Source organism: Lissotriton helveticus, chromosome 8 (genome assembly GCF_964261635.1).
Source record: "Lissotriton helveticus chromosome 8, aLisHel1.1, whole genome shotgun sequence".
NCBI classification, from domain to species: Eukaryota; Metazoa; Chordata; class Amphibia; order Caudata; family Salamandridae; genus Lissotriton; species Lissotriton helveticus.
Window position 1 is genome coordinate 651,265,153 of NC_136069.1, and position 72,089 is coordinate 651,337,241.

A 72,089-nucleotide genomic window follows, 5' to 3' on the forward strand; every position below is an offset into this window, starting at 1 on the left:
ATGGGTAGTATTTTTAGTGCACTGATACCTGGAGTGGGAGTGGTTCTGAACACACACAGAATTTGCAAATTGTCTACAATAGTGGATGTATTGTCTACTGACACAGCTCATGGATTTCTGTTGGTCAATACCGAAATGGTTGCGATCAGATCAATGGTTTTACAGAACAGACTTGCTCTTGACACCTTATTAGCAAAAGAGGCCGGAGTCTGCCGGATGTTGAAAGCACAGCATTGTTGCACTTACATACCGGACAAAAGTGTACAAATAAAAAAATATGTGAAGAACATTACCAATTTGGAAAAAGAACTCAAACCACTGGAGGTTGATAGTGCTTGGAAGAAACTTACTGATGGTCTCTCCGCTGTAGGTCATTGGTTTTCTAATTTAGGTAAAGGTTCATTGTTCAAGGTACTGATGCCAATTGGAGTGATAGGTTTCGTCATATTCCTCATATTTGTCTGTTGCAAATGTCGCAAGCACACAAAGAAGTACACTGTAAATAAGAGAGGTGTGAAACGGAGTGTGGATGAACTTGAATTGGAATACTTAAATAATCAGATTTACAAAAAGATGAAAAATTCTCACCCTAATAAAGATGTGAAAGAGAAATTGAATCAAATGTTGGAAGAAATGGAAATGCACAAAGTTTGAAAAGTTGGCATCTGATTCCAATAATTTGTGATGATAGTAAATATCATCAAAGAGGGGATTGATGGAGCAAGATTTCGCATATTACGCGACTTGCTTGAAATCAAGAACCTCGAATAACTTATAACCCTGTAACTCAACCTGTACGTCTTACTAAATTTCCCTTATTCTGAATATTTGGGTGTCCTAGTGACGCTTGCCTATGTGTTTACTAACTCAATAACTCTTGTTCCTAAAAATGGCCGCTGCTTGGCGGGTTTCTTCTGTGCATGCGTTAGTCACACTCACGTGACGTGACGTATTTGCAGTTTTGGTGGGAATCCTTGCGCCTGCGCACTTGCTTCTAAAATGGCTGTCTGTGTCCTAACATGGTGAAGCTTGCACAGATGTTTTCGTGTTATTGTCTGTTGCACTAACTTTAATGCCATAGTATATATTTTTTTAAGTAAGGGGTATAGAGTAGTTATTCATGGTATACAGTGAATTCATCTATTTCTATGTTTTAATTTGTTCTCGCTTACTTTTCATGTACCGCGGTATTGAGGGTCTGATGTGATGCTCAAGAATCCATATTGAGATGATGTTCTGCGCATGACAGTCTTCTGCCGGTGGCATTGACAGAGTGCCAACTGAAGGTCCCTGTCAAGACGTGCCTGGGAAGATGCACCTTCACCCAGCCGGAGAAGCTGAAATGTACTACATTAGCAACAAATGTATTTCTTTCTATTGTATTCTGTAGAATAGGTCATGGGAACCCCAAAATCAATAGGCGGTCCCAGAATATGTAAAACGAGGCTTGTAGAATTCGAATATGATTGGTGTGTTGACCTATCCTACTTGGGGACCAATCGAAATTGGGGATTCTCACTTGCAACATTTGGGGGGTGGTACACTGACCCGAAAACAGTATAACTAGCCTAGGTTTAGCTAGAGAAATTGTCCGACTTGTCTGAATAGCTGACCTGTCACTGACCCAACGCACTCAATAGGTGACTGAATACAGAGCGCTGCGGAGCACTCTGTCCGAAATATACCATAGACTCGAAAGGTTTTACTAAACCTTAAGTGCTGGCGGAGCACTTTGCTGGGGAGTTCGCTAACCCAATCGGGGTTCTGTCCGATAGCTGCAGAGAGGGTGGAGCGCAGGCGTTGCTTCCAAACTGCGGGTGCTGGTCGTTCCTTGGTGGTCCTGTCCTGATCCTAATCTGGTTTTCCTGTCCTGTCCTGGGGTGTCCATTCTGCACCTGCTGTCCCATTGATGACTGTCCTTCATTGGGGTATTTCCTGTCCTTGACTGATCCGTGGCCAGGGTTGGTCTTCACACCATTCTAGGTAAATATATAGTGCTGAAACTCTATACTGCACCTTCTATTTTCTGTCTTTGCTTCAATAAAGACATACCTTTGCATACGTTAAATTTCCATGCTTTTCGCAATCTACTATATGAAAAGTCATTACGTTTATTTCCTTAGCATGTTCCTATGTTACCCTACCTTTTAGAGCACATTTTCTCCATACTGTTTATGAATTATAGATGTGGTTTATAATTTTTCTCTTACAAAACTGATTGAAGTAACGTTGTTAGAACTCTAGCGTGTTCCATTTCTTCACCCTTCCTATAGATGTATAGGATTTTCTAATTCCTCACTCATCCTTTTTTGAAGTATTCCCTAGTAGTGAAATTCTAGTATTTTGCCCAAGAATTTACCCAGCTAATATCATTTCATTCTGAGATTTCATTCCTGATCTTATTGCTTAGCATGTTCCTTGTTCTTATCTTTCTTTAGACTCATAAATGGTTGCCTTAATTTTCTTTCTTTATGGTTATGTGTTGTTCGTTATCTTGATAATTGACTGCCTTACCATGGTGGTAAATTGTATGCTTTCCGAATCTGAATTCTAGATAAACCTTTAAAACTTCCCAGTCGTCTGTGGTCATTTAATGAATCTTAAGACATATAAAGTTGGTATTTTTGTTTTGCCTGCCTTTCTTTTACAGCTAGCTCTCTGATCCATTGTGGTCATAGGTACCCGTAACGGTGGATTGGTAAGTCGGGTACACGAGAATTAAATAGGAAGGAACCAGGGTTACTGGTAGTAGAGTGTAAGGTCACCCGATTAATGTATATGATAAATTGGAAAAAGTATATGGGCCTGGTATGTGTATGGTGAAATTATTGGCCGGGTGACCTGCATGCTCTATCACTTCCACTCCTTCAGCAGGACATCAGACACGAAAGGATGCACCGGCAGAGAAGAGGCAGCAGGCTTCCTAAATTGCGGCAAGAGAGCATCCTGAGAGGAGCTGGGCGTAGAATCATCAGGAAACCCCATGTTAACCCGCACATGGGAAAGGACGTCAGGCAAGAGGTCCCTGGAAATGTCATTGCCCTGAAGCTCAACAGCAGCAAGAGAAGACCCATCAGACTCATCAGAGGAGGAAATATCCGAGTAAAAGGTAGCAGCACCAGAAAGACCAACAGCAGCCTTCTTGTTTGCCTTAAGATCAGAAAGAGTCCCTATAATAAGGCGCTTAATCCTATCATCATCCTTCCTGCCATGCTTCACAGGAGGAGCGGAGTCCCCATTGGACTCAGAGGTAGAGGAAGGCACAGGAGAGGAATGCTTCCTCTTACGATGGTGCTTGCCCATTATTAACTCAAACTGGTTCAAAGCAGCAGCAACAAAGAAGCAGGAACACTACAACAGGACACCCCCCCAGAGGACATTTAAATAGGGCACACCCAACCAATTAGCCCCCCAGGGAGAAAGAATTGAAGAGGCCGACAAGAGTACAAAAAACGATCAATCCCCCACACGTAAAACATCCTAAGAGGCAAGTCCCGGCCTCGGCCAATCACCAACGAGGCCGAAAACGAAACTGCAACGAGGAGGGGCGAGACCAAAGCAAAACCGTGGCCAAACAGCCAGCGCGGGTCACAAACACATCTCACCGCCGGAAATCACCTTCAAAGACTGGCGCGGCCGGGATCCCACCCGGGCGCCCGTCTAATGACATGCAGCTCTCGCCGTGAAGCTGCACCGCGGAAGCGGCGAGCAAGCCCAAGATGCCAGCAATCACTGATGTGCTGACACCCAGGCCCCACACCTCAGCAAGGCATGGCTGCGAGTGACACACTCTCAGAAGAGGGGGAGAATCGGGAAGAAGCGCGCCCAAGAGATGGCCAAGCGCTACCGCTTCACACTCCTACCTGTACTCCGCCGCGCAGCAGGACCGGAATCAGGACACCGCCTCCAATCTGCCCAGCATGATCAAAAACCGGACAGGAAGAAAACAGGAAGAACCACGAAGCCAAGCAGCACTGGTCTCCTGAGCCCAGGAGGAGACATTAAAGCCCAGCAGCCCCACTCCAAGGAATCCCACGACGGTCCATGGGAGCCTCCCAGAGCCCAGCAGAGGAGGATCCACAGGACAAATGAAGCAGGTAAGTGCCCGGCACTCACCCCAGCGTCTCCCATCAAGTAAACCACCGACAGGAAACCAAACAGGATGTGCTTCTGGTGGTTAGGTATGATATAGCACCTGGCAGGAGGGGGGGTGGAGCCTAAAAGTCTTTCCTGTTTTGTTTCCTGTCTGTGGAATACCTCATGAGTGATGACTGGGTCGAGGACGAGGGACGTAAAGGTAATACTGGGTGTGTGAGAACCAAACAGGATTTTTACCAGCTTTAACCTGTTAGAAAAAGAGCTCCCTTCCTCATCCAAAACACCGGGTCCGTATAATTTTACCATCTGATCAGGTGGTACATGTATTGGGAAACACACCATCAATATGTTTGTATGGCCGTAAAAATCGTCTCGACACATTAATTCCTTACTCCATGAGGTTTTACTCATAACTACACCGTAATGGTGCAATCTTAAATCATGGTAACAGTGCTTTTGCTTTCAAATTTACAGTGTAAAAATTCGCCACAGTTCGGTCCAAATCTTAATTAGGGCCTGAAAGAGTTTTATAAATCCACTCATTCTGACAGACTTTAATGCACCATTTCAATCTATTGCTAATTGCCTAATATGAGAGGTGGTATAAAGGGTTACTATTTTAAATAGTTTTCAAACATTTTCTATGGTCAATTTGGAAAAAACCGTTCTCTACTGTAGGGAAATGAAATAAGAGGCACACATGCCCTTATCTGTCAAATAATTTTTATTAAATACAATAGGGAAAATATAGTTAATTCATAATTTAGCTTCACCTTTTCAGGCTTTCTCGTCAAACATATTTCAGAAGTATTTTCTGTACTTTGTCAAGAAGATTTTCCTATTAATTTCAACAAATGTCAAATTGCAAATCAAGGCAACAGGGTTGCTAAAGTCAGTTACCTGGGGATTTAGTCCTAATGAGGTGATTTGCATAACAGTTTTATTTAAGAACGAACATGCTATTTCCCCCAAGGGCAAAGCTCTTTCTTCTGCCATCAGGACCTGGGACCTGACCATTTTTTCTTTGCTATCTTTTTTTTACAGCGAGGTTACTAACAGACTGCTTCAGTCAGAGTTAAGATTGAGAATTAAGAAGATGAAAAAGACCATGATTTTCGTTCAATTTTATTAACTGTAGTGCTCAAATATGTACAGCTTAATTATCTGCCAATAAGAAAATGGAAACTTTTGATGTGGCAATAGCATTGCAATGATGACTATTAAAATCTCACTGATGAGTGGCTCAAAGGAAGCTGAGATATTTAGTTCACTTGAAAAAAATCCAGGCAGGGCTCAGAATTTATGAGGTGCAGTAAATAGCACTTATTACACGATAATTATGAATATTATTTGGAATTTGGTGCTTGCCACTTCGAAATCCACATGTTGTGGTAATTAGCAAGGTTTTTACCTCCGCTGAATTTTTGCATGATTGCTGTGCTGAAATTTAACAAGGTATGTGAACTTTATCCCATCCAGTAACTGACAGGGTGCGAAAACATAGCAAAACCTATAACACTAACAGAGGTTTCCACAGGTGTCAGAAAACATTGGGGTCACGCAATGAAGGTGCTACCTAGGTACACTGATATCACACATATAATACAAGATTCAGATAAGTGTCTATAAAATCCTACACTTGGGTTGAAAAAAAGACTTCAAGAACCATCCATTTTGATCGCCTCTTGATGCACAGACATTGTACAGTATTCTTCAAACATTGCCTAGCCACAGTGTAATCACTTTGGGCCAGATGTAGGTGGCCAAATAGTGAGCTCTAACGCTGAAATTTCAGCGTTTGCAATCGCTTTTGGCTGCAAGCAATGTAGGTGAGTTTAAACTTACTAGCAAAATAAGGAATCGCAAAATTACGATTCCTTATTTTGCTCTTGCATTTAAGGAATCACAAATTGTGATTCCTTAAATGCAATGTAAGTAGCACAAAAGAAAGTGCACTTCAGCCTTAAGGAATCGCTAATTACCACCAACTTCAAGTTGGTGGTAATTAGCGATTTCCTTTAAAAAAACACTTTTTTGCTTTTTTTAAAGTCGCATGTGGCACACATTCATGCCCTTAGGGCATGTATGTGCGCCACATGTGCACACATGCAGATTTCAGGAGTGCAACAGGGTGTCCTTTTGACACCCTGGTACCCTTGAAATAGCCCCCGCTATTTGTGATTCTTTAATAGCGAAGCACAAATAGTAAAATATATTCCGATTCATTCCTATGGGCCTCCTAGCCCATAGGAATGAATGGGTAGGTATTGATTATTAGCGAATCTCAATTTGAGATTCGTTATTAAGGAATATTAAGGAATCGCTAATATTTTAGCGATTCCTACCTACATTCAATTTTGTGAATCCTTAATAGTGAATCAGTAAAATTCGCTATTAAGGATTCGCAAATTTGATTTTACCTATATCTGGCCCTTTGTTTCCCCGCCACTTATGAAGAACTTCTACTTCAATTCTTGCCTATAAATTCTCGTCTTCTCAGTTCTATTTCTCTCAAATCTGCCTCAACGCCTCAATTCTGTCTATTAGCCTCCACCTAGAAGGCCTTTCTTCCTAATGTTTCCCACCCCGTTCTACTCTGTTGTCCCTCAATTCACTCAAGTGTCACACTTTCTTTGCAGTATCGATTGTAATCCCTGAACACCAGATTCAGAGAGAGGTGGCAGCAGACGCTGCAGCAGTTTACCCTTTACTTTCCCGCTTTCCCGTTTTCTTGATGAAATTATCTTGCCAAGCCCCTCTAGGCCCCTAAGCTTTAAAACCGAGTCCCTCTGAGGCTCCCCACAGCTCCTCGCAGCCCCCCGAGGTTGTGAGCCGTGCACTGAAAAATGAAAAAACCAGCAGCGAGAAAGAGCCACCAGCGAGCCCCAAGCCGGAAGCCGGCAGCGAGAAGAGTTGTTTCCACCTCCGTATTGCCGACAGTTGTACAGTAGGTTACGTGAGCAAGGGGGACCGCAGCTCTGGGGTTCCTTGGAGGAACTGTCAGCAGAGGACTGCATATGAGTAGCAAGTGGAGCAAGAGGAGCTGAAAGCCCGCAACAGCTGTGCCACTTGTGTTAGTTGTGTTAGTTGCAATACGCAGTTGCGGTAAATGCGGCAGTTGTGGCCAGAGCAGCTAGAATAGATGCCACTCTGGAATACTGGAAACTGGAGTTGTAAAGAGCTGTAAGGAGAGTCGGAGACCCGACGCCGAGTCGAACTGTTGTGCTACCAGTTGTGGTGAAGTGGGGACGTGGAAACAGCAGCAGAAGTAAAGGTGAGCCACAGCTGCTGTTTGTAGTCTTTCCTATTATCATTTCCTCCACTGCAAAGGATTTTTCCAGACAATTTCCAGACAAGCCCCTGTCTCATCATCGGTAGTCACTCACTTCCATATGAATAAAGTTGTTTAAGGGAACTGGATGCTGTGTTTTATGCACTTTTTATGTTGTGCGTTTGTCACTAGCGGATGTTTTCTGCTTCCCACTGTTTGTCACACAATTTTTGTTGTTTGTTTTGGACACTCTTTTTCTTCTTTCTTTGAGAAGCAAGTGACTACCGATGATGAGACAGGGGCTTGTCTGGAAATTACATACCAGTTACCCCGTTGGTGGTGTTTCCGTGAGGTGTCACTTTTTTTCGCACATTTTTTCTAGGTAGAAGTTGGTCCAACACTGTGGGTGTGGATCCCTGTTATTGACCTAGATGGGTCAGACGTCTTGTACCCATTGTTCTGTGTATCTGTCAATCAGGATGGGCCTTTTTTAACGTGAACTTGGGCGCAGTGCAGTGAAGTGTCCCCTCAGAAACTGTAGGGTACCATAATAGATATCAGTACACATAGACTGTGCTATTCTTGTACAACCAAGATGGATCGCACACCACTAGCCTCTCCTCCGGGTCGCCCCTTAGCACTCTGGTACATGTAGTGCATGTAGATGGACGAGTAAAAAGTAGTTCACCACAGTTGGTGCGAGTAGTTACTCATTATACCCAAGTTCTCTGGACCCGAGACATGGCCCGGGTTTCGGGACAGTTTCCTTCGTCAGCAGAGCAGTGTTTGGGGTGGATGAGAAGGCCGCCAAGTAACCGTCACAGGCCCTGATGCCTCTCCGGCACGCAGGTGCGTCTCCATGAGCTCGTCAGCTCAGGGCTCACGGGAGCCGTTTAAGTACAACCAAGATGGATCGCACACCACTAGCCTCTCCTCCGGGTCGCCCCTTAGCACTCTGGTACATGTAGTGCATGTAGATGGACGAGTAAAAAGTAGTTCACCACAGTTGGTGCGAGTAGTTACTCATTATCCCCAAGTTCTCTGGACCCGAGACATGGCCCGGGTTTCGGGACAGTTTCCCTCGTCAGCAGAGCAGTGTTTGGGGTGGATGAGAAGGCCGCCAAGTAACCGTCACAGGCCCTGATGCCTCTCCGGCATGCAGGTGCGTCTCCATGAGCTCGTCAGCTCAGGGCTCACGGGAGCCGTTTAAGTACAACCAAGATGGATCGCACACCACTAGCCTCTCCTCCGGGTCGCCCCTTAGCACTCTGGTACATGTAGTGCATGTAGATGGACGAGTAAAAAGTAGTTCACCACAGTTGGTGCGAGTAGTTACTCATTATCCCCAAGTTCTCTGGACCCGAGACATGGCCCGGGTTTCGGGACAGTTTCCCTCGTCAGCAGAGCAGTGTTTGGGGTGGATGAGAAGGCCGCCAAGTAACCGTCACAGGCCCTGATGCCTCTCCGGCACGCAGGTGCGTCTCCATGAGCTCGTCAGCTCAGGGCTCACGGGAGCCGTTTAAGTACAACCAAGATGGATCGCACACCACTAGCCTCTCCTCCGGGTCGCCCCTTAGCACTCTGGTACATGTAGTGCATGTAGATGGACGAGTAAAAAGTAGTTCACCACAGTTGGTGCGAGTAGTTACTCATTACTCGCTATTCTTGTAGTAACTGACACATTTTGTCGTCCGTTGGACAGGGTCTTTTGTTGAATGATCTTTCCTACAGCTGCCAGTGTGGCCTCCTCATCAGCAAAACCACAAACAAATGGCCCGCTTTTGGTAAAAGCTCAGGTTCACGCTTCCATGTCAAAACTAAGAGAATTACATCAAGTCAGTTCATCCAGTGGGTATGAAGGCGCAGCAAACTTTGACCTTTTAGCATCTCCTATTGTGGAGTTAAAAATAACGATAGCTCCTAACGATGGTACAACTACACAAACACCACAGGGTTTTAGTCAAAATGTGAACAATTCCGTGATCAATATATTGTCTGGCCTGGACCAAATTTCAAGTGACGAGGTGTTGATGCCCCCATTCATTCGGATACCCTCCCTTACTCTGCCGAATTCAGACATTGTCAAGGGTTGTCAAACTATGAGTCCAGAGGCCTCCTCCAGCCCAAATGGCTGTAAGAATGTAATTAAAATGGATCCATCCAGCCAAATTCTGGAAACCAGCATCATTAATAGTGACCACAAGTCGACCGTGGTCCCAGGTAAACTTTCCGCAGAAAATGTGCCTTCTTTAAATGGCCAAAGTAAGTTTGGGCAAGTTGATTCTCTGAACAATCCTCTCAGCTCAGCAGACTTATCATTGCAGGCCAAATATGATGAACATTTTTCGGATGGAACCTGGGCTTCTAATGATAAATTAAAAGATCCAGAAAACGGAATATGGGGTACTCTGCTTAATACAATGGACTATATCACCAATGCCCTCAATTTCCACTCAGTCAAACTGAACATTCAAGTAGACTTACTAAATACATTGGCTCTTTACGTAGCCGGGATAGACACTAAATTACCCCGCATATCAAACTTGGTACCCAAAGCTTAATCAGACAGAGATAATCTACTGTTAACATGCACTGGTGTCAATATGATTGATAAAATCTCAGAGCTACAGATAATAGTAAGATCCATGGTGAAGAGGTTAAGGCAATGTCGGACAGAATTGTAGGCTTAACGTAATAAAAACCATGGCCTTCACCTATATAATAAAGCTTTAATTGTGGGATTACTAGACGAAACTGGGAGCGCTCAGGTAAAAACCGGGATTAGAATAAAATCAACAAAAAATACAAAATGCTTTAATACTATCAATCAATCAATCAATTAACTTTATTTCGGTCTTTTTAGACCATAAAAGTACATAAAAATAATATACCATATTTCCATTCCAGCTTTAACCACTACAGTGCTACCGCGTTTTCCCGCTGTGCGCTGAAAGCACATAAATCCCACTTTACATGACAAAGCCAGCTCATCATGAGCGCAGCGCAGGTAACGCCCATGACGAGCTGGCTTTGTCATTAGCGTGGAAGTGGTTAATACTAGTAAAGCTCAGCAACAAAATATAGTCTCATCTATATGGAAGGAGATAGTAAGTGAAAAGCAATCCCCAAAGGGAGAGACCTTACAAATCATGCCTGAGAAACCCCAGGACTTGATGGAAGGAAACAAATCTATGGACCTATCATCAGTATCTGATGTTAATGCTCCCCAAATTACTCCAAATCTGGCACCAACCACTAATACAATACTAGATGGACTAACTAAAAGAGCGAGAAAAAGATAAAGGAAAACTCACAACAAAATAAAGAAATTAAAGAAATCCACAAACGCTGGCTCGCCTACAGATCAAATCCACAAAAGAAATCTATCCAATCTTTAGATCCTTGGAAACGCGTCGGTGCGAAACTATGGCTGGTCCAATTGGTTCGGCCAAAACACGCCTTCCCGCCGAAGTGGCCTGTGATTCTACAAGGTTACAACTTACTGTAACATCCAATTCTCAAGTGAGTGGACAAGATCAGGTTCAAAGAGGAATTGATCTGGAGTGTGAAGTGCAAAATGTGGTCAGAGGGAAACGTGTTAACAATGTTGTCTTTTTTGAAAATATTTCAAGTGACGTCAAGCCCACAAAACCTACTGAACAACTGGATGTGGATGATACCATGCCAGGTGATGGGGTCATTCAAGGCATGCAGCTGTCACCTGAGATCGCTGGTAACATAACTCACTCACAAAAGGTAGAGCTGAAACACATGAATGATGCTTAAAGGGTTCAAATAAGGACACAAATACTTTTAATATTTGCTCGTGGAACACCAACTGTCTGAAAACACTTATAGAGGACCAAGATACAGTAACCTTTTTTAGGGACTTTGATGTTTTAATGTTCCAAGACAGATGGAATAAGGAAAAGGAACCCCTAATTGTTTTTTATGAGTATTTGAACTTTGCATCCCGTAAGTCAGGCTTCGGTCACGCAAGTGGCAGCTTATCTATCTACGTATCTTTGAGCTTGGATGTCAAAAATTATGAAATTGTCTTCTAATTGGCATGGCTTCTTTGCCTCAAATTAGTCCTTAAACAACTTATATTATTTATTAACGTCTATCTAAGTCCAAAAAACTCTGTCAAGACATCTCAATTTACTGCACTATGGGAAGTAGTCAAAGTGCTGTACCAAGACCACCAAGACACTATGCTAATTACCCCAGGAGATTTTAATATGCACCTCCTCACTAAAAACTGGGCTAACAAGCCAAGCAGAGCGCTGATACAGATGTGCTGTTCCCAGCTCAATAAATATAACCTTGTGTTACTACAGGAAGACGTCCAAATTCACATAAGAGTATACCCACATTAAAAAAATCAGGTAAATTTTCCATCATCGATTATTCCATCATCTCAATGGAGCTGACATCCTCACTCCACGACTATTAAGTTATCCCTAGGATAGAAAGCGATCACAATCCACAAACAATCTGCCTGGCATTATCAGTTGCCTACCTGCCTGAAGCAATATCCATGATAATCATGCCAACAGCCTTTAGTCTTAAAAGGCTATTTTGAAATTCGAGAAATCAAAAGGAAATATGGGAATTCCTAGAACTGCAATTGTTAAAGCATTGACAGGGAAAAAAAGAGGGGAATTCTATGGTTGATATTTGACCTTGTTTGTGTGATTCACTTTTGGATCGTTTTCCTCTTTCTACCACATTAAAAGGGTCCATTATGAGGCCTAAAAAATCAGGATGGTATACAAATTTGCTACTCCGCCAAAAAAGAGAACTTATTAGAGCTATAAGGGCAACTCTTAGAAAACCGAATGGAGTACAAACAACTTTGGAGCATCATAAATTAAAAAGGCTCAGAAGACAATATAAACATGAAATATGGAAAGCCAAACAAACATACTATGAAGGAATATGGACCAAGCTACATTTCTCATGCAAAACCTAAAATCCAAAATTATTCTGGGGCATAATAAACAATTTCAAAAATGGTAGTAAAAGATGGAATAGCACTAATATTCCTGAATCCTTTTGGGCGTACTTCATTTCTAATCTTTACGGTTCATCCCCTGACATACTGCTTAATAATAATGCTGTTTGTCAAAAGTCAAGAGCGTCAAATAGAGAAGATGGTGAAACATCTAGGAATATCCAGCATTATATCCAAGCTAAGCCACAAGTTAAAGAAATATGGCCTACAGAACAAGTACAAATGGCAATAAGCAGGATTAGATCGAATGGTGCGCCTGGCCCTAACGGAATTCCAAATTTAATTTTTAAAGCAAATCTTGATCCTTGGTCAGAACTTTTAACTAATTGCTCAACATGATTAAATTATTATAAACTAACACATGGGTCCAAAGTTGGAGACGGCAGAAGTACAACCTGCCTTTTTAATCTTTGTATGGCCGACCTACAGTTGTATTTTAAAGAAGCTAACACCCACTCACCTACCTTCTTAGGCCAAGATCTTAAATACTTACAATACGCTGATGATACCATTTTGTTATGCCATACTGCCATAGGCCTAAGAAGATTAGTTGATTCATTTACTCCACTATATCTCCTTTAAACAGTTTACAAATAAATATCAAAAGACAAAAATATTGACTATAGGTGGTACAAACACAGACAGGAAAGAATGGAAGATTAATGGGTTACATATTGAAACTATGAAATATTATAAGTATCTAGGAATAACATTCGACGAAAATCTGTCTTTTAAACAACACTTTACTAACCTCAAAGCAAAAGCGACAGCCTTGTTCTTTTTCTTGGCCAAACCATGGACATCTACTTAAGGTTATGAAAGCAAAGCTGATCCTTTTTTTGGCTTACGGTTCGATGATTTTTCGTGGGAAAGACGTGAAAATTCTTGATGATCTACAAATAAAAGTTTTTAAATCTGTCTTTCGGGTTCTCAGGTACATGGGGCATGCCAATGTCAGATTGGAATTTGGTCTGAAAAGGCAATCTCTGGTAAGACAATCTGCCTTTTTAAAATCATTATATTATTTTTTTCGTTCAGACCAGGGCACCCTTGCAAATCAATGTTGGCAGGAGATATTGAGGTATGAGCACGTTAGGAGTGGAGACCTTATCGAATAGAGAGTTTAAACAACTTTAAGTTTCCGTCTTTTGAAGAAGCCAGGAGTAAAGTAGTGTACAAACAGACAATAAATCGGTCAACCACTCTTGATAAGAATGAGCTTGCAAAAAAGAAGCACTCTTGGTCACTTATTAACTCATTTATCAAATTAGAATCTCAATTATATCTCACGGACCATTTAAAACCATTTCTAAGGAACAAATTTATGTTGTTACGGTTTGGGAGATTTCCCTCAAAGGACGGAATCCTACATGGGAAAAAACTGGTCCTCAAAAAGCTGTAGGTTATGTGGTTTCTATAAAGAATCTTTAATGCATATTGTAACTATGAGCCCTCAGCTGTTAGAAGAGAGAAAGATTCTGTTGAAACCCATCTTTAACGAATAAGGGGTGAGAACATGTTGACAAGCCATTATAACCTGTCTCACTGGGCATAAGCCCCGCCTGACCTCACAATTTGTAAAATGTGTTTTTATTGCAGAAATGAAGTTACTCTCCAAGTGCGACTCCCAACATTGATTGTTTGCCTAGACTGATAATGATTCTTTATGCAGGATAATGTCGCAAATCCCATTAATGTTAAAACAAAAATTGTTCCTGAAGTTTTGAGTATGACCCTGAATCTGAAGATCTCAAAGGTTTTAAATTGTTTATAGTAACTGGAAAAACACCTTCGAGAAAGTATATATTTTTTTCAAATAAAAGATTTTTTTTTACTGTAACATGGTTAAAACGTAATACATGATTAATTATCTGTGGGTATCTATTGTGTGAGTCCGTTCTGACGATGAAAAATTATTTATTGTAATTAACAGTTCGAAAATGTTTTCCAGCTAGCTGTTATATTATGCACAATTGCACTTTCATTATCGCAGCTAAATACAAGACTCTGTAATGTTGCACTTTAATTATTGTTACTAAAAGATTTGGCAGAGGCACTTTTATATATAGGTAAAAGGAGTAAAATAGCAAACCAATAATTATGAAGCCCTTATGACATCAAGCGACCATCAATGAGTATTCCATAAGACTTGATGATGTATCAAAATCTTATGATCATTTTATTTTCTTTTTTTTTTTATTTCTTTTTTTGAACATGGACTAGAAATGTATTTTTTACATAAAATTACATACAATTATATACATTACATATATTCACATAACAAAAGAGTAGGAAATAAACAGTGGTATGCGGTATATTCGGTCGATGGACATGTAAAGGAAGGCAATGCGGTAGAATAGAACACAACGCGCGTTTCGGCCAGTGGCCTTCGTCAGGTGACCGTCAATCGCATATTAGAGACACGACAATGTGTAGAATTAAAGAAAACGGATATAATATTTAGTGATACCTGGTTCTTCTATATTCATATATGTGTGACTTCTTTTATACTTGTGAGGATATATGTCCTGGATCACGATGTTTGGTATCCACGTTTTGGAGGCGATACTTAATAGGTTATTTCTATGGAGAACTGGGAATATATTCTAATTTCACTGCTGTATGTCAGCCTGATATTATGGTTTTTATCGCTAATTACTTTGTTTAAATAGGTATTCCCGCTATTTAACGTCTGTCGGTAAGCTTTATCTCTAGTTTAATTGCACTGTACGGGACTTCGGGGTTCTCTGCTGGCATCCCTACATGTTCGCCTCCATCAGTATGGTGAGAAAACAAAAAAAAAAAAAATAAGCCCCGCCTGACCTCACAATTTGTAAAATTTGTTTTTATTGCAGAAATGAAGTTACTCTCCAAGTGCGACTCCCAACATTGATCGTTTGCCTAGACTGATAATGATTCTTTATGCAGGATAATGTCGCAAATCCCATTAATGTTAAAACAAAAATTGTTCCTGAAGTTTTGAGTATGACCCTGAATCTGAAGATCTCAAAGGTTTTAAATTGTTTATAGTAACTGGAAAAACACCTTCGAGAAAGTATATATTTTTTTTCAAATAAAAGATTTTTTTTTTACTGTAACATGGTTAAAACGTAATACATGATTAATTATCTGTGGGTATCTATTGTGTGAGTCCGTTCTGACGATGAAAAATTATTTATTGTAATTAACAGTTCGAAAATGTTTTCCAGCTGTTAGATTATGCACAATTGCACTTTCATTATCGCAGCTAAATACAAGACTCTGTAATGTTGCACTTTAATTATTGTTACTAAAAGATTTGGCAGAGGCACTTTTAACGATTGCTGCTAATTTTCAGTACAAAGTAGTATATGTGTTCTATCGCGAAAAATAATGCTCTTAACCGATTGTGTTTTATTCTTGATTGTAAGGATTTTTATTAATCAACAAATAAAGTATTACTTACTTACTTAAAAATAAAAATAAAATAAAAAAAGAATCCCCTTCTTGTACAGCACTACATTGTTTTATTAGGGGATCTGGACTATACAAATAATAAAGGAACACGCACATTCCAAGGAGCACAACTAATGTCAGACCACCCGAAGAATTCCCCTAAGGGGCAATCCTGTGCTCAACACATATGTCTCAAAACAGGGGAGGGAGCATGGCCACTGACAAAGATTACTGATTTGCACTGAAGCTCCCATCAGCTGCAGAACACTGGAGAGTTTGTGGCGTCCTCACCCTACAGTGCTCCAACCCTCCTCCTTCCGGCCACCTGCCGTCCATCCCTAGCAGCCTCCTGTTCATTTCTGGCAAGGTTGGTGGGCCTGGATGGTCACATCGCTACCACAAGGGGAGCCAGCAGGGTTGAGGCCTTCTCTACATTGAAGATCTGACTGGCCCCATCTCCTACCTGGATCTTTCTGCTGCCCGAGAAAGTGTATAGCATCCTCGAAGAGTTGTCTGCCCCTGCCCTACAGTTTCATAGCCCTCCACCCTTCCGGATGCCTGTCCACACCTCCGCAGCCTCCCCTTAGTGCCCGAAGGGGTTGACAGTCCTGGATGTTTGTGTCGCTTCTTCGTGGGGAGACAGCATCGGTGGGCTTCACCTGCACTGAGGATCCAGCCAGCCAGCCTTTTCCTTTGCAGTGCTTATACCCCTTAGGGCTCTGTTTTTGGTGCTCCTTCTTTAGCCCTGCCCTGCCCTGCCCTGTCTGCGCTCAACATGCTGCTGCCACCCTAGATTGTGGGGGCTTATATAATCCCAGCAGGTACTTCCTGCTCTGCAACTCGGCCCCCGTTGTCCCCTCTGTGGATTGGAGAAGCTCAACAATTGTGCCTGTAGCTCCGTGGGCTTTGGGGGTGAAACCTGCTTAATGGGGCCCGGAGCTCACTGAGCTCTGACTGCCACCCCTCACCTCTCCAAGGCCATACCTCCTGGCATGCAGAATGGGGGCCTAAAAGCAAATTTGGGGGCAGCCCATGCTGCAGACGCAGCAGCAGGCTCTGGATGTTAAGCTCCTACCTCTGAAGGGAATCCTTTCTCCCTCATTACTATCCACTGGGGCTCAGAGGGAGGGGCTGCATCGGACTATCTACTTGCTCTGAGCTCTAAACTGTGGGAACCCTGAATGGCTTGCTTGGGCTGGCTGCCTCCGCTCCTGCAAGAACTATCCTCTGCAATTCCACCATGGTCCTCTTGTCATGCTGGGAAGGTGTCTCGTCCTGACTGGCCCAACATCACTTACCTGTTGCCATCGCCTTTGGCCTGGTCTGTTCTAGTCCACTATCATCTACTGCCAGGTGGCCTTTCCAATCATGGCCGGAGCCAAACTCTTGCCACAGCAGCCCTACATGCCCTCATCACCTCACAAGACCTGCAGTTGCAGCATACACTGGGCAAGACCCACCCCCTCTTTTAGAATCTGCAGCCTCTCCACGCTTTGCCACTTCGCTGGCAATTGCACCGTGTCCAGCTGACCTGGCGGTGTTACTGCTCCATCTTTGCAATCTTGCACTTGGCGCACTGTGGGGACCCTGATGGAGCCTCTTCTCCCTCCCCCACATGTTTCCTGCTGCTCATGACCTCGGGGAAAGCATCCCACCAACAGCTCTTTAATGAGGCTGTGGCCCAACAAAAGCCCTACTTGTCGGCTCCGCCGACATGCCAGACACCCCCATGGACGCATAATTTGCAGGAAACCACGACTGTATGCCAGAAACTTCCACTCAAGGATGCCAAGATCACTGATCTCACTACAGCCTTGAAATCCATCAGGAAAGAAATGGGGGTGTTCCAAAACCGACTAGAAGGAGTGAAGACCTGTCTCACTGCGCTGGAGTCACGAGTGGTGACTGTTGAGGACTGGGAGTCTGGACACTGGCACCTTCGCCATAATGCCACCAACCTGAGTGCAGGGTCCAGACAGAAAATATCTGTTTTTTCAACTTCCCAGAGAAGGTGGAGCAGGTCCACATGGGGCACTTCCTCTGTGAGCTCCTTCTGCGTTTCATGGGGTTGTTTTCCACCCTCTTGAGATCGAATGGGCCCACCACATTCAACCCGCCGACCACTTGAGCCTGCCAAGCCTCCCTCACTCATATCATGAATCTTACGAAGCTTCCAGACCAGGCAAATTCATACAGAGGCAGGGGATTTTTTCAGGGCTATCAACCACAAGTGAAGTGACTTCCCTTGCCCAGCACCTGGCCTTGTGCAAATGGGACATCAAATATGGCCTGCTTGCACTTCCTCACATGTAGGTCACCATGGATGGAAAATCCAGAAACGTCCTTGATCCAGAGGACCTCAAAACTTTCCTTGACTCCTTGCAGGATTCTATCTTTGACACAGATCCCCTACCCGGGTATAGGTGGGGATGCCCCCGTTCCCAAGACCTCTTGGAAGTCTCTGCAGCTGTGTAGGCCTGAGGAGAGAAGCCTATAATTCCATTCCTACAGCTGGAAAGACAGAGCCATCAGGGCAATGCTGGAACTCATGCCGAGACAAATCCGACTACCAACTGAGGCCACCTTGTAGTGTAGTTCCTATATTCCCAAAAGGCTCTGCACATTTGAATCATATATCCTATAGATTAGACGTAGGACTGAGGTCAACTAGGTCTCTATCGAATATATTAAACTTAATTGTGTGTGTGCCAGCTAACTCAGAGGTCACTAGAAACTTTCTCGAATACACAAGAAGGGATTAGTTTCTCACAACCGCATAAACATGACAACTTTGTTTCCCAAGAATAAGAATATATCACTCAGAGTCGCAGAAACAATAGATAAGTATTTCACTCAGTCAATTGTGCATGCTTCGTTTCTACAGAGTTGCAGAGAAATAGTGAGATGGGCGTTTTCAATAAAAAGGGTTTATTGAACAGTCTTCTTTCTCATGCAAGAGAAGTGAACTGCTACAATCGTTATGCAAACTGCAAAGTATAATGCGTACAGCATACACAGTAATATGAAATAATACTATAAGAGCAGTGTATGGTTTCTAAGCCTTACAAAAATACATACATGAATAACATTGACTAAAATACTCAACTGGTGCTTCTGAAATACGCCTACCCCAATGTACCTAACCTAAGTCTAGTACGCTGGAAGAAGTAAGAATTGTGTAGGCATAGGTTTAGTTTTTTCCAATAATCTACCAAAGGTTTCTCTAGGTTCGAATCAGCTCCATACCTTGGTTAGAATGAAGGAGGTCTGGCATCTCTGTCTCTGGACTAGATGTCGCAACACCCCGCAAGGGGAGCCGGAAACACTGGAGCTGGATTCTCAACAGGAGAAAGGCAGCTTCTTGATCAGTGTGTCAACTGGAGAGTCAGCTTCCTTCTGCACTTGCTGTAGTGAGCTGCGTTGGGGAAGTAGGTCGTCGAAATGCTCCGAACCACCGTATCTTGCTAGAGCAAGTGAAAGTATATTTATACCTTGAAGGTGTTTAAGAATGCCGTAGTGTGACGTAAAGTCAGTCATATGAACGTCAGGAAAGAACCCCTAGGGAATAGTTGTTCTTTGTAAAGGAACTGATTTCTTGGACAAATCAATATTCAAGCAAGGGAAGTTCCCTAAATGCTTAAGCTGGTTTTTAAAGAAATCGTTGTGACGTTTGGTACGGGTGGAAGTAGCCATGCCTGTATTTGGGTAGCATGGGCTATGCCTAAATAAGGGCTTGATTTCTATCCCTATATAAGGGCAATGTGAAGTGTACCTATATAAGGGCATGAATTGTGAAAAATCACCTGGAGCTTAAAACGCCACACAACACCCACTCCACTTTCTTATGAACGACATTACTAAGTTCTAAACACATAAAAATATATATAAACATGGTGTTAAAAACCCACCCAAATTACAAAAAAAAAGCATTTGTGCTGTACGCATGTAAAGCAATGTTTCATTCAAAGCATATAGATGACATTTGAAAATGCCATCTGAATGAATCACGAAAAATACATTTATGAAATGGCTCTTAATTACAGAAGAAAAATTCGAGACCATTTCATGGCAGATTATATAAACTGGTTGATTGTGGACAAGGTCAAATATTGTCTCCTGGAAGTTTTCAAAGAATTCTAGTTCTCTATGAATAGTTCCAGGATGCATGACTTTACAACGCAGGCTATTACAACGCCTGCCTTTACAACGCGATTTTTACATCGCAATCCATTACAACGCATAGCGCTTTGGGGTGCTGGATAGTGAATAGTTTAATTTACTATTCCAACTCCAGTCCCCGTGGACACTAGGGAAGGTGTTGGATAGTAAATTAAACGTATTCCCTATCCTAGAGCGCCCCCCAGCGCAATGCGTTGTAATGGTTTGCGTTGTAATGACCGCGTTGTAATGGTAGTGCGTTGTAAAAGTTTTGTTGTAAAGGTTGTTCACCATAGTTCCACCTTAAGCAGATTACATTGTGCAAAAAATGACAAAAATAAAAATTTTGAAAAACAAAAGTTTGATCATAGAAAAAATAGAGTTCCAAAGTTAGAAACTTTGTTTTGAAAAAATGAAGATCGAATTCAGAGTCTCTCAGAACACTGTGAGCTAAAACAAAAGTCGGTGTTATTGTGTGGAGAAAACATCAAATCTTCTAAGTGTGTAAATAATTTGTCTATCATTGTAGGTGAGAGTTGGATTACCTCGTGAAGAAGATTAATCGCACATAGATGCGGTCCATGGGGGTGTCTGGCATCAGCGTGGTTCGCATTAGCAATGTTCGGATTGGAAGCTATCTGTGTGCCGCTTTTCTCTTGTACCTCACCGTCAGCACTTTGTGTCTGTGAGATCTCAATGAACGCTGTCATCAGAATTTGTAGCCGCTGAGGACAACACAGTGCAGGAGCCGTCACTGGTCCATGCAAAGTATCAACATCCTTTGGCATGACTGATGGCAGTGTCAGACAGATGTCTAGCACACATTCTTCTCCACATAGCAGGCATCGTAGAACAGGTAAGATGCAGTATTGCCAGATTGGTCTGAATGACATAAACAATATGGTATTTAATTCTCTTAAACGAGTTAATCCCAAAATTTGGACTATACCCTCACAACACTTCATCGCCAGTAGAGGATTCTCCATGGTGAACTGGGTATTGATGGTGACTTGGCTTGCCATATCAAAGCAGTAGGAGCAAAAATAGTATCCCTGCAGCGAGTCCCAAAATTAGAGGCAGTCCGCCAAACACAGAGTGAACGAAATTTGGAAATATGCCTAGGACAGCTTCAAAAGGTGCTAACAGTCCCGAAAAAACTGTCTTAAATACATGTACAATACTACTCGTATCACACATGTTTAAGATACGACTTAATAATTCTAAGAAATGTACAGGGAAATTTGTAGTTAATAGGGTGTGTATCTCTGCAGAAGTCCTTGCGACTTGCAGATCATAGGTCTCTTTGGCCAAGGTCAATGGCACAGTTTTCTGTAAAAGAATGGCTTTCATTCTGCTTAAAGTATCAATTCGTATAGAAGAGATGTTCAGTGAAGGCCATAAAGGGGACTCCCAGTCTGTCCTGGGTTTTGGAAACAATACTTGCATACAGCAAGTTATCCTGGCTGACACAGTTACAAGATAGGGTAAACCTGGCAACATGCCAAAGCATCTGTGATCTTTCAACATAATGTAACTTCCATTAGAAAGTTGCCTAAAAACTGGATCAATGACTGCAGCTGGTGAACCTTGCAGGTGGCAGGATAAATTGTTATAGGAACCATCGCAGGCCCCGTGTATATTAATACCCTGACAAAGGAGAGAACCGCTTAGTGCGTTTTCAAAATTTTTACCACTAAGAAACACTTCTTTCCCCCACTTCAGCATTTGTGTGTGTATGGTAATTCCCAGGATATCTTGATGTATTCTTTAACCAACCTTTCATATATGCCTGCTGGTATATGTTGTAAGCAATACTGAAAATGGAAAATTGTAACAGGCAGAGTGATTGTTGTGTGTATTATCCATTCAATTGCTGGCTTTTCAGTGACTGTAAATGGCAATCTTTCCAGTTTTTCAATGCTAGGCACCGTATAGTCTACTCCCCTCTGTGCCAGTTTGATCTGTTTATCAGTGAGATTGAATTCTGAAAACAGTGATGTAGTGTTGATTAAACGCCAAGGCACATAGCCTGAATGAAGGTTTTGTAACGTCCAGCCTAATAGCATTATAGAACGTAATTGTGACTAACCATGTTGCAACATGACCAAGTCCTGTTCCATTATGTCTATGGCAGAGGATACTATGCTGTCCAAAGACTAACAGCCTGATTCATGTAGCCATTAGCGCTCGCAAAAGGGCCAGATTCTGAGAATCTGGCCCTTTGCGAGTGCGATTTTTGCATTTGGTATTCATGATACCAAATGCAAAAATCGCTATGTAAGAATTCGCATATTTGCGTGGAATGGCATTTAAGGAATCTCTAATAGAGATTCCTCAAATGCTATTCATGACACAAAACAAAATAGCGATTTTGGACTTTTGGGGCCGCTATTTACCGAGAGGTCAGACCTGTCGGTAAATAGCAAAAACTCAGAAAAATGCTTTTTAAAGCATTTTTCTAAGTTGCATGTTGCACACACACATGTCCTTTGGACATGTGTGTGCGCAACACCTGTTCAAATGTGCATTTTAGGGGTGCTACAGGGTGTCCTTTGGACACCCCTGGCACCCTTAAAATCGCTATCTTATTTGCGAGTATCAAATTGCTACTCGCAAATAAGGGATACTCCCCATTCATTCCTATGGGCCTCTTGGCCCATAGGAATGAATGGGGAGTATTTGCGAGTAGCAAATTGCTACTCGCAAATAAAGAACATGTAGGAATCGCTATTTCATTAGCAATTCCTACATGAATGCCGTTTTGCGTGTCCTCAATAGCGAGTCGCTATGATTCGCTATTAGGGACCCGCAAAACGGCCCGTACATGAATCAGGCTGTATATCCTGGACTACAGAGTCGTTAATTCATTGTCAACTACAGAGAAAGATTTCTCTAAATTAATACGATCAATTTCTCGTATTCGTTCTGCAGTCTCTGCTTGCTTAATCTTCCATGCTTCATTATATGCAGCATAGATACCGTCGTATATAAAACGTTTATGTCACGGCTAAGTAGATCCTTGTAGGAAGTCCCTCAGATCAGTGGCATCTTTAAGTAAAGATAAGTGCTGTTTTACTTCCTTTAGTGTACACTTGTGTAGCCATTCAAGGCACAGTTTCCCTACATGTTGTTACTATTCCTGGATGCTGTCTCTGAACATGTCTTGGATCTGGCCTAGTGAATGTGAACCCTTGTATTTTATTCAGGAAACTATCTTGACAGTTGTTTGTGTCTGTGGGCCAGATTAACAATTTTTTCCAATCTGGATCTGTTCTGTTGTGATGCAAAACAGTATGCACGTCGACCTCCCCCTCTGAAGTGTTATTGATATCAGGTGTAGGTGTAGGTATGGGCAGTTCATTTAACTCCTTGATCTTGGCTAACCCAAGAAAAAATGTCTGTTGGATAGTGTCATTCAAAAACATGATTTGCTCTGGGATGATGCAGGCTCAAAATAAGGCTTCCAATCCCTGCACCTGCCAGTCTTTTGTGCCCCAGGCAGTTTTTGTCTCAATGTTGTCTTTCCAAAAGTCGAAACCTAACGAAGACAGCTGAGCATAAAGGCCGCAGAATTAATTTGCTTGGTATTTGTCAACATACTTTTCATTCCTGTCCTATTAATATTTTTAAAGTAACATGATTCTGGATTTGAAACATTAAAACCTGAAAAGTTTGGAAATTTGCCATAAAATGTTTTTGAGCTACCCTTTGCTGGTGTAGGACAACGTTCCCATTGGTTATATTTAAGTACATTTCTAGTATTTGCAGATCTGTGCAGGAAATGACGACCATAGTGATTATAACAATACATCTGCTCATAATCTGATGAACCTTCTAAGTATCCATGATTTGTAAATACAGCAGACATGTCTGACTTCATATTATTAACAGACTTGAAGTCCCAATCATCAGAAAAGGTACTAGATGAAACAAAGTCATTCAAGGAAATCTTGAACTGGTGAGGAATCTTCAACAGCTCTGCCGGACCAAAAATGTCATAATCAGTCCTGGTCCAAGCTATACCACCAGGTATTGGAATGGCTGTGATGTTCACTGATGACAAGCCTGTTTGTTCACAATGAGATGATTTGTGTGGCTTGAGGAGTAAATTGATGTTCTTACTTGCTGTAACATATCTTCCATATCTCAGCATTCCCAAAGTTATTACAAGAGTCAACCAAAGATGAAGACAAAGTACACACAAAACATAATCCAAAGTTCAATTCCATGGTGAAGCTAGATAAGTTGTTCCCAGGTGATGAAAAAGTTCTGTTGCTTGTTCCTTCAAAGTTCTTTTTACTGGCGCCATTCCAGGTTCACTTGGATCCTCAGATAATGTATCAAAGTTAATGAAAAAGCCAGAGGCAGTTCTGTCAATTGTAGGGATTGCCCCAGGATTTGTTGAAATCGGTGGTAGCACTTTATCACTTGTTACATTTGTATAGTCAGATGCTATTTCATTGTAGACAGGCGATTCTTGACAAACTGTTATTTGGGTCTCAAGAGGTACAAGTTCCATGGCTTTGTTGCATAGTCCTTCTTTTCGCACTGCAGATTCTTCAAAGGTGATGAGTCTCTCAGTTTGAACCTTTTGGATAGTAGCAAGATTATGGTGTCTGCTACATCTTTGGAGTCCACTTGGCCTACTGCTTATGATCGGCCACATGATGTGGTTTTAGCAGGTCGATGGACACAATCCTGTTCTCCTTTTTCCTAGCAAGGGCAGCAGTAATACTGTTCATGATCCGTGGATTGCTAGGACAGGTACTGGTTGTCTATAAGAAGGCCCAAATTCCTTCTTGTCTGCGATCTTTTCTCTGACTAGATCCCCAATCTTTGGAATCCAGACAGGTCTTGCTGGGATGGTCGGTTTCTCTTCAGTGGTTGTTGGCTTCAGGAACATGTTACTTTGGCTTGTCCTTATTTCATTTAAGTCCTGCAAACAGCCAATCGATCTTTGATATCAAAGGGTTTGTGTTCTACCACTGAAGTCTGACAATCAAGATCTGAAATAATCATTCTTGTTCCAAAAAGGATTTCATATGGAGTGATTCCCCCTAAAGAACTTCTTGGCAGATTATTTAGACTACATTGGACACTTATCAGATGTTTTACCCACCCATCACCCAAGCGTAATACCCTAGCTGTTATAGATTGCTTTATGTCCCGTTTTTTTCTCTACACTACCGAATTTCCCTCAGGATGGAATGGACTAGAGTACCGCAATGCAACACCCAATTTGGCCATGGCCTCCTTGTGAGCTCCAAACTAAACGCAGGACCCTGGTCAGAATGTAGTGTGCCGACTGCGTATGTGTTGATAAAGACTTGCAAATCTTTTATAACAGTTTGAGCGTCAGCCGAGCGCTGAGGCCACATCCAAATGAATCTTGAGCACGAATCCACTGCGCCCATGATATATTTGTAGTTACCATCCCTCTGTAAGGGACCACAGTGATCCAGGTAAAGGCAAGCTAATGGTTTGCCTGAAAATACCAGGGGCGTCTGCGCAGGACGTTTCACTGTAGAGACTTCCATCTTTTGACAGATTTCACGTTCCAAAACACAGTTTCTGGTTTTTTTGCTCATGCGCGGCCACCAGTATCGCCGTTTTAATAATTACACTGTGGAAGAGACACCTGCGTGTGCAGAGGCGAACCCTTCATGTGCTGCTAAGATTAATCCTAATCTATGTTCCATGTTTGGAATTACTCTTTCCCCACTGCAGGCATTTGAGCAAAAGGAACATTATTCGTATCAGTTATGTATGAGTATTTGAGTGGAAATCCTTTTGGTAATATTATATCACTGGCTTTGTTGAAGCCTTGACATCTAGCATTATTTCGCTGTCTATTTTTGTTTTTGAACGAGTGAATGCAGCTACAGAAGCCGTTTGCACAACTGCCTTCACGGCTTCATCAGCCAATGAATTCCCTGCAACATGAATGCCATCACGTTGATGACTCAGTGTATGTATCACGTGAGCCTTTTGTAGTTCTTGTCGTAACTGAACTACTTGTTCCCAAAGCAAATTATGCTTGATTGTGCCACGTTTTGCATCTTTGTGTTATCCTCTCAGTCCTGGGGATCAGCTTGAAGTTGTAAATAGGCTACCTACTGATCTAACCAAGCCCAGAATGCTATAACAGCCTTGGGTTAAAGAAGGATCAAGCGAGGGCAGAGAGAAAGGCAGGGAAGGAAGGGAACAGCAGGGAGGGAGATCTGGAAGACAAATGACAGCAATGTTGGTACCAGTTTCTATAATCCTCTTAGCAATAATACACAACAAAATAAGATGTCCCCTCTACCTGTAAAGGAAGCTTAAAAAGGAAAGCCACAGGGAAGATACGATTCTTCGCCTACAGCGAATCCCAGGAAGGATGCGAGCGATGCTATTTCCCCCTCTGCAACACACAAATAACAACAACCTTAGCTAATGTACTATAGGTTTCAACACACCAGGAAGAAACAATGGTGAGGTTGTACATACCCCATGTGGTTGGCTAATGATGAAAAATATGGATGGGACCGGAACATGTCCAAAGGATCCCTGAGTTCAACAGCATTCAAAATGATACAAAACTATGAATGGGTTACGTCACCCGAGGATAAAGTGATAAGTACAGTACCTGAGTCACCCCACAGTAGTTTCCCCGATGATCCTCTGCACGAGCCGCAGCCGCAACTCTGCCAACAGAAGACTGGATTACCAAGCCTGGTAAGGGGAAGCTCGAGTGATTAGGGTTGAGATTTCGTCCTCCGCATGAGCCGTGGCAAATAGGCTCCCCAACAGAGGGCAATTGTGGCAATGACTAACAAAGGACACTGAGTTCGTCCTCCGCACGAGCCGAGGCAAAGAGGCTCACCAACGGAGGACGCGGGAAGAAGCGTTGGCAAGCTCCGCTTGTTATTAACAAACTTGTCTTCCTCCGCATAAGCAGAGACAACTATGGCTCTTCCAACGGAAGAAAACACTCAAAGATGTGATAACCGGCTATGAAGGCCGATCCATCTCCGTCCCCGTAGATTACGTGGACAAAACAAAAGCCTTTCTGCTTCTTCACAAGAACAGACAGGCAGCCTCTCCTGAGGTCCGAAAGTGTCGCACTGGGTCGTAGAATGCAGAATATCCGACAAGAGGAACAGGAAGTTTCCTCCTATATAGAAACGCCCAACCTTTTGCTATAGGCATTCTGGGACATGTAGTTGTTCCATCACATTATGACACCAGATGGATACGATGTCCTGAGGCGCTCATAGGAATCCTGACAGTACATCCCCCCTCACCGTGAGCGCCGTAAGGGGCCAGGACGCGACGGATACCTCCTATGAAACCACGCCACCAAACGTGGGGCATGTACACCAGACGCAGGCTTCCAAGAGTTCTCCTCCGGGCCATACCCCTTCCAGGACACGAGATAACGAAGGCCTCTCCCCTGCCACCTGGATTTAAGGATACGCTCCACCTCGTACTCCAGCCCATCCCGAACCACAAGCGGCGGTGGGAGCCTCTTCTCAGAAGCCAAGGAGGGCTTCAACAGCGACACATGGAACACCGGATGAACCTTCAGGTGCTGCGGGAGCTTCAACCTCATGGCCACCGGGTTGACGCGCTTTACAAAAGGAAACGGACCAATGTATCGAGGGTTCCTAGTAGATAACCACACCTGATCCCCCACTTGATACAAAGGACCAGGACGCCTGTGCTTATCGGCCGTGCCTTTTTATGCCACCTTAGCCGCCTTGAGATTTTCCTGCGCCCTCACCAAAGTATCCTTGATGTGAGAAACCCTCATTGCGGCTTCTGGCACTTTGTCTTCCGTGATGGGATGAAGAAAAGGAAGGAAACACCGATGGCGCCCATAGGTACAATAAAAGGGAAACACACGCGTGGCGCTGTGAGTCGCATTGTTATATGCCACCTCCGCAAGCCACAAATAGTCCACCCAATTATCTTTGCCTAGATCCACATAGCACCTCAGGAACTGCTTCAGAGTCTGATTGAGACGCTCCGTCTGCCCATCCGATTGCGAGTGGAAACTGGGAGATAGGGCCGTCTCGATATGCAAAGAAGAACACCAGGACTTCCAGAACCGTGCCGTAAACTGAGAACCCCTATCGGAAACGATAACAGCAGGCAGTCCATGTAGACGAACAATGTGTATCATCAACAGCCATGCAAGTTGCCCCGCCATGGGCACTTGGGGACAAGCAATGAAATGCCCCATCTTCGTAAGGAAATCAACGACCACCAACACTGCAGTACACCCCTGATCCTTGGGCAGACCTACCACGAAATCCAAGGAGATACGTTCCCATGGGACAGAAGGAGTGGGCAGTGGCTGCAGAAGCCCGGCGGGGCGACGATGATCTGCCTTGACAGTAGCACAAACATCACACTGCGCTATCCAATTCTTCACATCGGGTCTCAGGGATGGCCACCAACACTGGGGATTGATTTGTTCCACTGTCTTTTCCATACCCATATGCCCAGCACTGGGAGAGCAATGACACCACTGATACACCTGTTTCCGAAGAGGCACAGTAGGGACCAGTAACCGCCCATTGTTCACTGGGTATCCATCCTTTATCTGCCATTCCGGATGACTTCGCAACCAGGTCTTCCAGTAAAAGGTATTTATGCCTCTAAGGATCCCTTGTAGAAATACATCAGGCTGTATAGCACAAACCAACTTGGCAGGGTCAATGATGGCGGTTTCCTCCCCAGTGCCAGGAGACTTCACGGATGTTTGACAAGTGAGCGCGTCCGCTTCCTTATTCTCCGCCCAAGGACGGAAGGTGATTGTGAAGTGAAACTCTGAAAAGAAAAGCATCCACCTAAGCTGTCTCGGGTGAGATGTTTGGCAGCAGTCATAAACTGGAGGTTCCTGTGGTCAGTGTACATGGTGACCATATGTCTGGCCCCCATCAGAATGCCCATATATAGGAACTGTTCTGCCTTTCAATTTATGGTCGCCTTTGCGTTCCCTTAGCCTATGGTCCAAGCGCATAACCAGATTAATCAAGTCCTCACACGTAACTGGCTGGGGATCAATCTGCGCTATGATATCTTTCATATCTTCGTTTAACCCCTGATGAAACAAAGACGCTTGCTTAAACTCAGGCCACTTTGTCTCAGTAACAAGCCGCCGAAAAGAATTCAGATAAGTTAATATGTCCTGATTTCCTTGTCTGAGCTCCAACAACTCCCTATCGGCGGTGAATGAGTCCGCCCTTCTATCGAATACTTTTACGAATTTGTCTCTAAAGGCTTCCCAATCATGTACGATAGGGTTGTCACTTTGGAGCAAAGGGACAGCCCACTGTGCTGCGTCTCCCGCTAAATACGAGATAAGAAACGCGACCTTGGCCTGATTGGTGGGAAAGGATCGAGGCTTGCAAGAGAAATGCAACATTACCTGCGTGAGAAACACCTGTACCGAGCCCGCATCCCCCTTGAAACGTTCAGGGTTAGCAAGAGGGTTGATAACAGGCATTTCTACCACCACCGGACTGAGGCGGGGTGGTACTCGAGGCCCCAGCATTAAATGGATTCCTCTGCATGGTATCCAATCTATTACGCAGATCCGCGGTCTCCTGCCTAGAGGAAATCAGCTCAGACTGCACTAGTACTAAAGCTGCTAATACATCATTAAGAGTGGCCATTTCAACAACAGCTGACCAGGAGGATAGAAATTTGTGTGTCGGATATTCTGTTATCCTCTCAGTCCTCGGGATCAGCTTGAAGTTGTAAATAGGCCACCTCCTGATCTAACCAAACCCAGAATGCTATAACAGCCTTGGGTTAAAGAAGGATCAAGCGAGGGCAGAGAGAAAGGCGGGGAAGGAAGGGAACAGCAGGGAGGGAGATCTGGAAGACAAATGACAGCAATGTTGGTACCAGTTTCTATAATCCTCTTAGCAATATTACACAACAAACTAAGATGTCCCCTCTACCTGTAAAGGAAGCTTAAAAAGGAAAGACACGGGGAAGATACGACTCTTCGCCTACAGCGGATCCCAGGAAGGATGCGAGCGATGCTATTTCCCCCTCTGCAACACACAAATAACAACAACCTTAGCTAATGTACTATAGGTTTCAACACACCAGGAAGAAACAATGGTAAGGTTGTACATACCCCATGTGGTTGGCTAATGATGGGAAATATGGATGGGACCGGAACATGTCCAAAGGATCCCTGAGTTCAACAGCATTCAAAATGATACAAAACTATGAATGGGTTACGTCACCCGAGGATAAAGTGATAAGTACAGTACCTGAGTCACCCCACAGTAGTTTCCCCGATGATCCTCTGCACGAGCCGCAGCCGCAACTCTGCCAACAGAAGACTGGATTACCAAGCCTTGTAAGGGGAAGCTCGAATGATTAGGGTCGAGATTTCGTCCTCCGCATGAGCCGTGGCAAATAGGCTCCCCAACGGAGGGCAATTGTGGCAATGACTAATTCAACAAAGGACACTGAGTTCGTCCTCCGCACGAGCCGAGGCAAAGAGGCTCACCAACGGAGGACGCGGGAAGAAGCGTTGGCAAGCTCCGCTTGTTATTAACAAACTCGTCTTCCTCGGCATGAGCCGAGACAACTATGGCTCGTCCAATGGAAGAAAACACTTGAAGATCTGATAACCGGCTATGAAGGCCAATCCGTCTCCGTCCGCGTAGATTACGTGGACAAAACAAAAGCCTTTCTGCTTCTTCACAAGAACATACAGGCAGTCTCTCCTGAGGTCTGAAAGCACCGCACTGGGTGGTAGAATGCAGAATATCCGACAAGAGGAACAGGAAGTTTCCTCCTATATAGAACCGCCCATCCTTTTGCTATAGGCATTCTGGGACATGTAGTTGTTCCATCACTTTATGACACCAGATGGATACGATGTCCTGAGGCGCTCATAGAAATCCTGACACTTTGTAACCGTTTTGAATCCAGTTTTGCAAGTATTCATTGTAAGATTGAACACAATAATACGAATCGCATACTATGAGTTTTGGGAATTCGCGATCAATATTTTCATGCACCATCTTTAATGCTTGTAGTTCAGCTCGCTCAGCTGTACAATCTCCTAGAGATTGTGTTTTAGTGACCACAGGTTGGAATTTGCCATCTAGACAGCGACCTTTAACGATTGCGCACAAAGCACTATCAGCTTGTTTACCCCCCATAGCGGGTTGGGCTGATCCGTCAGTATAAATCATACATTCATACTGCTCTGGAGGCAGAATCTCAGTAGGCAGAGGACATTCTTGTTCATATTGTAGAAATGCTTGTGTTTTCAAATAAGGTACAAAAACGTATTCAACGTCTGTTGCAGCAAGAGAATTAACCCATTGTATCCATCTCGGATGTAAAGCTTTAGCATTCGGAATGCTTACTTTTGTTACTGCCTCTAAGGCAGATACAGGTGTAACGGACATAATGCGCTTACCCTGTGCGAGGGCTCTCTCTTTTGCTACTGCAGTTTGGACCAATGTCAGAATTTTTTCTGTTGAAGGGAATTTCATTTCTGCTTGTGTGTACAAATGTGATTTGTAAGCTATTGGTACTTTTTCTCCTTCATTAAAGGTTAAGTATGTGAATCCGCATTGTCCTGAAATGATTTGGATCACTAAGTTGCGTACGTTTATGCGTGTTTTTAAATGTTTTGTTGCTAACATGTCTGTTTGCAATGAACGCAAAATTTCTGTGTATATTTGGGTTCAATTAACTGTTTTGAAATCAGGTTTGATTCATTCGTAGAGAGGTTTAACCCTTTCTGCGTAGTTTAGAATGTAAGTTCTTCCGAAATTCAGGAAACCTAGAATCGACTGTAAGTTTTTCAGCGTATTTGGAGGTTGGAGCAGCGCACATTTCTCTAGAAAGTTTGCTGCCAGGCTTTTGCCTTCACTTGATAACTCGTATCCTAGAAAAAGGACGTTGAGGTGGGCAATTCTCAATTTCTTGAAGTTGAATTCATTCCCTTCAGAGGTGAAGCCCAATATTATGGTGTTTACCCTGTTCAGGTGCCTATCCAAGTCATCGTCTGTTAGATAGATGTCATTGACTTATGATAATGCATCAACATCATAGGTTTGTAGTAACTCTGTTACTCTGGCTGAAAATAACCCTGGACTATTCTTGAATCCCTGGGGGAGACGACAGAATTAGCCATTTGTCCCTATAACTGAGAAACCGGTCAAGTACATACTTTATGGTGCAATGTTTTGACAGAAGAAACCATTAGAAATATCTAATGTGGTTTTATATTGTTTACGCACAATGTTATTCATTAAGGCTGCACTGTGTGCATTTTGTACTGCAAAAGTTTTGCAACAAGAGTTTAGATGTTTGTAATCCAAAACTAGACGGCATGTATTGTCTGGTTTGGAGACAGGAAACAAAGGATTGTTCATGGACGAGTTGCATTTTTCAATAACCCCTTGGTATTCAAGTTGATCTAATATCTCCCTGACCTGTTCTTTAGCTTCTTGCTTAACTGGGTACTGCCGTTGTGCAGTTGGCTGATTTTTTACCTGGATTTTATAGTGAGGAGAATCCTCATCCCATCCTACATGATTTATTTATAATGCAGGAGCCTGGGCTACTGCCCACATTCTGGCATAAGTATATTTTAAATGATTTGGAATGTGGTTGGAGAAACCTGGCGTAATGATATCTTCGCCATGTGGGCATTCCCTGACAAATTCAGGTGGCCAGTCTTGTTCAGCTAGAAGAATGTCATAACCCTGAGAGAGCCTCTCCCAAAAGAGTGCTCTTATTTTTCTAGTTATGTCCCCCTCCATCCGGAGTGTTACTTTATATAACTGATGTGGGACACTAACCCTGGTATCTGCAGTTTCAACTCGGATGTACTCATTCAAGTCCACTGCCTCCAGATGATCCTTCAAGTTCTTGCGACTATGGTGACTTTTGCTGCTCTGTCCAACATCGTTTGAACCCATTCCCAGTTCTTGAGTTGTGTTCTCAAGATCCTCGGCATGTCTGATTTTTAGACCTGCTACCTTCTTTATGGTGAATTGAGTTTTCTTATATTTCTGAATGTGTTGATTGTCATTTAACTTCACACGTTCTTCCTTTTGTTCTGACCGTCCTCTTCTTTCGGACTTCTGTGACTAAGTCTGAAAGGTACGAGAGGAACGTGTATCAGTATCTTGATATCTATCAGATTTTCTCAAATTTTCCCTATTCCTAAGGTTATACCTCCTTTCAAAGGGCTCCTTTTAAGGAGACCTACCTCTGGATTGAGAACGCTTCTCTTGAGAAGTTTGTTTAGTGTTCTCCCACTTCTTTTTAGGAAGGAGCAAGAGTGTTTTTAATAAAGACCTTTAACTGTGTAATTCTACTAATCTATGTATATTACTTAGTATTTCATCGTCTGACATTGATTCAATGTCAGGGTCAGGTCTGTAGTTGGCTAAAGCTAGCCATATTGCTCCTGGTCTACCTAGTGGACCGAGCCTGGTAATGTGATTTATATGTTTTAGGGCGCCTTTACACCAGAACGCACGCTCCTGATAAGTTAGTGGAATTTCAATGTCCTCGCAAGGAATGTATTCCTCTGGTGGTTCATCTTCTTTGTACAAGTGAAACACTTTTGTTCTTGGATCTGCTTCAGGGAAGACTATCCATGAATAGAATACCTCTGTCTGATGATATTCCTGTGCGTCTATCACAAAAACTACCCTACCACCTCTTGCTGATATGCCATTTATGAGTTTTATAGTAATGGCTTTCCTTAAAGTTTCTGGAATGCTTATAGCATCCTCGTCAGTTCCTGCTAAGTTTAAAGCTTGTACGCGTAATCGCCTGTAGCTCCACCTGCCTCGGTCTTGTTATCCTCGTTTAGGGACATTTTTGTTTAATGAAAGTTTGCAAAGCAAGTTCCAAGGAAGCAAAGATAAGGTGCACAATATTTTGGAACACTGTATCCTTCAATGTTAAAAAAACAAAAACTAATACATAGGATTTTCGTCCTACCCAGTTATGGCGGATATTTTCCCTTTACCCACTCCAGACGTCTATTGGAGTATTACGGAAAAAGGGGTCTCTGAGAAAAGCACAACTGAGTTACTTTCGTATCTAGCGTTAAATTAGTGCCTTACCAAACGTTTGGCGCCATGTAGTGTAGTTCCTATATTCCCAATAGGCTCTGCGCATTGGAATAATATATTGCAAGGATTAGACGAAGGACTGGGGTACTAGGTCTCTATCGAATATTCTAAATTTAATTCTGTGTGTGCCAGCTAACTCATAGGTCACTCAAAACTTTCTTGAATACACAAGAAGGGATTTGTTTCTGACAACAGCATAAACATGACAACTTTGTTTCCCAAGAATAAGAATAAATCTCTCAGAGTCGCGGAAACAATAGATAAGTATTTCACTCAGTCAATCGTGCATGCTTCGTTTCTACAGAGTTGAAGAGAAATAGTGAGACTGGCGTTTTCAATAAAAAGGGTTTATTGAACAGTCTTCTTTCTCATGCAAGAGAAGTGAACTGCTACAACCGTTATGCAGACTGCAAAGTATAATGCGTACAGTGTAAACAGTAATATGAAATAATACTGTAAGAGCATTGTATGGTTTCTAAGCCTTATAAAAATGCATACATAAATAACATTGACTAAAATACTCAACTGGTGTTTTTAAAATATGCCTACCCCAATAAACCTAACCAAAGTCTAATACGCGGAAAGAAGTCAGTATTGTGTAGCATAGGTTTAGTTTTTGCCAAGAATCTACCAAAGGTTTCTCTAGGTTCTAAACAGCTCCATACCTTGGTTAGAATGAAGGAGGTCTAGTATCTCCGTCCTGGGACTTGATTTCCCAACACCCCGCAAGGGGAGCCGGAAACACTGGAGCTGGATTCTCGGCAGGAGAAAGGCAGCTTCCTGATCAGTGTGTCACTTGGAGATTCGGCTTCCTTCTGCACTTGCTTTAGCGAGCTGCGTCGGGCAAGTAGGTCTTCGAACTGCTCAGAACCACCGTATCTTGCTAGAGCACGTGAAGGTATATTTATACCTGGAAGGTGTTTAGGAATGCCATAGTTTGATGTAAAGTCGGGCATATGAACGTCAGGAAAGAACCCCTAGGTACAAATCAATATTCAAGCAAGGGGAAGTTCCCTAATTGCTTAAGCTGGTTTTCCAAGAAATCGTTGTGACGTTTGGTACGGATGGAAGTAGCCATGCCTGTATTTGAGTAGCATGGGCTATGCCTAAATAAGGGCTAGATTTCTATGCCTATATAAGGGCAATGTGAATTGTACCTATATAAGGGCATGAATCAGGAAAATTCACTCAGAGCTTAAAACGCCACACTACAACCTGAGACCCCTGAATCAGCTGCCTAGAATCACCTTGCAACCCCTCGGCACCCTGCACCACCAACCAAATGAGTATCTCCTGTGGTGTTTTGCTTCCTTGTGTCATTGCATATTTGCAGCCTGTTTCCCTCCCTCGCCCGTTGCTTGTTTCTGCTTATGCACAGTTATAATGAGAATCTCTTTATGGTGCACTGTGTTGTGTTTTGGTGTTCTCTGCCAGTCTCCTGGTTCATGTTGTTTTGTACTGGTGAGTGAGGGTTTGTTTGTTGGGAGGTCCTGCTCACCACATGCCCTCCTTAAGCAGTGCCCACTCTGCTACCCCACCTCTCCCCCCCAGCGTGGCTTCCAATATAGATTTCAGCTGTTGCAGAAACCTGGTTGGACCCCTTACCCCCATTTCAGACTAGTTTAATTACACCCACCACTTGACATGGCATTCAGGGTTCTCTCCTCTCTTCTCTGCTTGGAGTTCATTTTAGCCCCTAGACATGGCACACATTCTGTTTTTCCTTTCTGGTTCTGACCTGGCATTCAGAGCCTGGTAAGTGTGTGGATTTTCACTCCTTCAACTAAACCTCCTCCCTTTCTTTCTTCTCCTATAAGGGGAGTCTGTACATCCCCCTCAGTCCATTTTATTCTGAGCACTCCTCCACATACTGCCATCTCCCTCCACCTCCCTAACCTTTATCCTCTCTGGTGGAACCTCAGCCCCTCCTTCGCTCCTGCCATGCATGCCCCTCCATTACCACCTGCCTACTTCTTATAGCTCCCTCTCTCCAGTTGCCATCCCCTCACTGTGGCAGCAGCACACCTGACCATCTGGTCCTTGAATGTCCATGGTCTCACCCACTATATGAAGCAGAAGAAGGTCCTTGTGAATTTCCTCCTCCACCTTAACCATACCCTTGCAGAATTTGACTCTGCGCTTGTCCTCCTGGGTGGTGACTGGAACATAGCTGTGGACGCTGTACTTGACTGAACCGGCCCAATAGATCAGGCAGTCAATGGGCACAGGGGAATTTTGTGTGACATCCAGCAGGACCATGGTCTTCTCGACGTCTGGTTTCTTTTTCACCCGAATGAAAAGTCCCACACCTACCTGTCCCCATTGCATGGCACCCAGTCTAGACTGCATTTGTTTCTAGTCTTGCATTTCCTTACCCCAATGGTATCAGACACCCCTATCCTCAACAGTTCCCTCTCAGATCACTCCCTAATCAGTCTACAGGTGCACTCGGGTCTTACACAGCTGATTTAGAAGCCCTGGAAGTTGAATGCTTATTACTATAGCAGCCTGGGAGGAGGAATCGCCTCCACTCTCACCTTCTGATATATCTTTCTAACAATAAAGGCTTGCTAGTGTCTGCACGGTCGCCCCTGTTGGCAGCAAAGGCCAAAATTAGGGGTCAGCTCATGGACAATGCAGCTCTCCATAATAAGCAGAAGGTTGTTCACCAGGCTGCCTTTGAAATGGCCATCCGGGATCTGACTTAGTTATTCACTGCCCGCCCTAATGATTCCACTAGCAGTCAGCTGGAGAAGGAGACAATGGAGCTTTACAATCTTTTCCCCTCTAATGTGGAAGACGCACTCCACAATCTTAGATACCTCCACTATGAACAGGGCAAGAAGGCTTGGCTGAATGATTGCCGCTCAGCTTCGACAATAGTAGGCAGCGGCCGCCATCCCGGCTATTAGGGCCCAAACTAGTCACCTCATCAACCCCCCCAGGGGATCAGAGATACCTTTACAGAGTACTACAGTTACCTCCACACCCAGGAGGGTACCACTGATGAGCCACACATTACGCAATTCATTAGTTCAGTTCATCTTCCACCACTGCACAATAAGAGGGGGCCCTCCTCTCCATAGCAATCACCACTGAGAAGATTTGCAGGCAATAGCTACAGCACCATACAGCAAAGCTCCCTGGGAGGATGGCTTCCCATTGGAATTTCTTTAATGAACCTGAACCGTTTTGGTGGAATCTCTTGAGGTGGCTTACAAGGAGGCAAAGGAACTGGGTGGTTTGGGCCCACTTTCAAATAAGGCCCTCATATCTGTGCTTCCCAAACCAGGCAAGGACCCACTGTCCTGTAACAGCTACATAAGGGTGTTGTTAAGATCCTGGCTAGAGTTGGCAAACCAGCTCAAGAAAATTATCCCCGCGTTGGCAAATAACACACAGGTTGGCTTTGTCCCAGATCAGTCCTCTCGTAAATATTTGAGGAACCTGGCTCATGCCCTCTGGCTGGCTAAGGACCTGCCGGATGAGGCTTTGGCCATGTCTTTGGAAGATGAGAAGGTGTTCAACTGCATGGAGTAGGGATACCTCTCTGCAGCCCTCTGCAAGTTTGTGCTGTGGGACAATTGTATCACATATTTCTGCTGGATCTATGACAACCACAAAGCACAGGCAAACTGAGGGTGCTATTTGTCTCAATGCAGCGGGGGATATGGCAAGGGTGCCCACTTTCCACACTCTTCTACTTGGTCACCTAGAACCTTTAGCCGCAGTCATACAGTGGGCATCCCCATCCGGGGGGTCCTTATTTCATTCTTCTCCATGCGGTTGACATCTTGTTGATGTTCAAGGACCTCCCTAGTGCACTCCCATCTCTTTTCTCCCTCATTGACATGTTTGTGCAGATAGTGGAATACAGGATCATTTGGGGAAAGAGCTTGGTGATGCCCCTCTCCTGGTCCACTACAGCAGCTCCCATTCAGTGCTACCAATTTTGTTGGACACCGTCATGTTGAAAATATACAAGCATCTTCAACCTTTCACTTCGGGGGTGCGTACAGGTAGACAAGATGGTCACCCTCACACGGGTCACATATGTGTTAGGCATGGTGCTACATCAGGTACTGCTTTCCCCACTTCAATCTATAGATGGGCTTGTTGATGGATTTTTATGGGGCGCTACCTTCATCAGGCGAAGTTAGGTAGGAATACGAACGGTGACGCTATATCTACTAACCTTGTAATAATCCATGTTATATAGGAGGTAGGCTAAGAAGGTGGAACCCCTACAGACTGCAAACGCATCATTATGATCACGAAGTTCATCATCATTAAGTTTTTGTTGGCTGAGTCATGTGACAGGTATGATCAATCACATCCATCTCTTACCACTAGTTACAACTATTAACACAGATAGTCCTGTTTGTTTCCTTGTCAAATGCAACAGTAGTCACTAAATACACTGAAGAAGTGGCACACTCAACATATAGGTCTCTGTCTTCCTAGAAGCATGTTCATGTTTATAAACAGAAAGTTATCCAAATTCTAAGTTATTTGCTACTTGTCACCTAGCTGGACATTTTGACATGAACTCTGTACTCTTCTTTTAGTTGATTAAAAAAGCCTTCACCTCATTGGGATGAAGGAAAACTATCTGACATCCTATAGTCCAGAGGCAACACATTCCTAGGAAAAAAGTCAAGGCCACATAAATGAGGCTAACAGGACAGAATGCCATTGGAAAACACATGTAAATTAATCAAGCAGGTATAATCACCTGAAAGGTGGAGTAATTCAGAAAGTTATTAAGGGACTACGGTAATAGGTTCAATCACACAAGATATTGAATTTAAAGAACTATGCAATCAACACAGTTTGATGAATACAACCAGTGGAGACAAACAAATTAAGGAAAACACTACTTGGTCACCTAGTGAATTATATTAGAATTCTATTAGAGATGGAGAAAAACACTTTCTAGGGTAGACAGGTAAGGCTGTCCGAGGTGGCCTGCTCTGAGAGAAAGACACATTTTAGAAATTCTGACTGAAATGACTGCATTGTGAAGATACTTTCTAGCTTGAGTTGTTTGTGGGACCCCAATCAGCAGAAGAGAGACAGACATTTGGGAAACAGTGATGAAAGCCGAAGTAGTGACCGCGTGTGCAGCGGGACTGCCAATTTTTCAGTCAACCACAAGGCAAAACTTGAACTCCTAAAGTTTGTGACCTTCTCTGAGTCACTTAAAAGAATGGCATTCGGGGTTTAGGTGAATCATCTTAAATGTATGAAAGTTTTAATCTGTGAACATTTGACCTTCTTTGATTAAAATCAGAAACATATTCTCAGCAAAGGTTAATGTTTTACAGAACTGCTACATATTTGCATTAAATCTTAATGTTATTGTAATATGACCCAATTTTCTCTGATTGTTAAACAATAGGTAGGAGGAGAAGGAGGTTGTGCCTCATCACTTGAAGAATGTCTTATTAGCTAGACCTCTTCTAAACAAGAAGAGGAAGATTCAGCTACAAACTGGATTTACTCTAGGCCCTTTAGTGCTAGAGGTGATACCTTAACCACAACTAATAGAACATCCATTACCTAAAGCTGAATTTGATCCTCTGCTTCAGGCAGCACAAAACAACTGTATGAACTGAGGCCTTTTCCATCTATGCTCATGTACATCTGTATGGAAGCTCTTAAATCTAAGCTCTAAGGCCGAAAACAAAATCGTAGCTGTGGCGATTTTAGGTGACACAGTATAGAATGATGACAGGGGCCTGTGTAAGAAGAGAAATATGAGCGGAACTGACCTGCAACCCTCAATTCTTTAGAACAATGCCACACATACAGAAAAGCACAGTACAAGTGTTTCTCATGCGCTTAGTGACAGAAGCCAGCAGACTGTGCTGTGAGCTTGTAAGGGAATGCCTAAATTGGTGCTCATAGACTGGGTGTGCTAGTGCCATGTGAAATGAAGTGTGGTCCTCACTCTGTGAAGAAGTGCTTTGCACAAACACGAGAAACTAGGAAGAGGGGGCCTCAGATCTCAGGTGGACTACAATGTGCGAGAAAGCTGTCATAATCTGACATATTGTGTCACCCAACTAAGTAGCACTCTAAAACTTGTCACAAGTCTGCGATTGTAGCCTGAATACAATGCCATATTGACTTAGCATTTAAAACTCATTGCCAAGTCTTAAACTCACCTTTTATTACAAATAAGTCATGCTTAAGGTAGGTCCTAGGTAGCGGTAGGGCAGGGCGAGGCGTAAGTTAAAAGTAGGACATGTACTTTTATGTTTTACATGTCCTGATAGTAAAAACCTTTCAAATAAATTTGTTACTACTGAGATGCCTTACCATTGGGGATACCTTAACACATGTAATGAACTATAAGTCCTAATTGAGAGGAGGTAGATCTGTCATGTTTAGTGCTCATGACATTTTAATGACAAATCCTTTTTTTATAGCAAAGCTGGATTTATTGTTACAATTTAGAAAATGTCACTTTCAAAATATTTTGACTTTTCCTGTTCTTAGCCCAGTATACATGCAGCTGTCTCTGAGTGCATGCCAGGGTTGGATGACAGATGGGATTTGTGTATTCTCTCTAGACAGCAACTCGCAATGAGAGCTTAGGTGTGATTTGATGAGCCATCCTGGGATGATGGAATGGAGGAGCTGTGCACAGCTTCACACTTGCACTTGAATAGGCTATGTCCTGTATGTACATAAAGGGCTGCATAATGCCTTCTAGTGAGTCTGCAGCCAGGGCAGGAAGGACGGGCCACTGTGTACTTCAAAGAACCTTCTTTGAAGTCTCCCCCACTTCAAAGGCACCACTTGGTATAAAAACTGGACCTCAAACCCTATCACTTCAGTACACTTAAAGACCTGTGAATACTCTGCTAAGAAGAAGGACTGCTGTGCTGTCACTCTGCTGGACAAGTGCTCTGAAAAAACTGTTGCCTTGCTGTGCTGACATACTGCTTGCTGCACTCTTGACTGGTGAGTAAAAGCTGGACTTAGAACCCATTTTTAACTCAGGATCTATGAGTGACTCAAGGTCAGGTCCCATAGCCCTTGTGTGGATCTGTATCTCTTAAAATCAAGCTTTTGGGTTCTTCATGGATGGGACTGATGGCACCAGAATCATGCAGCTCACCTATTGAATCAGCGAAAGCCTCAGCAGGTTTGCCTCTTCACACAGCAAACATCACACGCTGATGTAGATGCCACCGCAAGGCTCCAGTCTGTCCACGATGCACGTCCTGACCTTCGCGCTCTGCTGACCCCTGCCAGTAATTCTATCCTTGCTCCTGGCAAACTTCTAGCCTGCGAATAGGACTCTTGGCATAATTCTTGAGAAGATGAAACTTCAGTGGGGCTTTTCTAGGACAGTATCTGACCTGCACTCCATTGTAGTCAGTGTGAACTTTTTTATTTGACATGATCTAATGCGACTAGATGTCCATGGTTGGCACTTTACTCTTTTAGACACTATACTTAATGTTGATTCTTTAAAAATTCATAACTCCTGTTCTACGTATTGGATGTGTATCATTTTGGTCTTGTTTTGTTCATTTAATCAAGGTCTATGTGTTCTTGTGAATAATCTTTTTGTGTGGTGTTTTCACTGTTTTACTGTTTGAAGTGTTGCACCAATACTTTAAGCATTGCCTCTTAAGATAAGCCTGACTGCTCTTTGACTAGCTACCAGAGGTTGAGCACTGGTTAATTTAAGGGGGTGTTAGTTACTTACCCGGATTAGGATTGTGGGTACTGCTTGACCAGAACTTCCACCCCAGTCAACCAGGAACCCAATGTCTAGCACTCCTCTTCTTCTGCGATCATCTGCCTATATAAGTGAGGTAAAATGACAGTGGACATAGACACTTAGCCCAGAAAATATGACGATTACACACTCTGGGGACACTTCGTTGGAGTAACCAAGTTCATCATCATAAGTAACCAGGCGTTTCTATAAGCTGTATAATAATAATAATAATAATAATAATAATAATAATAATTATTATTATTTAGAAATCATTGTAAAAACACTGTCCAGAAAGTGACACAGCCCTACACAGAAATACTCAAATTGGGCATCTTTTCCTGTAACATTAAGGCCAAGAGGCGCTCAAGAGCTTTCCTAGTAGCACTTTTGGCAACAAATAAGACAGGCAACAAGAACAACTCACCATTAACCAGGGTTAGAGGGCTTGGATGCCAAGTAGCAGTCCTGAATTTCGGCTACAAATGCATCAGCTACTTTATAGTCTGGTATCATAGCATGAAGTAACAAATGAGCTATTCCCTTTGAAGTAGGTTAGGGACCAAGGGCAAAGTATGTCTGGTAGGAAGGGCAGACAGATGCCTTTTAAAATTTCTGACAAATCATTTTGGAAATATGCTTGGAAACAGCCACCTCAAGAGACCTATAGCCGTGTACCCAATGGTTCAATTTGCAAGAGAAAACCTAATTTGTCCAAAGTGGATAAGAAAAGGTTGCCTTAGATATCCAGAATGGTTAGATTCATATTTAAGCTGTCTGACTGAGATGAAGCTGACATAAAAAAAATGATATTGCTGAAATGGCACAAGTAGTGTGAGGGAACAAGCGGCTGAAATAAATACTTTTTTGTGACTATCTTGTAATGTATTTATAATCTTACATTAGCATGTATTGTATAAAGTCATGCAATCAATGTAACTAGTTTAAGAAATGATGGACACTATCAAGCTTAAAAATGATCACAATAGCTGGTTCTAACCATACATTTGACTTTCTAAAAACATATGTTCACACTATGAAAAGTGGGGAATATCACAACATTGTGAGTGCAAGACACGCCATTGTCCTTGCTAAAACTACAAATATCATATACAAACAACAAACTGATGTGGGTGAACATAACTCGATTCAAACAATATAGCTTTTTATTTCTTCAAGTTTTTGTGCCAAGGCTGATTTCGGTTTCTAAAAGATAACTCTATCTTCAAATAACTATCACTAGTAACTTATAAAATATAATTTCACATACATTTCTAACTTAAGAAGAACCCCAACCTTCAGGCTTTCATTCCAAGCACATGGAAAATGTAATGTTGGCATTTAAGTCCTCAAGTAATCCGGTAATACATCATGTTATCTACTACGTAAAGCACGGTTACGTCAGGACATGTTTCTCAGTCCAGTTGAAATATTTAAATGGGAAATTACCAGGAATTTGGAACCTGACTGAGAAAATCGGTGGAGTAACACTGGCTGTTCTGTTAATATATGTACACAAATTAAGCTCCCCGAGAGATATGTGATGTATCCCTCCCAAAGCTACTCATTGCAATTGTTGGGAACCAAAAAAATGTACTGGATTGTCATGCTTGATCATAGGACAATCATCGCTCTCCAAAACCTCTGTTTGAGGGAGAGTGGGCCTACACCTGGAGTCAGGGCGGCACTTCTAATCAAGAATGGATCCGCGATATAAGTGTGTTAAAAACCAAGGTGACATCCTAAAACAGTTTATTCATTATACATGGCACTTGGTGTTTTAAATCAAGTGTAGAGATAAGGGGAATTAGTACCCCATTACTACTGTTACCTTCAGAATGTTTCTGCCTTGTGGCTCAATTAACTTTAAACTATAGGGGTTACGTCCGTTTTGGGGGCCCGGTAGGACGTGCAATATTTTTTCAAAAAGGATTACCTGGCCACCAATTTGGAACTGCTAGTTACTCATGCAGATTTGTACATACAATGCATCACGTCATTGCATTTTACTTTCACAGTTGTATTGATTCAACTTAATTTCAAACATCCTTTCATTTTTTTTTAAAGCATGAAAAGAATACACATTTCATTCATTTATACATTCCTCATGAATAAATGTTAATAAACACACAAAAAACTGGACAATTCAAAAATTAAACATGACGACTATCAATTCAAATCTAACGATTAATTCAAACAATTACACCAGTCGGTGATTCAAACAATGCCTGTAAGCGCTATGACATTAAATATTTGTTCAGTTCTTTGAGCGCTTCAAACAGGTATACTGCGGGGACAACTTTCTCTGGAGGTGATTTGCTCTCAGGGTATATTTCATGTAGTGGCGCCCTCTCTAGAGCTTTAATTAATGTGGATCCCTTGCAGGCAAAATATTAGCGTGCCGACGCGTTTCCAATCCCCCTCTGCCTCAGGTGATTATCATCAGGGCTTTGACCACGGTGTAATCTAAATGAACAAATAACGAGATGTATAAATAACACACTGCATCACCCTTTCTTTCTCTGCAATTAATAGGTAAAATGGGCACTAAGTTTATCTGGTACCTTATCTTCTTTGCTGAAATTCAATCTCCTAATGGTATCCTCTTCGACACCTGAACATGGGTAAATAAATTGTGTAAGTATGAGGTTTTGAGTCTGATTATTTTCAGCAGATATGATTCATTTGTGTCTAAATATATGAGACTTACTGGAGTCTTCGTGTTTACTTGCGATGACTCCCACCTTGTATCCTTATTTGCGGTTTAAGTTGAGCCAAAATACTTCATTGAGGGCTTTACATACCGCCCTAAAATACAATTGAATCGTGGTCATTTAGACAACCATTATGAACCAATGTTAAAAGCACAGAACGAGCTTAATGTGGCCTCTCCCTTACTTGTGAATGTTGTAATCCTTTTTCAGGGGATTTCTGGCTCTTCTTAACGGGTTATGACTTCCTGATGGAACTGGAAGAATGGTAAGAAAGTCTGAATTACTTCGCGATATGTCTCATTTTCAAGCTTTTGGTGTTTCTATCCCTTCCTTCGGGTGTGCAAATATTTTCCGATTAGGACTTTTCATCGTTGCGCATTTACATTACATTGAGAAGCGCTTCAATGGTGCGCATATATTTAACAATGCCCCTCCTGGCCAAATGTTTTGGACTCGCGCTTTTAGTTTGTAGTTACATCTTCTTTGCGGGTCATTAACCTCAAACAGTTCATCACATTGCTGCTTTTTTGCAATAGATAAAAACGTGCTTAAATGCTGTGCACATGTTTGCCAATAAACCTTAAAGCCAAACGTTTAGAGCAGTTCTCCACACTTACATTTAGGCGATATTCTTCAAGCTTCACTTGGCACATGGCATCTCTCCACAAACATTCATCACACGGTGCTTGTGCTGACTCTGCTTATATGTTCTTCTTCCTGTTCCTTGTTGCAGGGTTTCTGGGACACGTAGTTTGATGAAGTTGTGATGGAACAACACCCGGTTTTTGGAATCTTCAAAAGTTGCGCTTGTTCAGAATTGATTTAGTTCTGTCAAGTCATTCAGCCCATTGGTTGTGCAATGGAACTTCAGTATTAAATACGCTTCTTTTTTGGCCAACATGTTTTCCATATTTCCTCCACGCGGTGGTGGCTTGACGCAGGATAAAACAGTCCATTCAAATTCTTTTTTTGAATGGTTATGATTCACAAAGTGTTGGACCATTGAGGCAGTCAGTACTTTATTTTTTATGCGCGATCGATGTTGCACAATTCTCTGATTGGCCTGTTGCGTGGTTTTCCCAATGTACAGTTTGGGACAAGGACATTTGATGGCATACACAATGTTTCTCGTTTTGCAATTTGTAAATTCACAGTGGGTCCATTTGATGTGGTGATGTGTAAACTCTTGCCCTTCAATAGTTATGCTGCAAACTGAACAATTTCCACACTTGCGATGGCCTTGTATGAGAGATAGATTCCACTGTGTCCGCAAGTCTGTAACTTTGGAACTCGTTGTCTCCATGTCTGCTCGAATTATTTTCTGGTCTTTGCTTTTGTTTTTTAGCATGGCGAACAAGTGTTTCCCAATTGGACACTCCAACTGTGACTGGAGATGCCAATTTGATGTGATGATTTTCTTATACTTATTGGTGTGAGGGCCAAATGTGGATACACAAACAAGCTTTTCCATTGGTGGTTTTACCCTTTTGGTTAACAAAGTCTCTTGTGGGGTGTACCACGCTCTTTTTACAGCATGTTTCAGCAGTTTGCGTGGGTAACCTCGATCCCTGAGTTGATCACAAAACATCGAGGCATGGGCCATGAATACCTCTTTGCGTGCGCAATTGCGTCGGATTCTTAATAGTTGCCCGTAAGGGAGATTATTTTTTAGATTGTTGGGGTGGGAACTCTGAGGGTGCAGTATAGTGTTCCTATCAGTCGATTTGTGGTGTAGTGTTGTGGTCAATCTTTGATTTTCTTCAAAAACTTAAACATCAAGAAATGTGAGTGTTGAGCGACTCTTTGTCATCGTGAACTTGTCTGGGTGTCTTTTGTTCAACCATTCGTGAAACTGTGCTAATTGGTTCTCTGATCCACTCCAGACACACCAGATATCATCAATATATCTGTACCACTGTGTGATGCAGTCACTGAAATGATTGTTATTGTCAATGGACCGTTCTGCAAGCAAGGCCATGAACAGAATGGCCATCTCTGGTGCAAAAGGACACCCCATGGCTGAGCCTTTCAACTGCATGTAGAAAGTATTCTCAAATCAGCAGGAGTTATGTTTTAACGCGAGTTGTGCCAGATCAAGAATAAACACTGTCGGCACTCGGTGTGGTCTTACACGTGTCTCAAGGTAAACCTCCATTGCTTCGAGGCCCTCATCTTGAGGGATTTGTGTATATAAAGATGTGACGTCGAATTACACTAGCCACTGTGAGTTGCAGTCAAATGGTTGTCCTTCAATTTTGTTTAAAAAGTTGGTTGTATCACGTAAGTATGATGGTACTTGATTGATGAACGCTTCAAAAAGATGTCCACGTATTCGGCAACCGGCTCTAGTACTGACTCGCACCCGGAGACGATAGGTCACAATACGTGTATATTTGAAAGCATGCAAAACATGCCTGCTTCATGGTTCTGTTGCACTTTACACATGAGGTAAAATCATATTGTTATTACTGTTGTGAGACCAGCTTATGATCTCACCTCAGTGATGGGTTTTCTATGCCCCATGGAAGAAGGGCAAAAGGACACCTATAGCCACACTCTAAAGCGTAATGAAAAGAAGGGGTAAAGCTTTTAACATGCAGCATACATGTTCATCCACATTCATACATATCCAGGGATATTGTTTCCCTCAGATCAATTAATCTCACTCCGGCAAGCCTAGATGCATCTGCTTCTTCTTCCTAGTGTGTGTGGAGTGGAGTGGGAGAGCGTTTTTATGCGGATAGAGACTTGCAATCAGCAGGTTACTGGTAGTACCTGTGATGGGAGGACCTGTTGTTCCTAAAGCCGGAGCTACCTCCATAAGGGACAGTCCATGTCTCAATATGTCATGTAACTCAACGACACTTCCTGTTGAAGGCTCGTCGGAGTTGTAGTTTTGGGTGTTGGAGTGTTTACCCGACATCCAGAATCATGTTAAATCTCAGTGTAATTGGTCTGAGAAGGCGAATACCCAAGAGGGATTGTATGTCCAATGCACAATCACCATACATTTTCACTGTTGTAATTGGTTAATTGTTTTAGAACCCATGGTTTTCCTCTCTTCATATCAACCGCTTTGGTTATTTTAGTGAGCTGGCATGACACACAGTTGCCACATGGATAGTGACCTACAGGTGCTTGTGTATCCGTATTCGAGAGTGTTGTCTATGAAGGGTCTGTGACGGTGGTGTCTTAGTGTGTATCAGTTTGTCTCTGAGGTAGGTATTTCTCTTAAATGCAAACAGGGGGGAGACCATTGTTTAGTTCCACCATTTAAGATCTTCCTGTTCTTCTTGATAAGGGTTTGGACTTTATTTGAGATAGGAGTGAATGTGGTCACACACACCACTCTATCCATATTCGTATGACTTTCCAACAAGGCTTCCCAATTGTTGTTCCGTGTTCTCGACTTAAACTTTATCACCGCATTTCTTGGGTAGTGACGGGCTACCAGTTTTTGTTTCAAAGTACTGGCCTGTGTGTCAAATGTCTCCAGTGAGGAGCAATTTCGTCTGACTCTTAAATATAGACCTACAGGTAAGTTTTGGCTTAATGCTCTTGGATGGAAACTCTCAAACAAGAGTAGGCTGTTCCTATCTGTTGTCCTATTGTGGACCTTAGGACTAATGCCTCCTTGATCAATGGTGATTACAAGACCCAGAAACATTGCTTCTTTCTTACACTCAGTGTGTGTGTATTTCAAATTTCTGTCTCTGGTATTGACCTATTCCGCAAAATCGATGGCTAGTTGTTCACTGCCATATTATTAATACATCATCAATGGATCGCTGCCACAATTTAATGTTGTCTTTGTATGGATTTTCTTCGGTGAATATATAGTCTGACTACAATTGATGTGCATACAGGCAAGACATACAGGGGGCAAAGGTACTCCCCATCGCAGTTCCTAATACTTGGTGGTATATCACCCCCTCAAATTCAAAGAAGTTCTCGGTTAGTGCCAATTCCGCACATTCCATGATGAAGTGTCTAGGAGTCAGGAAGTCTCACTCATTTCTTGATAGAATGTGTTCCTCTACTTTGAGAGTGCATTTTGGGGAAATACTTGCATACAATGATTCAATATCCATTGTGATCATCATGTCATCAGGGATGGTAAGCTCCGTGTCTTGGATAAGACACAGGAAGTACTTAGTATCTTGCAGGTAGGAAATGGACGATTTAACTATTGGTTTCAGAAACCAGTCATAAAACTGTGATAAAGGATCTAGAAGTGACCCAATTCCCAATAGTATGGGTCTGCCAGGGAGTGGCAGTCTATTCTTGTGGATTTTTGTAAACGTATAAAACCTTGGGGTTCTTGGTTTTTGTGCAATCAAGAATTCTGCTTCATGTTTTATTTTATGCCCTGGTAATATCCCCTAATGGTAAACTGATAATAGCAGGATCAATTTGCTACAATTAAATGCCTACACCCACTGTCATTTTTTATGTAATATGTCCTCATCTAGATGCTCACCCTTCTTGGAATAAGTGGATAAGAGGCAGAAATATCAAATATTCACGCAATGTAAATCATCAAGCCAGCTTGCTGAACTGCGCTGCGTGAAAGGCAGAGGTCAGGAATGCACCATATTTAACATTATCAGGTGCATTCCCACTCTCTGTCTGCACACAAACTGCTGCCTATTGCCAGCGCAGGCACCTTTTCACCATGCGCTGTAGGCAGGATTGTTTTTGGTACACCTTCATGCACAAACCCAATCCTCTAAGGCTTTTTTCTCTTTCTATATGTGTTCATAGCACACCTAGAAGGAAGGAAAAACAAGAAGAAATTAGCATATTTCTCCTGGGGAGGCATAGCATTTTGACTCATTCTTGGGTTTACCACTCATAGTAAATCTGGGAAAGTGGCAAAATTCATGGGAGAATCTGTGGGAACATCCAAGCTCCTCCCATGGAATGCCTCCCTGGGGAGGAGTAACGCAAGGCAGCATCTTACACTGCCTTTCATTACTCCAGATTTACCAAGCACCCCAAGTTCCCGCAAGGTGATCTTGCATTGCTTGGTAAATCTGAAATTAGTGTTGCTTTGCCCTTCCATTACCTTATTTCACATTGACAAATCTGGCTCTTAGTGTCTAAGATGTCCTCAGCCAAGTCACAAGGCTACCACATATTCAAAAAGTATAATTTAAGTAGTATCATACATACTTGTATTAATTATATAATAAATAGAGAGTGTCCCCTGAATATCGAAACCACAATGTCAATGGAACACAATATTGAGGACAGAATACTGAAAATAAAATACCGATAGGTGCATACGTTTAGATTTTCTATACTCAAATCCACATATGTGTATATATGTGGTACATATGTCTTCAAGGTACATAGATGTGTATTTAGGAACAGTAAATCTATACTTTCCTATAAACGCATACGGTTTGATATTTTATTCCTCAGTATTCTGTCCTCGATATTATTGTACCTCGATATTGCTGGTGTCCATATTCGGTGGTACAATCACTAAATAGCAATGCTTAGCGAGCTAATTATCAACTCCATTTTTAAAGTACCACTTAGCCTTTTGAAAGTTGATTTTTTTTTATAAATATTACATACTTTTCATAATTCATAGTTCCAAATAGCTTTACATTTAAGCAAGGATGAATTCTTTTCTATCATGCAAACATTCAGGAAGAAAATTGTAGAAATTGGGAATCAATGTTTTGAGAATTGAACAAACAACGGGAAACTCAGGCCTAACATCCACTAACATTTGGATAGAAAAGACATACATTCCGAGGAACACAGATTGCATTGAATATATAAGAGACAAAATACCGATTATACAGAAGAGTCAAGACAGGTGTGTATAAAGGAAATCAAATAGAAAGGGGAGCCCGCAATCAAAGAGGAGAACATGCTGGGGAGAGACTCCATGTAGGAAAGTAGGATCTGCTTCTTATGGTTACCACCACGTTTTGCTTGATGTGATGCTGTTTTTGACTAGTCTGACTGTGATCCTGCTAATCAGGACCCCAGTCTATCTGCTTTCACTCTAAATTGTTGTGTTCAGTACTTAGGTACCTCCCAGATTGGATACTGGGGTATGTTTGTCAGTCCCTAATATTTGGTACCTATGTTCCCAGGCCATAGGTTCCCCAGAGGTTTCCATTGGGCTGCAGCATGCATTATGCCACCCATGAGAGACCATTCAAAATGGAACTACAGGCCTGCCATTGCAGCCTGTGTAAGTTGGTGCATGCACCACTTATAAAAGATATAGGTTTACAATATCTGAGGATCACTGCACTTAAAACCTATAAGTCACCCCTATAGCAGGTCTTTACAATACTGATCACAGGGTGCTTGGTTCTAAGTAAGAGGGTGCCCCTGCATGAGCAGGACACCCCTGCAGCCTACGGAATCCATTCTCCCGGGTTGTCAGTGAAGCGGCAGTATACTATATAGAGGGGCACCGCGTAATCGCGCAATTACCATCTCGAAAACGGCTGCAACTAATGTATCATGTTTAGTATCAAGCATGTTGGAATCATACCTCCCACACCATAGACGGTGTGGGAGTATGATTCCAAGCACTGGAAGAGTCCTCCGTTAGGCTCTTAGTGTTCCCGGTACCAGGCTTCTAGTCCCGGACAGCACAAAATGGTTGCTCTCGACCAGAGACACATTTCTGCTTTCCTGCTGCTGAGCCGAACTCGAGCAGGGGAAGGCAGCACAATAGGCATCCTGTCACAGAGAGGTGTGACCACCTGCCAGACAGGATTTAGCGTATTAGGGATGGGTGGGTGCGCTTGTCAGCTACTGTAAGTCTGTATGAGGGGCACTGATTGCAGTTTGATTGGTAGAAACACGGTAAAGCCAAAGGTAAAACCGGGAATGCTATATATTTATTTAATCTAGATATAAATTTGCATTCATCAAGGGGCGATTAATGTCGATATCTCAGGGTTTCAAGAACAAAAACTAATAATTGAAATAAATAATTATTGTAAAAAAGGAAGAAAATAAAAATAGCTGACATCTGAAATATTAGGACCAATGACCATTTTGTAAAAGCAATACACTGTTACATCTAACACATCCGTCTGGGCACAGGGATATATAGTTTTTGTTGATTGTCCAAAAGCATGTGATACCCAGAGCCAGTAACTGAGCTGCAGTTTATGATGATATTTCATTATTTATCAACCATTCAAAAGCCCCATAACGTAAAATTTAATAAATGAAAACTTTGTAGGAATGAAACCTGGGCCCACTCTGAGCTTGGGGTTACCCATACTATCATGTGAGTCCAATAGCTATTTGCAAAAAAAAATCTTTCTTGCATGGTGATTTACATGTAGAAGCCAATAATGGAAAGAAATTCAATTCATAACAACAACTGTTATATTGTTCTTTGTTCCCACACATCTCTCAATAAAAACAAAATCCCACTTTTGGGGTTGCCCTGGTACCCGCAACATGAACAGCCTCAAATCTGAAACATCAGCATTGCCTTTAATTTTTTTTTATGTTTTCACAATGGGGGCTGCTGCAGTATTTGGAACTAAGCTTGGCTGCCTGCTAGGAAAACCTACCACACCTAGACATTTCTGATATTTAGACAGTGCAGGGTGGTGTGATTTGCATGAATTTCACAATGTTTTTTAACCAAAAGACCCTGCACAGCTCAAACGTTGGCTTAAGTCTCAAATTCTCTTCCTATTTCTATTTCAGAAAATTCTGGAATTTTTGGGGATTCACAAAATTTTTACCACACAGTGCTCCCACATTTCTCCCAGTAAATATTCTACCTCACTTATGGGGTGGGACCTAGCGCCATGAGACAAAAGGCTCCAAAATGCAAAATGGAGACATCAGCAATTCCTAATAATAAAATTACCTGCTTTGGTGATAGTGGTAGCTTTGGTATTTGTGTCTGGGCTAGCTGACCCTGAGGGAAACCAACCAAACCAGATATTTCTGAAAGCTACACTCCCAGGAAATTCCAAAGTGATGGGACCCATTTGAATTCCACAAGATATTCTTACCCGCAACACACTGCAAACCTCAAACTTTGGCTACATTCACACACTTTCCACACATTTCTGTGATAGAAAGTTCTGTAATCTGTGTATGGATCACAAAGTTCCTAACACCGATCATTCACACACATTTCCTATTAAAAATGGCACTCCACTTGTGTCTGGGTTTAGCAACTACAACAAAGATGGATAAAATAAGGGACCAAGGGAACCTCACATGGTCCCTAGCATGATCCCTGGTTTGATCTGTTCCAGTTATTTAGAAGCACTCTACTCATAAAGGCACATTGATATATTTATTATTACAGTGCAAAGATTAATAAATAATAAAAATAAATATACAGCACTAGGCTTATTACGGATTATGGGCAGACCGGAGGGCTATCAAAGAGCAATGCAGAATTAGGAAAGTTCTGTTGGTTAAAACAGCCAAGTTGTTAATGATTTGTGAAACAAAGAGTGAATGGCACTCTTTCAATTTTAGAGGCAGATCATTCCAGAGTCTAGGTCCAAGAAAAGAGAAAGCTCAGACCCCTTGGCAGGATTACCTAATTCTAGGCCTACCTAAGATGACTAGAACGCAACTAGAGTGTGGGTGAATGCAAAGACACCAAGGATCTAAGGTAAAGAGGTCTGGTGTTTGATAGGAATTTGTGCATGTAGAACAATGCCTTAATTGCAAACGGAACTCTATAGGTAATCAATGTTAGTTCCATAGCACACTGGCTGTAGAGGTGAATTAAGAAGGATGGAGCAAGAGACATGCTCCACCCTTGTACAATCACGAGGTGTTGAAGTAATTTTTTTGTCACCCACAGGTTAAAGACATTCCCATAGTCCACCCTAGAAATAACTAGAGCCTTGTCTACGGTTCTCTTGCCGGGGTTAGGAAGATAGTAGAGATCTTCCTGACCCATTTCAAGTGCCAAAACTAGTAGCTGCCATCTTGTTGATCGCTCTTAGTAAGTATGTAATCAAGCCAAACTTTAAGGTTCTTTAAATCTAGGACTGGGCTGGGGGATTGCCCATAGTCACAGGCCACAAGGGAAGACCTCCAGGTTTTAGGAACATTACCGACCAACAGGACCTCAGTCTTGTCTCCGTAAAAATACAGGGAGTTGGCACACATTTGTGATGAAACTTGGTTGACGCAAGAGTTAAGGGCCTTCCCATTCTGATTGTCCTTGGATGAAAGAGATACTGTGATTTGTGTATCAGCCATGTATGAATAAAGTGAGTAGCCACCGTTTTCACTTTCTCTGCTGATGGTCTCACATATAGGTTGAAGAGCAGTGGACTGAAGGTAGATCCCTGAGGTGCATCTGAGGCTAAGGGGTGAAATCTTGACTTGCGTTGGTTAGTGCGAACCTGGAAGTAAGGTCATGCAAGTAAGATTTTAGCCAGGTTAGGGTAGTGTCATGTATTCCCATTCTCTTTAATCTTTGCAGGAGCGTGGTGTCATTTACCGCTGCATTGAAGACTAAAGAAATCAATGCACTGGCTCCACCATTGTCAAGTTGATACCTCAGGATAGCCCTAAAAGTTGGGACATCTATGAGCTGAAACCTATGCAGCATGCTGTCTACATTAGGGAGGGCTGTTTGACTGCTAGCCTCACCTGCGATAGAGAAAGCAGCCTACATGTCTGCCACTTTTTAAAAGAAAAAGTCAGCTATTTCATCACACTGGAGTTGTGAAAGGGGGTGATTGGTGCAATGCTGGTGGGGTCAGAGAGGGTTTTAACTACTTGGGGGAGTGTTGTAGGACAGTTCTGAAATGCAGCAAAGATCACATTTGAGTTTGTCACCACAGTAGGCTAAACTAGACATGCGAAATCACTACCTCACAGATGGTGCTGTACAATTATTTTGAGAGAACTCTTCACTTGGCATTTTCTTACTGCATCCTGGCTGTCGTTACTTCCATTTTGTATCTTTTTTTCAAAAACAAATAAACATGAACATGATATGCATGAATACGCCATACATTCATATAGTCATATGTGCAGAATGTAGTATGATATTTTGTTGAGGGAGAGAGGTGCTTCACCATTTAAAAGCCATGGCACCTCCCTGCACTATTCTTTCACTTTACTGGAATAAAAGGACTGTACCCTTGGGAAACAAAGACAACAAATGTGGACAGAAAAGCTTCACCCACTTTCTCATGGCATGATTCATCATTGGCTAGTCCGCCCCACTATGTGATGATAATACTAGCACTATGGTCTCAACATCCATGAGAGGGAGGACAGAAAAAAAGCTTTCTGGTCTTATGAGAGGTAGTTTTTATAAAATACCTCTGAATAAACCCAATGTTCAATAATTTTATTTGGTGGTACACAGGGCTGGATTAAAAAGAAAATAGGATGCTGATATGAGCTTATGTCTCAGGCATCATCTCTATTTACAGACCATTTACAAACTTGTGTGTTTGAGTTTAGCTGTGTAGGGTGCACAGTAGAAGAGAAGCCTTTAGTTATCTTAGTGTATGTAATACCTCCCTGCAGTAACCAATGACAATTAGGAGCATTTTTCACTCTACACATCTGCATACACAGTATTTATTTTCCGTCATTCAAGTAGGATTTTCCCCAGTGGAAACGGTTCTATATTTCAGTGTACTGAACAGCTCTCTTAGATTTCATACAATATGCCCAGTATCCATTGGAAATCCCAAACATGTTTTTCTCTAACTGCCAGAGAAATGCTTTGGCACACTGCTTTCTAACTTCTCTCCAAGTACTATAACAATAAAGCCTGTAGCGGTGTTACTTTAACTTTTAGTAGGAACTATTGGTAAAAAAACAATTCAACTCATGAGCTCAGATAACTAGATGAAAGTGAAGAATTAATTAAATGCCATTAAAGCTTAGAGTAGAAGTAGGTGACCCTTGATGGATGATACTGAATCATTCGGTGTCCTATACCACTTTTAAGGAATGTTTGTTGCTTTGACTAAGCCACTCTATCGAGCAGACTGAGTAAGCAAATTGATGCTGAGAAAGTGTCATTTTGGGGCACAGATTATTCTTTCAACATTTATAGTCTTTTGTTCCTGTAAAGATTTCTGATGTGGTGATGCAGCACCCACCATGCTGGACTTGGAAATACCAGAGCGGCCTGCTCTCAATAATGGCCAATGAGTCTGGTTCCTTATTTGATTAGTTTGGTGAAATAATATTCCTATGTGAAATCAATGGTGTGGGGAACAATAGAATGCCATCAGCGTGAAATGAATAGTGTTTATAACATTAATCAACTTACTTTTTTTAAGCATGATAACATAATCTACAAAATGATAATTCATAAACAGTCTCCTACTAAATAAATGTTGAGTATCAATTGGAAGTGATATAAATATATATATATATATATATATATATATATATATATATATATATATATATATATATATATATATATATATATATATATATATATATATATATATATATATATATATATATACTTTCATTATTGAGTGAAAGATCCTACTGCAGTGGTTGTTTGAGATCCAATGTATCCCTGTAATTGACCAGCAATTTCACTATAGTAGAAAACATGTAACCTGGACACAAATAAAGTGTTGCTCCAGTTCACTTTTTGTTCAGGAGCCCCAAGAAGGGAGAGACTGGTCTGAGGTTGGTTTTGTTCCTATGTAGAGGGGACCTTGCTTGGAAGGTCGGATGGACTATTTTAATTGGAGCAAGACGAAGTCTGATTTGCCTATGGCTTGTCTCTGTCTGGGAAAACAACAATAGAATGGAAAGAGGTATGTGTAATTACAAGAGGCTGAGATTATTTTAAGTATTTCACCCATTGATTCTTCATTTTTGTAGAAAGGAAGGATTAACAATTTGGAAATAAAGCTATGGCGATTGAAGCAGACATGTAAACCTCAGCTCTGAGTGGAGTTAACAACCGAAACACAGAAAAATGATAATGTGTTATTTCTGTAAATCTCATGCCAATGACCCTTTGGTTCTCAGGTGATGAGTTTAAAAGACAAGTTTGCTCTGTTATGCTGCCAATGTCAAGGATACAATCAGGGAGACTGCCAATCAAAGACCTTCAGCTGATGTGAGCTATGTTCAGAAGGGAATGCAATAGGCCTGTGTAAAAATAAAAATCCACAACATGCAGCCAGAAAATGGAGGCATAGTGTAGCAAAATATTGAATGATTCAAGAAGACCAAAACACACATTTTGCCAAAGGGAGGCTGAGTCAACTTGATATTTCAGAAAACTCTGTCTAATCTACAAGAGGAACATGGTAGACTATTCCCTAACAGTGATTACATATAAAAAGAGTGGTGTATGCTGGCTGTTGATCATTTTAAACTGTTACCATTCTGAGCATGCGTAAAGATGTGAAAAAATATTTTAACATTCAAAGCATTCAGCAATGGAACATTAGTAAAAAAGCAAATATTGCTACGTTCCCTTGGTAAAGAGATTTATTGTGTGGTCATCAACACTATATTCGAAAGAGGTGCTACGAATGCCTACCACTGCGTAGCCATATTATTGGAAGTTTGGGAAAGAGCATAGGTGTGAACCATATTCAATTGTTCTCTCTCTGGCTCAACATTTTTTAAACAATGTTACTTTTGAAATACAATTATGTGTAGCCTCAGACCAGGAGAAGTGAAAAAATTTGGAGATCTATAGCATTTTTATCACATTGGAGCCGTTGACAGAAAGGGGGCCCCTGATCACTAGCTGTAATATATTTCTAAAGATTGTGAAATTCCTTTAAAAGGGGCCCGATTCACAAAGGTAAACTGAGACGAAAGTCGAACTTTATGACTTTTGGAATTCACAAAGGTCATTTACGATTAGTAAAGTTAGACCAAAACTGAGACAAAAGTCTGACTTGTCTAAATCTTGTCTCTAACTTGTCTAAATCTGCCTGGGATGAGCTTGTAGTTTGACTTCCTGCTGGACTTAACATCTGCCACTGATTTATTTTTCTGTCTCATTGTGTTAGTCACTGGATGTTGTTCCTTCCTTCTGCAACTGGGACTTTGCTGCGAGAGCAATTTGGAATAGACATTTGAATGTATTCATTCTCTTACATTTTTGGTTCAACTATTGCAGTTTACATTTTTTGCTAGGTGTTCTGTTTTACCTTTGTTGTTCTCTTTGACCAGGTGCTCTATTTCCTTTTTTCCTTCATTGTATAATGTCATATTATATTTGTCTGACCTCATTCATTTTTGAAAAATATTTTGGGTAGAACCACTGTAGTAATCCCAAAAGTTACAGTCACATAGTCAAAAACTTTATTTCAGCACAAGGCCATAAAACCACATAGAACAAAATACATTACATCAATACCGTTTCCTACATATGGAGCAAAATTACCTAACAATTAATATATATATCTGATCAGGAGACACATCCTAGATGGGAAGATTCATGAGGTTAAAAAAAGAGAATAAACTCATCATAAAAACAGTATAAAAAACATCATCTAAAAAGAGACTTATTAGGTATAAAATTAAAAACTATATAAATAAATCTTTTAGACTGATGACAAAACATTACACATCTAAAAAGCATCTATATCATAAATAGCAAGTCAACACTCAGGTTTGTAAAATCTCCAATATCTCGCAGGCATCCCTTTGGCATTGTTAGCAGAACAGACTACAACAATGTGCTATGTGGAGGGCAACCATGACCTGTTTACAAAAGATAGGCACAGACTCAACATACTGGTCAAACGAGGAATTGCATTAACGATTCAATAACACGTTGCTGACCAGATATTTGGATGCTTATCACATTTTGTCCCTGATCTTTTCCACTCCCATCAGCTGGTGTGGGAGTGTAAATAGCATCATTTTACAATTGTACAACTTCAATAGCCCAAGGGCTACTTTGTGCTCCCTAACACTCTTGTTCCAACAGAGCGGCACAATCCAGCTTTCCTACAACAGAGTAAGCCGAGAAAAAACATGACAAGGATCAAATGGATATAGGAGTCCTTTACAATAAAAAATGTGTCTGTATGGGAACCCCTGTTTGTCTGAGAGTATAGAAATGACTCTCTGTGAAGCCAAAAAATAGCTTTAATTTGGGACTTGGTGGTGACTCCAGCCTCAACAGGGGCACACCAGGTGCATGCAAACCCTATCTCCATTAAGGTGGATCTCAGATATTTAATCAAAGGTATGTTGACTGGGCCAACGTGATTAAGAGATCCCTCAAGCCCTTGCCAATAGCAGAGTGGCCCAGATCCTGCTCCTGTAGAGGATAGGGCGTAGTCCTATACTGTCATGAAGAGGTCTCAACCCAAAGTCCAGCCTAAGTGGTAACAGAGACATGCTTGCGGGCACACTGACTAGCTGGCGCATGAAGAGATTTTGCACCCTGGTAAGGGAGCTCGTGCCCATATTGCCCCACAGTTTGGCTCCATAGGAAGTTATCCAGAGGGCCTGAAAGTTATAAATCTGAAGAGCCGGCTTTATGGGGCGAAACTGAGGGCTAAGCACCATATTTAAAATACCTCACATCACTTGCTCCAACTTAATCCTGAGTTGTATAATATGAGCTTGCCACCCCATATGTTCAGTGAGTCTTAAACCCAGATTTACAAAAGTACTCACTTTCACAAGTGGAACCTCAGCTAAATAGGGTTCACCCTGGTAGAGTGCCCTGGATTCTGGACCAAAAATGTTATTTTACTCAATCTCCAAACCCCTTAACTTGCAAAAGCACTCAAATTGATTCAGAAGCCTCTGAAGTTCCATATGGATTTAGAGAGGAGCAAAGTATCATCTGCAAATATGAGGGCAGGTACCCTTATGTTTGCCAATCTGGGAGCGACATTTTCCCACGTATCCAGATTATTAACCAGGCCATTTATATACAGGAAGAACAACATGGAGACAAGTACGCACCCCTGCCTCACTCCTCTGGTCACGGGAAAGGGATTGTTCAATAATTACAAATACAATGAAGAAACTGTTGAGACCTGTGTGGCTTTACTTCCATGCATTAAACTAAGTTCAAATAAAAGAAAACAACCAAATGAAGCCTTGATGTGGGGAACTGCCTTGCTTTTATGATGCTTAGATGTCAGTCCCTGATACTTTTAACTTGTATTATTGGCTAACATCATCGTTGTCAAATTGGAAGTTGGTATTGACCCTCATAATTTGTTAATATATAGGGAAAATGGTAATTATCTGACCCCGACTATGTATTTTTGCGGAATGCATCTAAGTGTTTTCTCTAATGCCAAATGTTGCATTGTACTTTGCATGAGAAAACTGTTATTACGGTACAGTATATATCAAAACGCAGGATGATCAGTGATTTCAAAATTATTGTGCTCAATTGTAATGGTACTTAACCGTAAAACAATGTTGTCTGCTGTATTTTTTATATATTATTACATTTCTAGTATCTCATTACTTGACACACTCGGCCTTGGTTAATACTGGTAGATCAACTGTCAAGACATTTGCAAGAACTCTAGACTAGGAGATAAACTGTTAAGTTCAATAAATTTTACATACTTTCATTTTGCAAAGAGTAATAGTTAAGTTAATGCAAATTCTTGTAACAGGTGAAGGGTGATTTTTTTTACATTTATCAATATTATTATTATTATTATTATTAGTGCTATTATTATTATCGTTATTATCATTATTATTATAATAACATTATTATTATTATTAATATCATTATTATTATTATTATTATATTATTATTGTTCTTAATATTATAATTATTATTTTAATTTATGCTATACCTTTATTTTTATATTATGATTAAGCATAAAAGTTCTGGTGGGGCAATTTGAGTTAAAACAATAAAAATACCAAAAAGAAAAGTTTTTTGCTGAATTTTTGCTAAATGTCTTCAACATTTAATAGTGAACAAAAGCTGTCATAGCGTAATTTGTGTGCATGCTATTTCAATGAGAAATTATGAAATCGTGCATAATGGTCGATAAAATGGTTGTCTAGAAGGTACAGTTGAAGGTACAGTTGATGCATTTTGTCGCTTTTGTTTGAAATTGTATTAAATTCTAGTCTAATAACACACTGACAAAAAATAGACATCATGGGAAAATTGTTGCAATAAGCATTGTCTTCTTCCAAAAGAAAAGGCATTCACCTTGGATGCATTGTGCTTATTACATTTGAAATCAATCAAAAATTTGACTATTCTGCCCATAGTTTAAGAAATGTTTACTTTTGTAAAAGTAGAAGAATATTTTTCAAGCAAGTTTTTGGTTATTTTATGAAAATGGTATTTCAAGTATCCTTGTATGACCTTGATATTTTCATTCTTATGAAATACAGCCAAACTATTTCAAACTAGAATTTATTCAAAGTGTCCACCTAATATTTAGAGAACAAGGGGTGTTAGCAGAGTGGTAACTCAGTAGTGGAGCAGGACTTACCTTCAGTTAATTGTTTAAAGGCCTGTCTCACAAACTATATTTGGTAGTACATAAAATTGTACTAAAACATTTTACTCCATGTACTACAAAAGGCAATGTTTACAGCTTGATCCTGAGTTAACTTCCATGGCTGGTAACAAGGATACCTTCCTTCCCGAATGACAATTTACATTTTGTGGCCAACTATTGGAAAATGGCCCTCTCTCAAGGGTCACCCCAAACGCTTTGCCTACCTCCTCCCCTTTTTCTCTCATTCTTTTTGTTGGATTTAGGACTCTGGGCAATTTGCTGACTAGTGCTAAAGTGGATGTGCTCTCTCCTCTAAACATGGTATAATTGGATCACACAGGTTTGGCATATTTGATTGTCTTGTAGGCCCCTTGTTAAGTGGTATAGCATATACCCTGGGCATGCAAATAAATGCTATTATTGCGTCTGCAACACTGATAGTGCCACCCACAGAAGTAGCCTTTCAAACCGGCCTAAGGCCTACCACTGCAGGGCCTGTGTGTGCAGTTTCCTGCGACCTTGACTTGGTATGTAAAACTGCTTGCCACGCTTGAATTTCCTCTTTTATTACACATAAGTCACTCCTAAGAAAGGTGTTAGGTAGCCCTAGTAAATGTGTAAATGTAAATGTGTTGGACTTGTAAAGCGCACAGCTGCCCGTGAGCGTCCCGGCGCTGAAGACCGCTGGGGAACCCGTCCTGGCTTTCCCTGTGAGATGGTCCCTTCTGGGTATCTCCAAGGTGAAACCAGGCATCCCCGGCGTCTGTGGGGGGCCGTTGTAGAGATGAGGCAAGCTTAATGCCCAGAGTTGCCGAATGTGATCCCTGGTTAGAGTAGGCACCAAGGAGAGAATTGTCGAGTCCACTGACCCTAGGTCCACGACTCTGCCGTGTCGGGAATTGAACCCTGGTCCCGGGCCGTTCTCTGCTTCTGGGTCTGCTGCCTCTAACCAGTGAGCCACACCACTCCACTAGTGGCAGGGTGTTGTATAAATTAAAGGTAGGACATGTACTGCGATGTTTTGCATGTCCTGCCGCCACTGTGGGCACCACTGTGAGGCCTACTACTCTCATAGGTTAGCATTGGGAATTCCTTAATACACGTTTAAGCTGCAATTCCTGATCAGGGACGAGCAGCTTTTTGATGTTTCATATGTTTGGAATGGTAATGACTAATCCTCCTTACTGGTAAAGTTGGATTTAGCATTGCTTTTTTAGAAATGCCACTTTTTAAAAAAATAGATAGATCACAGGGACTATAGACTAACTTCTTGAGAAGTTAGGACCATGTGATAAAGTGAAGGATATTCGATTGGTGTAATGAGTAATTACGGACATGTGATTGGTTAAGGATACAGACCAATGGGGAGGCAGTTGTCGGATGTTGTGTTGCTCTTTACGGATGATTACCGTGAATATTGAATGCGGGGATGGTGATCAAAGGGGTTCCAAATGGATATCTCAATTGGTCTGAACAATGTGATATAGTGAATGATATTTGATTGGTACTACGAGTATTACTGGATTTGTGATTGGTGAAGCACATAGACCAATGAGGAGGCAGCAGTCGGTTGTTGCGTTGCGCTTTGCAGAAGATCGCCATGAATAGTACATATTTGATTTTTGGGCAATATTTGATCTTGGACATGGGGCTATAACACCTAGTATCAGATTAAAGATGAAAGTATTCTAATGTTACGGAAATAGAAGAATGCGGGTACGGAGATTACAGGGGTTTTAGAAGGATGTCTCAAGTGGTTGGGACAACGCGATATAGTTAAGGACATTTGATTGGTACAACAAGTGTTAACGTGTATACAATTGGTCAAGGATATAGACCAATGGGCAAACAGCAGTCGGTTGTTGTGTTGTTCTTGTCGGAAAATCACTTTGATTATTACGTGTTGGAGTGCTGGGCTACATTTTTATTTCAGACACGGGAACTAAACATTAATTATGAGACCAGAGATGTAATAGATACCAATGATGCATGAAGCCACACATGCCCGCTTTTTTCGTATTTGAGACAGCGGACCAGAGAGGGAGCACCACTAATAGGAGGGGTCACAAGCCTCCTTGTGATTTTGCTTTCTGATTGGTGATTTTTTATAATTGGGAAGATACGATTGGTGGATAGAAATTCAAAAGGGGGGAGTGCATGTACTGCACTTGTATTCCGGATTTAATGAGCTGGGGGCCGGACACGCGTCGCGGACTAAGGCGCTCATGTGCAGGTAAAACTGTGGAATTAGAAGCACTTGGGACTTGGTGGGATACTCTAAAAGTTATAACTCTTTTTTCTAAACAGAAGTGTTCTGAATTATGATTATAGGTTAAAATAAATATTGCTTGTGGCACAGAGGGTACAAGTTGGTATTTGTTTTTTCTCTTGACATAGAATATCGCGCAGAGGAAAAAGAAGATATTTTGGGAAGTCATGTTGAAAATGGAAATCGAGAAATTAGAGCTTTGAGCGTTGAATACGGTTTACCAGGTAAAGGCAAATAGGGTTTATTTGCTGTGGGGCAGAACTAAGGGGCTCCTCTTGTATGGGGCAGTGATGAAAGAAGAGAGAATACATTTTTCTTTGGGAATATCTTTTCAGGGACTGTTTTGAGAGACTGTCAGTGACTGGATAGAGGATTATAGCTGAGAATAAGGAACTCAACAGAGGAAATAGTTTCAGACATATAAATAGGTATGTACAGTTTGGATGGTGATATGAGCTACAAGGGGATCTTTTTTAATTTAACTGGGTTAGTTGAGATGACTCTATGCCAACTATACATTTACTTCCCAATCTCTCGATTCCAGCATTATCACCTGGATATTGAGGATTCAAGAAGCTCATGCAACAGTAGATTGTACATCAAGGATTATACTTGGTCTATATAATTGTCTTTGAGGTGAGCGTATTAGTTATGAACATTATAAACATGGAATATTCAAATTGTATATTTGTATAGAATGTTTCATTTGGGGAATTATAAACTGAATTTAGAAGAGTTTTGCTTAATGCAAATAGGAATGTCAACTCTGTTGATAATTGATGGAGTATCCCAACTTGATTTGTTGAGTTGTGAAATATTGTCAGGTTTCTCCGTTAACTGGGGATGAGAGACTAAAACCGCAAAACCCATGATAAGTGTTGTTTTTCATAATTGTGATACTTTTTTTAGAGTGTTCAATAGGTAGATAGGCGCCCTGATGTGTATCTATCCATTCCAATAATTTAATTAGATAGTCTTATATTTGGAATTTTTTTTTGCTTCTTCTGTACATTACTTGACATATTGTTTTCCTTATTTACAGCCCTGATGATGTCCCAAGTGGGGACGAAACGCGTTGGCTGTCAAACTTTGTTGTATCTGTAAATGATCTTGATGGGAAGCTGACTGACATCGCAAAATTAAGAATAAAGAAAATGAACGAACAAATTACAGCCTGAAAGACTTTTTTCATTGGAGTTAATTTCTCCCATTACCATTTGTGAAAGCGTATAAACACATATTTTGTCTTGTTTGACTTTACAAGCTCCTTCTTTTCATTATTTTGATTTAGGTGTAGTAAGCCAGGGATCTTAAGACGGTGTGTCCCTAGGAGGTTGAGCGTGCTTCAAATTATAATTAATTACTGTGGAATGGTATATCACATTGGTAATTTAGAGTTCTCTGTGCACACACCAGGACCCTACACCATCAGGCTGAAGTTATACACTTTTAAAAATTGTACATTTCTCTGTATGCATACCTCTGTGCGCTTTGCAGCCTGTATCCAATGTATGTCTGGGCTAGGTGACAGCTGCACTTTGTGCATTCCCTCTAGGCAGCCACACAACAGTAGGACTAGGTTTGTCTGACTACCCATGTACATACATCTGCATTCTGATGGCCTTGTTGGGCAGGATGGAAGGGAGTGGCTAACACTTCACTTGAATAGGCAGTGTCTTGTTTCCACACAAAGGACGGATTACCCCCCAGATAGCCTGACATACAGGTTAGTGTTGAAAGGGATACATGCTTCACTTCAGAGAGCTGCTTTGAAGTCCCCCCACATCAATGGTACGTTTGGGAATAAAATCAACATTACTGGACTTGCAACTGAAGCTCCACTGTGAACTGCTGTGCTGCTTAAATGACTCAACTGCACTGCTGATCTGGAAGGCCTGCTCTTCTGCTTGTTGCCCTGTTACCTGCTGCTCTCTGACTCTGTTGATGGAGAGCTTGGCTCTGACTTCACTATAAGTGATATCCAAGAGCTTGTTGCCTTGTCTCCTTTTGCGTGAGACTCAGGGATAGCTTGTGCCTGGCACACTGGAAGTGATCCAGCATTTGATGCATCTCCTGTCTGCGTGTCGTAGGACCGGAACATCGACCTGGTTAGTGGAGTAAAATGAGCTCATCATCTCAGACCCAATGCTTTTCTTCCAGAGACCGATGCATTGGACAGCATATCACCACCACTGCAGCTTGGTAAGATCTACACATCCCCTTGACTGCGAGACAGAATACACAGCATCATTTGAAGCCTCTTAACTCTGGCACCCATCTTTGGAACTGATGCATTGCGTTTACTGCATGGAGACGATCTGCACATCCTGCACCTGCGGGCCTGGACCTCAACTTATCTCTCTGTTTGCAACCAGGAAAGGTTCTTTGTTTACCGTTGCCTGCTTGGGTCCTATTGCCAGCTGGCGTTCCATTGTGGTTGGCTCTAACTTTTATTTTGTCCCAGTTCACTGCAAACTAAATTAACTTTTTTAGCACTACTTGCTTCTAAGTGCTTTATTGCATTTATTCGTTTAAAATTCAATATCTCAACTTCTATACGTTGGATGTTTGTCATTTTGGTCTTGTTTTGTTCAAAATATAACAATCTTTTTCTAAACCTGTGTGAAGTCTTTTAGTGGTGTATCAATTGTGTTACTGTGTGTGTGTGCTGCACAAGTACTTTATACATTGTCTCTTTAGAAAAGCCTGATTGCTCATTGCCAACCTACTAGAGAGTGAGCACCGGCTATCTTTAGTGTACACCTAGTTTACCCTGACTAGAGTGGAGGTTCCTGCTTGGACTGAATGCCCACCTCAGACAACCTGGAATCCCATTTCTAACTAACACCCCTCCGTTATTCATATACATGCCGGAAGCCCCTGGCTCCAATAAGATAAGCAGGTAGAAAGAGCTCCAGAATTGATCTGTAGAACAAATAAATGAGATCACAATCCTTTGGGAGAATTAGAAGTCTTTGATGTCGGGAGAAGAAACTTGACGTTTCCCTGAAACCTTGCCCAGATGGGGCATTGTCTTACCAAGTCTCCTGGGTTTGCACAGTATGAACACATAAGCTATTTTTGACCATCAGCCATTTTGTAAAATTAAATTATTTATATAGAGAGACATAGTGAGACAGATAGAGGGAGAATTCATGATGGGTAACAGTGTAATATGGGCCTATATTGCCATTGAGGGGTTCTTGTAACATTTGGCCATGAGGCTGAAGGCTAAGTAGTGCTTTGTAAATGTCGCATGAACACTGAGATGGTAATATAGGATGATACTACATGTTACTCATTATGTTTTTATATATTGTTGTTTAATCATTTATTTTAGAGGGACTTGACGAATTAAGCATCATCCATTTATTAATCATTGTTTGCCTGAATCTGCAGATTTGTCTGTCAATGTTTTGAGAAATGTGTGCCTTGGTTGGGGATAATGTGCTAATTTTTGAAATGTGTTTTATGCAATGAGTATTAATAAAAGTCAAATTTCAAATGCAAACATTTATTGTAAAATGTGATCTTCTTATGCAGCATGTATATAAAAAAAGACAATAAAATGCAATGTAGGACAGTGGAACTTTCTGCATGCCCATTGTTTATTTTGACATACCAGGGAGGATTCGTCAATAGATGCTTTTGACAGGGGTGGACAGATAGGCTGCTTAAGGCTCTGAGAGCAGCACTGTCACTTTGAAAGAATTTTAGAAGGATGGAATGCTGTGTTGAATGGTTGTTTAACTTTTTTATTTGTTTAGGGAATCAAATAGCCTGCAAATAATTCAGCACTGTGGATTATGGGAAATATTTCACTTTTTGTGTGAAATACGACCTGTGTAACCACTGGCAAACATTAAGTAAGAAAGCTGAGTCATGTAATGACACCACTCCATCAAGAGTGTTTGTTTAATTTAATAATAAATGTTTCTTTTTGGCAAGAAGCCCTTCTTGAACCAATACTTGCTGATCTAGATCTTGGGTGGTGTCACCTGCCCACATTGATTTTGGCAGCCCTGCGGGGGCAGGACTTCAACCCCCTGCTTCTGATGTGCTGTAGGAGTGGCCAGTAATGTGCTAAAAGGGTTGGACATTATCCCCCAGCTTCTGAAGAGCTGAAGGAGTGGCCAGTAATGTGCTAAAAGCACTGGTCATTTTGCGCGGGACATGCCTTGGTGTGTTCCCGGGTGAACACAGGGCCAAGACAGAACCATTTTCGCCCATCATTGCCAGAAAGAGGCTGAGCTGGTCCACCCCTCTTGGATTTAGCCCTCCCAAACCCACTGTCACATCCTGGAGCCATAGTGAAACCTAAGGCACCACTGTATTCTACTATTAGTGCCTTTCCCCACAATCCCAATCAAGCCCTTATTCCTTTTGGCACAATGCGAAAGCGGAAAGCCACCTCTATGGCCTCCAGGTCCTCACAAGCACAATCCCATACAACCATTGACAGCTATTTGGTCTGGGCAGTCAACATAATCTCTAAAGAGATCCAGTTGGCTAACCGGAGACTCTCCCTCACAGTTGATGATATTGTCCAGTCTCATTTACCCTTGCTGCTTCTTCCTGCAGAACCTTGCAGTGATGCCCTGGCTGATGACCATGCTGGTGCTCACAACCCTATTGAAGGAGAAGCTTTAACTGCTGCTGACCCTTCAGCAGTTTGGGCTGGACTGTTCCTATTGGGGGCAGGGTCAAGACTGATTTGCATATGGCTGGGTCCAGACTGGAATGGTATGGTGAGCAAAAAAACTATTAATGTTGGCCCAGATCTCTGTACTGGGGTGAATGTATGACATTGTTCTGCATTCTGTCCATCAATTTCTCTTTTTGCATTTGTCACCCCAAGTTGGACAGGTATGCCCAGACATAGGGTCCTGTGCTCTCCATGCCACTGGAGTCAAGCTATCCTGGCTGATGAGGGCAGAAAGCCCAAAATAGGTCCTAGGATGCTTGTTTCCAGTCTAGGGAGGTCCTGGCCTGGCAGTGAGGGCTGGACTGTTCCCATTGAGTGCAGAGTCAAGACTGATTTGCATATGGCTGGGTCCAAAACTGTAATGGCATGGTGAACAAAAAAACGACAGATTCTGGCCCAGATCTCTTTACCGGGGTGAATGTATGACATTGTTCTGTATTCTGGCCATCAATTGTTCTTTTTGCATTTTTCACCCCGAGTTGGATGGGTATGCCCAGATGTGAGTCATGTGCTCTCCATGCCACTAGATTCAAGCTACCCGGGCTGATGAGGGCTGAAAGCCCAAAAGCGGTCCTAGGATGCATGTTTCCAGTCCAGGGAGGACCTCGCCTTGTAGTTTGGGCTGGTAAAAAGGGGGTGGTGATGGACAGAGCATCTGAATCAATCAAACCCTCACACCCAGTCAAAAGATCTGGGTTTAATCCATCACCGTTCTTTAGCCCACTCTGCCACCCCAGTTCAGACATGGCTATATGCAAATCAGTCTGACCCTGTGCCTCATGGGAACAGTCCAGCCCGAACTGCCAAGCCATGTCTTCCTTGGACCGGAAACAAGCTTCCGAGGACCGGTTTCTGGCATTCCAGCCGTCTTCAGCCCGGCTTGCTTGAATCCAGTGGCAAAGTGAGCAAGGGACTCACGTCTGAGCATACCCTGCCACACTTATGGCGGCCAAAAGCGGTAAAAAGGGGGGGCTGGACTGTTCCCATTGGACGCAGGGTCAAGACTGATTTGCATGTGGCTGAGTCCAAACTGAAATGGCATGGTGAGCAAAAAACTATGAATTTTGGCCCAGAACTATGTGCTTGGGTGAATGTATGACATTGTTCTGCATTCTGTCCATCAATTGTTCATTTAGCTTCCGGCTATCAGCAGAAAACTGCAATTGAAATATAAGAGTGGAAACCCTAAAACTCCATTGGCAAGTACAAACCAGCTGAGCATGGTATCCAGTTTCTTAAAATCCGTTTCATCCCACTGGAAAGCATTAGTGGTCATCTCAGTGATCTACTTGATCTCAAACGTTGCCCCTTGCACGATTCCCTTTCTGCCATTGAGGAACACTTGAAATAAAATAATAGGAATGGCAAGGAATGCATACCAGGCCCACCCAAAGAGCAATCCGGAATGGGTGTAAAGTCAAAAAGCACAGCAACCTCAACTGGGATCTTCACTGGGATCAATTCTAGGAAAACACTTGAAAGGGGCAACGAAAATGAGCGGAGAGGTATTGAATCTTTAGGCCCCCCTGCTGGCCATCAAAATAGGGTATTCTTTCATCCTGGGACTTTGCGGAATGCCAAAAGCCACTCCACTGCGAACCAAACTTGTCGGAGCCCCCTTCCTATGGTCAGCTTACCACCAGTCCTGCCCGTATGTTGCCATATTAGCCAACTCTCCAAGTATGTCCCCAGCACTACATAGTCAATGCAAGGTGACACAGTGGATCTATAACAACGTGAGATGTAATTGGAACCTCCATGAAGAAATTCTCCTTGTGTGCAGAGTTGGGGGTGTAGGGCTTCTACCCAGACAGATGTTTCAATATTTACACCTGTAGTGTATTTTATACTTTGCATATGTGTTGCAAAGTCATCTTGTGCCCTGGGCACCCCCCAACTTTTTGCTGACTGCTACTGATGGAAACTGACTCTGACTGACCCTGGGCTCTGCCTAACCGGGCCCAGGACCTGTGCTATGCTGAAAGAGAAACATTAGAATACAGTAAAACCTCCTACAAACACTAGGGTACACAATGGAATGATGGGGTACCCCTTTGAGTGGCATGACCTACCTTATAAGACCCCCCTATATAATAGGGTAGGGGGGTTAAAACTACCTAGAAGTTCCTAGTCCCTAGGGCATGGCAGTTTAGAGGCCAGCTGCTCTTTTTGCACTTGCATGTGTGTACTGCTGAATCCTGAGGTCAGTTTAAAAGCAGCCCTGGGTCCCAGGATTGCTTTAAAAAGAACATTTTGCCCAAACTCGCCTTTGGGACTTGGGACACTTAAAATAGATACCCTATGATGTTTTGGGATATTAGGAACCCCCAGGGGCCCCCTAGGTGTTCCAGGGGTGGAGGGTCAGATATGTATAAGTACACCCTTATAAAATTAGTTTTAAATGCCCTGGGTTAAGTGAAATTTCACAGTTCACGCCCCACATTATGGTAAAGTGCTGCTCAAATTCGACTCTGATGCTAGAAGCACTGTGGAGGGAGGATCTGCAAAATTTCTACAGATGATTCAGAACCCCTAAAGTCTCTCCTAATTGCACATGGGGTGGGGATCCTGTAGATATAAGCAAAGTAATGTTAAAATATTTTATTGTAAGTCCTGGTGCTGGAAAAATGGCCCAAGTCATTTTTCCCATTGCGAATTTGCTAGAAGGGCCATTCAAGGACTTCCCCGAATGGTTTTAATACATTCAACAATAAAATAGTGTTGAATTTCTCCTAAATTATTCATACAAGAAGTTATAAACTTTCTTGTTTGTAAGTCCAAATTCAGCCTTCCAGTGGTCTGCCCTGATCGGTCAGAGTTAAGTGGATTAGCCAGGCTGCCTTGGAGATGTGATAAAGAGCCCCTGGGAACAACCAGCTCTGCTGGCAGGGCAGTGTGCATTTCCATAGGAATGCCAGGTCAGGAGGAGGAGTCGTAAACTATGTCCTTCAAAGAGGAGAGCAGGGAACAGTGTTATTTACAACTCTGAGCTTTACATTAGGCAGATGGTAGTATTAAGGACGGTATGAGCAGATGCAGGGGGAGAGTCTAAGTTAATTAGCCATCCTAGGGGTGTGTTTAGCCAGCTCTTACCTCCTTGCTGGAAAATCAGCCATTATGGATTTGGAATATTTGGTGCACTCTTGGACTAAATAATGCCACACTCTACAGGTTGTGGTCATATCTTTTAGGAGTTACCCTTCTCCCATTGGTCTGGAGTGATCACCTGCCTGACCCAGAGAACTTGGAATAAGTATCTAAGAGGTGCAGAGCCCTCCAAATCCGCTGCTTGAAACTTACTGAAGCAAGACATTGCCATGCTGAGAAGATTGCTGTGCAATATTTCCAGGGCCTACCTCTGAAAACTGCACCATCTGAAACTACAGTCCTGTGGATTATTGTGCTGAAATAGAACTAAAGAGTGGACTCTCTGAAAGCTACAGGTTAAAAGAGCTCATCTGGAACATAACCACTTAAATCCGCACCTTGGAGAACCACCAGTGGATTTGTAAGTGTTTTGTACCAGTGGATTGTGGGAACTGAATCCCTCAAGTTTCAAAAACCATCTTGCAGCTTCCAGAACCTTGGAGTGAGTTTAACACACTTTGGGAGCCCTTGAGGAACTTCAGGAAGAAGTTCAAGAAGTTGGAGAACTTTGGAAAACAGCTCCATAGAGGGACCGACTCAAACTTGCCAGCCAGGCCGCCTGCCTTCAACCCCGAGCCGGCCAAGCCATCCAGGTCTGTCCTGCTAAAAGCTCCATCAGGTCAACTTCCGGAGTTTGACCGGGACTAGAAGAAATCTGAAGCCGGCGAACCCTCACCAGAACCGGCTACATGAAGAGCATCCAGAGACCCCGTGAGGAAAAGTTCCAGAAAAGTTTCTAAGTCCGCTCGTAGAAAACTTGACCGGGAGCAACCGTGAATACCAAGCCGCCTGCCTACCATCGCGTGTCGGCCTGGTTTCCTGGGTGGCCCCATTGAAGCGCTAAAGAAAAAGTTTCTAAGTCAGCGCTAGGAAAGTTGACCAGGAGCTCGTCGAAAGGCAATCTGGTGAACCCTCACCAGATCCGGACTGGCTGGGAGCTTCAAGGGACCTCGGGGAGAAAAG